Consider the following 68,839-nt stretch of genomic DNA (forward strand, 5'->3'; position numbering starts at 1 on the left):
CCCGCTACCGCCCCGTCAGCGCCCAGACCGCCCAGCGCTGCGCGCGCGCCGCCACGTCGCCACCTCCCACTCCCCGACACCGCCGTTGGCCAACCCCACCCAGCGCTAGGTACCCGGTTCACCGGGCCGCGCCCGACCCTGACTGCGCCCTCCAATTGGCTCTTGCAGGTGCCTGTCGTCCTAGGTCGTTTCGGATTGGTCGAGGGTGGTAGTGAAAGGCGGGTCTTAGGGAGTAGGTAGGGCGGGGACCCGGATGTGTGTGGTGGCGGCGGCCGAAGAGCTAGAGTGCGCGCTGAGAGGCCTATGGATGAGGAGGACGCGGCGGCCCCGGTAGGCGGGGATCGGGGGCGGGGTCCCAGAGATCCCGGGTCTCCCCGGGGCCTGAGGCGGGAGGCGGGGGTCAAGGGCGGCGCCTGACGCTCTTGCCCGGAGGCTCACCCCGTCAGGACCCTCGCCCCGTGCCAGGCTGGGGGAGGCTGGGCGTCGCCACACTGACAGGCTGGCCGCGGTGCCCTCGGGTCTCGGGTCTCGTCGGAGGGACCGGGCCGTGCGGTGGAGGCGGGGCTGGTGCTGCCGCCGCTGGCGGATGCCTGGGCTGTGGGGCTCTGGGGATCAGCCCTGGCCGAGGGAGGGCAGTCACAGGCCGCCCCGCAGGTGCTTACCCTTCTAGGCCTACCCTGACTGAGCACCTACTGTGTGCAAAGCACTGTCAGGCCTGAGGGAACCCCTGTCTCAGGGTTTGGGGAATAGGAAAAGCACCTCACCCTTTTCTCACTTTTGGCTTCGAGGAAAAATTCATTCATTCATTCATTCATTCATTCATTCATTCACTCATTCACTCATTCATTCACTCGTTCATTCATTCACTGATTCACTCATTCGTTCGTTCGTTCGTTCATTCATGTGTTAGCACCATTGGTGGTTCCAACACCCAGATCATCCGGCTCCTCTCCATCTTCCCTGCTGCCATCTCTCATCGGAACTGGTGCCACAACCTCGCCATTCGTCGTCCACCACCCTCGCTCCTCTTTTCGTCAGTCCTCCCACCACAGCCTGACTGATCTCTAAGACCTGGCAAACCCTAGGTTCCTGTCGTTTCCCATCACACTTGGAATACATTACCGACGCCTCACGATGGTCTCCAGGGCCTTGCTCCGGCCCCTGCCTCCTCCTCGCCCCCTCCAGGGTCATCTTCCCCGTTCCTCACACGCCAGCCACCCTGGCCTTTTATTTCTCTGCAGGCCAGCTCCCTTCCACCCCAGGGCCTGCGTCCTGGCCGCCTGTGCCCGGCTCCTTCTCCTCGCAACTCTGATGTCACCTCCTCAGAGAGGGGCCTTCTTTAGGCGGAGGTCACCCCATGTTCCTGATCCCCTCACTCCGCCTTTCCTCCCGTGTCTGACGTGGTTACGTCTGGTTGTCGCCCGGCTTGCCCCCTTACACTGCAGTGGGAGCCCTGTGAGAGCAGGCGTCCCCCACCATCGCGCGCACAGTGTGTCTGCAGCACCTAGAACTGTAAATGTTCGTCGAAGGAAAGGATGAGGACGGAGATGGTGGAGGTCGATCTGGGCAACTGGCTTCCAGTCCAGCGCCCTCCCCAGGTTTCTGGTGAAACGGGCGGAGATGCTGTGCTGAGGGCCTGCTTCCTCCTCAGCCCCTGTCTCCCCACCCACAGGTTTGTTCTCATGAACAAGATGGATGACCTCAATCTGCACTACCGGTTTCTGAACTGGCGCCGGCGGATCCGGGAGATTCGGGAGGTGCGCGCCTTCCGGTATCAGGAGAGGTTCAAGCACATTCTTGTAGATGGAGACACTCTGAGGTGAGTTTGGGGGAGTTTTCCAAGTTTCCCTTCTTGTGCCAGATCTGAGAGCTGAACACCGGCGTCTTTTGAGGCAGAGGACGGTCAGCACGGCCCTGGGAGGGGAAGGCTGTTGACCGTGGCGGCCTTTCCGAGGGGAGCAGTGCCGCTCCCCCTGCACTTGCTTCTGCCGGTGCCTCGGGGTCACTCTCCTGGCCTCATCGGAAGCAGCCGTGTGAGAGGCAGGAGGCTGCCGGGCGTCTCAGGCGTTGCCCAGGCGCCCGAGAGTGAGGTCCTCCATCTTGTGCAGAGGACAGACCTGTGGGTGGGGAGAGGAGGATGGTGAGAGGTTCCAGGGGTCTCCTTCCTGTGTCTCGTTGCCTTAGGTGAAGAGTGGCCATTTCAAAGGCAGAGGAGTTCCTGTCTGGGGAAGGACAGTTCTGTAATGCACCCTGCTCACCACCCGACAACCCTTTGGATTGTGTTTCTTTTCTCTCTCTTTTCGGGCTTGTACCCCTTCCCCGACTCCTTTCGAGCCTAACTCACAAAGTTGTCATTGACGGGGGAAGAGAGTAGTGCTATGTAGCCTGGAAACAAGAAAGCGGAGGAGTGGGGACTGCATAACTGTCTTCCAGTCTGCGAAGGGCTCTGGTCCAGAGGATAGAGGCCAGCCAGCCGTTCTCCAGCTCCAGGAGGACAGAGCCAGAGGAAAAGGGCCGGAGCTGCAGCAGGAGGGATTGAGGTTAGACAGTTGTGAGACCCCTCGTAAGTAGCTAAGGGAGGCTCTGCTTTCGTCTCCCCCTGGAAATGAGGAAACCAGGCTTGCAGTGGTCAGGGTGGGTTGGACCCTGATTGGAGGCAGCCGGAGGACCTCAAGGATCTTGTTATGGTGTCTGTGCAGATGTCCTCAAGTGTGGCCTAATGGATTCTCCTCTGTGCTGGCCTTCGCAGGGTGGGGGCTGGAGATGAGGCCCTTCTCCCAACTCCTGGACTCGGTTGCTAATGAAACTTCCCACTCATTCCTCCTTCAGTTACCATGGAAACTCCGGTGAAGTTGGCTGCTATGTGGCTTCTCGACCTCTGACCAAGGACAGCAATTATTTTGAGGTGGGCCGAGCAGGGGGTGAGACTGTTAAGCTCCAAGAACCTTTTTTTTTTTTTTTTTTTACTAGATTCACAGTCTGGGCCTTTTCATTTTCCATCAGAGCTGTCCTGTTGACCTGTTGGCTGGGGAAAGGGCACAGGACAGCATGGTGCCTAATCTGAGAGATAGGTGCCCTGGAGTCCTGTCACGCCATCCCTTCTGCTCTCCTGCCCCTCATCTAAGTAGACTTTGACCCGTGTCTTTTCCCACCCGTTAACCCAAGCCCAGCATCTACTTCGTGTCCTATCCATTAATTGGAAATTATTTTCTAAGTAATCATGGTAAAGCAGGCCCCACTCTCCCAGTTCCCCCTCTGAGTGCCCTGTCTTTTCCTCTGATTCCCATGTCTGTTGTCTCTTTGAGCCTCAGTCCCCTTTGATGTCTAGCCTCCCTTCCCCACACAAACAGCAGCTCCCATTTCCCATCTGTGCTAACTGTGCCCTGCTCTCCTCCCTCCAGGTGTCTATTGTGGACAGTGGTGTCCGAGGCACCATTGCTGTGGGGCTGGTCCCTCAGTACTACAGTTTGGATCACCAGCCTGGCTGGTTGCCTGACTCTGTAGCCTACCATGCTGATGATGGCAAGTGAGTTGCCTCCTGCGGAACCTAACCTCCTGGCTATGGATTCGGGGGTTAGGGAATCTATACTAATAAAAGGGTAATATGCTAATTAGACTGGGTCGACCGGCCATCTTCCAGATGTCTGACTTCCTTCCAGACAAAGCCATGGTGGTGGGGGCCGAGACAGAGGCAGTTAGGGGCGATCAGGCCAGCAGGGGAGGGCAGTTGGGGGTGAGATCAGGCAGTCGGACATACCCCAAGGGGTCCCTGATTGGAGAGGGTGCTGGCTGGCCTGAGGGACTCCCTGCCTCACCCCCTGTGCACGAATTTCATGCAATAGGGCCACTAGTCTTAGCTATAAAGGACTTACCTCTGAGTGGCTTTTGCCATTCCTTCACCTATCTTGGGGTATTTTCATAGACTTTTCTGATCAGGACAGGAAGATGGCCTAATGGCTACTCTTGGAGGTTTGTAGACTTAGAGGAAGTGTGGAGCTTGTGCTAGGACATAGGTAGATGTCGTCACAGAATGACTGGGAGCAGCAAGGTGAGGCCTCAGCTATTGGCACTGGGGAGAAGTTGGGAGGCTCAGCTCAGGCCCTGTGTCTGCGCTACTCTGTCCACAGGCTGTACAATGGCCGAGCCAAGGGCCGCCAGTTTGGGTCAAAGTGCAACTCCGGGGACCGGATTGGCTGCGGTATTGAGCCTGTGTCCTTTGATGTGCAGACTGCTCAGATCTTCTTCACCAAAAATGGGAAGCGGGTAAGTGGAAATCCCAGGTGGTTTAAGCAGTTTGGAGCTGTGTAAGAATCTGTGGGAGTGATAAGAGTCTGCTGGCTGGCGCTTGCCCAGGGACCCACAGGCGCAGTTCCCATCTCCTTCAGTCCAGCCTCAGGTTCTCCTGAAGTCTCCTGCGTGTAGAAGACACTTCCCTGCCCAGGTGAAGCTGGGGCATTACCCAGATGAAAGATGCAGAGGGGCAGTTAGTGCAATGGAGGATGAGCAGAAATTGTGGGGGACACAATTGGGAGAGGGTTTTTTTTTTTTTTTTAATATATTTTATTGATTTTTTACAGAGAAGAAGGGAGAGGGATAGAGAGTTAGAAACATCGATGAGAGAGATCGATCAGCTGCCTCCTGCACGCCCCCTACTGGGGATGTGCCCGCAACCAAGGTACATGCCCTTGACCGGAATCGAACCCGGGACCCCTCAGTCCGCAGGCCGACGCTCTATCCACTGAGCCAAACCGGTTCGGCAGGGAGAGGGTTTTGAGCAGGAACAAAGAAGAGAAGATTATGGCCTGGCTACATAAGCTGGAGGTCCTCTTTGGGTTTTTGACTTGAATACTTTCGAGGATATGTCCTTTCTGTGTTTATTTTCTTTGTGTCACTTCTCCTTCCCTTTCTTCTGAGAGGGACTAGTAGTAGGGAAAAGATGGGATAACGCACACAGCAGGGGAGCCACCAGCTCTGAACCCCACCCTGGGAAAATTGCTTCCTCAGGCCCAGGCTGAGAAGTCCTATTCCCTCAGCACCTAGGCCTCAGGGCTTTCCTGCCTCAGAGCACACGCACTCATACCAAACGTATTTGGCAGCAAGTTGAGAGCCTTGTGTTTGCCTTCTAGCTCTGCATACCTTGCTCGGCTAGGAGTACTTAGCAGCTTTACATTTTTTTCAACACTTCTGTTTTTCTGTCTGTCAGTGTATGTGATAATTATTTTGCATCATCTCAAAAGTAGCCTGTAAGAATTAGATGAGCTATGCAAAAGTGAGCCTGATGGCAGCTCCCTCCCTCCCCCACTGCAGGTGGGCTCCACCATCATGCCCATGTCCCCAGACGGGCTGTTCCCAGCAGTGGGCATGCACTCCCTGGGTGAGGAGGTACGGCTGCACCTCAACGCTGAGCTGGGCCGTGAGGATGACAGTGTCATGATGGTGGACAGTTATGAGGACGAATGGGGCCGGCTGCATGATGTCAGAGTCTGTGGAACTGTAAGTAAGGGACAGTGGGGGTGGGTGGGAGGGCTGGGCAGGACACCTGTGGGCCACATAAGCACATCTGAATTGCTTAGAATTGGGGGTGAGGACAGTGTCTTTTGTAAGGTTTTGGAAAATGGGAATTTTGGTAGGATAGCCTGGGGGAATCTTGACATGATTTTTTTAATCTGTTTTCTTCTTAGCACGGATTCGCTTTCTTCCCATCCCCTTCATTTGAGAGCTTTACTCTCGGAACAAGTAGTAGTTCTCCTTTGTCTTCTTTGGTTCCTTTGACACCTGGTGAGCCCTGCTGCCCTGCACACCTGCCTTTGAGAGGCTGGGCCTGACTGGGAGGCAGGATGCCTGGCTCCCCCGTTGGGCTTGATCACAGCTTAGCTCCCCAGGCTTTCCATTCACTGCTGTGGGGCAAGTGTGGTCACAAGTCCTGCTCATGTGGAAAGGTTCTTTGAGATCATTTTGAGTAAGCGTCAATGTCAATCTCTTCTGTCTTCCCTCTACATTTTATAGAGGGTGAGACTAGAGGCATAGAAAGGTCGGTGAGAATCCTTGACATGTCACGACTTGCTTTTTTATTCATCTTGTCATGCCTGCTTTAGTCTTTTCCTGGATTTTAAATTTTCTTGGGACGTTTATGCACCTTCACATCTACACTCTGTACCTCATGCTAGGTTGGGAGTGAATGGATGCTGAGTCGGGGTCTGGCCCTGGTCTCTAGTGGACTGTACAGACCTCCCACTTCGAATTGTCCCTCTGCTGCCCCCTTGCTCCCAGTTCAACCTTTTCTCCATCCTCTGGCCTTCTCACCCCAACCCAGGCTGTTTTCAAATCAGCCTTTGATAGCAAAACAGAAGCAGTGGGGGGGTTGGGAGTGGGAGTGGATTATGAGCAAGGCCCCCCTCCCGCCCTTCTGGAGTTCAAGGTGAGTTAAACTCAAGGAAAATGGCAGAAAGTGTGTCGTCCTGTTGCTTCGGACACTCTGCACCCCCTTCTGACACGAGGGTTCAAGGACTGCAGTGGCTGTGAGTCAGGAGGCCTCCGGTGTCCACTCCAAGATCATTGTCTCTTCTCTTTCTTTTCCACTTCCACCACCATTTTGACAACATCTACAGAGTTGACCTTGGGACTGAGCCAGGGCTGTGTTCCCGCTCTCGTCCTTGACCTCGCCTCAGGAGTGTTTTCCTGGCATCCTTTCCCTGCCTGGACCTGTCCCCACTCTGTTCCCGGCTCCTCCCAGGCAATCTTTCCTAATTGATGCAGAATCCTGTAGACATTTATAAATAGCCTTCATTCCCCTCTGCCCTTCCCCCAACACCCTCAGGCCATGAGTTGAAGAACTTTTTTCTTTCTTAGACATAAGCTGTTAAGTTTGGCTCTTTTTTTCAGACCCTCACTCCAGCTTCTAACAGCTAGCAGGGCGAGCACACTACTCCCTGAACACTTGCTCCTCTGGGGCAGATTGGGCATGTGTCTCCTGAAGGAAATGTGCCTTTATTCCAATCTTGCCCACTGCCCCATCTTTCAAATAAGGGTGATTTACCCAGTTTCTTTCATTCCCTGGGCCTCCCATCCCACTTGTCTCTTGATCCCCTCCCTTTTGTCATCATGCACTGAATTTCTGATCCAGCAATCAAAGTTGTGTCATCTAGAGGAGCCTAGGAGAGGTCATTGGGACCATGCCTGTGCCTCCTATTTCTGTGTTCAGCATGGCTCTTTCTCCTCTTTGCCTTTCCTGTTTTATCATTCCCCTCTCTGGGAGCCCTTACCTTTGCTGTGTTGAAGCTTGTTTATCCTGCCCTGGGTGATGTTCCCAGGAGAGCACCCTTTAGAACCATAAAGATTTGGGAGAGGCTTTGGTGCCATCTAGTCCAGGGTTTCTTAGTACGAAGGCTGTTGGGCATTTTAGGTGAGACACTTCCTTGATGGACAGGATGCTTAGCATCTCTGCCTCTGGACATTGTGACAGCTACACATCCCCAAATATCATGTTATGCTATTGATGCAAAAACAGTCCCAGAGAAGTGAAGAGACTTGTTCAAATGTCAAAAAGTGAATTTGTACCTGGCCAGTGTGGCTCAGGCTCAGTGGTTGAGCATCGACCTATGAACCAGGAGGTCACGGTTCGATTCCAGTCAGGGCACATACCTGGGTTGTGGGCTCGATCTCCAGTGTGGGGTGTGTGGGAGGCAGTTGATCAGTGATTCTCTCTCACCATTGATGTTTCTCTCTCTCTCTCTCTCTCTCTCTCTCTCTCTCTCTCTCTCTCTCTCTCTCTCCCTTCATCTCTGAAATCAATAAAAATATATTTAAACTTTTTAAAAAAGTGAATTAGTGACAAAACTAAGCCCAGATATTCATTCTTTGACCCCTACCCACTGCCTTTCCACTGTCTAATATGTGCTGTTACCTTCTGTCCAAGTCCGCTCTCCTGTCGCCAATCATCTCCCTTCTTCCTGCCCCCTTCTCCTAAAATGAATCTGGAGTTCCTGGGCCTCAATTCCTACTTCCCAGGGATTCTCTTGTCCTTCAGCCAAGGCCCTCCTGGGTGAGTTTATTTGGTTGCCTTGGAATTCTTTTATTCCTAGCCTTTTTCTCAGTTTTGGAATCTCAATCATCCTTTCTTCTCCCGTCTCACTGATTCTTCCCATAAAGAAAAGCAAATTCAATTTCTGACTTTTTTTCTCTCCTACATTCATTATGAAAAATTTTAAACATACAGAAAAGTTGAAAAAACAGTACAGTGAACAGTCATATACCCACTACCTAGATTCAACAGGTGCTAATTTTCAGTCATGTTTGCTTAATCTGAGTGTCTATATTAGTCAGACCTGGCTCTTTATTTTTTAAAAAAAATTTTTTTATTGATTTTTAGAGAGAGAGGAAGGGAGAGGGAGAGAGAGACATTGATGTGAGAGTGATACATCAGTCAGCTGCCTCCAGCATGCCCCCTACCGAGGATTGAACCTGCAACCTGGGCATGTACCCTGACTGGGAATCAAACCAGCAAAACTTTCGGTGCACGGACAATTCCCTGACAATGCCTAACCAACTGAGCCACACCAGCCAAGACCTGGCTCTTTCTTGAGTGGAATTCTTCCCCTGCTTCCAGTGGCCTCAGTTTCCCCTCTGAAAGTGTCCCCCTTCCTGGAACTCTGAGGGTGTTGGAGTGTTGCTGCTGCATTGCTCAGGAATGGGGGTGTTGCCCCTCACCTCATCCATGCCCCAAGGCCTTGCACAATAAGCTAATGAGTGGAGGATGGGGGATACGGTTGGTAAAGCTTGGAGATTAGACTCATTCTGTCTTTGTTTTCTAGTCAGAGCTCCTCTGACAACTCCTTAGTGACGGGGCAACAGCTTTGGTACACAAAGGGGGTGAATGAGGTCTCACCCTCCCAGGGGCCCTTCATGGCCCCAACTCAGGGGGAGACCGTGTTAGGGCCTGAGCTGGCTGGTGGGGAGCATGTTCTTGGTTCCTGTTTCAGCTGCCTCTAGGCCCTCAGGGCACTGAGCCTTTCGTTGCTCCTGTCAAGAGGGATAAGGGCTTCCGCTGGCAAGAGGAGGGCAGATACCAGTAGAGAGCACAGGCTGAGAAGTGCTGCTGATACAAGGAGAGGGGGAGTACAGTCGGCTGTCTGCACTCTGGTCTGCAGCCTCCACTCTGGCATTGAGTCCACCTATTTGGCCTCTCAAGGCTTTGGTTGTGTTTGGAGGGACACATAAGAGGCAGGGGGGCATGAGAGCCCCAAGGAAAGGGTTCCCTCTACCTCCACCAAAGATACAGAGGAACATTCCTGCAGATTGGGCACTGCCTGAAGAGAAACACCGGGGGAGGACAGTTGGTCAGTTGGGGTAGAGTCATCTGGGAAGTGGTCATTTGTCTTGGGGAAACAGTGCTTAGTGCTGGGAGCCTAAGGGACTGTTCCCGTTGGACGTAAAGGCTGAGATGAAAGATCATTTCCTAATTTGTGATGGGCATTTCCAGTCTGCTGTAGCTTTGGGGTGACTATTAATGTTTAGGGAGCACTGATATGTTGGCCTGTTCCAGTATAACCCCCATTTCTGATTTATGGAAAGGCAGAAATGTGTATTGATCACCTACGGGGTGTCAGGCTCTGTGCTAAGCACTTGACACTTAATTTCGTCTTCTCACCTATTTTTAGAGGTCCTGATTTTACTGATGAGGAAATTTAGGCTTAAAGAAGTGCTCAAGGTTAGTGGCTAGTAAGTAATAGGAGTTAGGATATGAACCCCGGTCTGGTTGATTCTCTTTCAAACTAAGGGGCATCTGAGGCACAGATTAAGGGACCAGCATCAGGCTTCTAGCAACTAAGATTCTCCTCTAGGTGCCTAATAGCCCTAGTCTAAGGAGGGGAGGAGTGCATTGAAGCAAGGATCTGTCAGGGAGGCCAAACTTGCCCTCACTCCATCCCTTAAGTTCTCCGAGAAGGTTCTGGAAAGCTTAGGGGGACTTTGCCCAGGAGCAGGTGAATGGATCCAAAAGGACCAGATGAATTGGGGTGGCTTCTGACCTGAGGGGTGGGTGGCTCCTCTCTTGAGGAGGGCAGATTGTGCAGGGATCTAGTCTTGCAGGCCATCAGCAGTCTGCCTGAACTGCTCTGTGGCGTGGGGAGTGGGTTTTAGAGTCCCGTGTTAGTGTGTTTCATCTTCCTGGCCTTTTGGCTTAAAGAAGCATCCCCATCCTATCCATAGACGAAACTGCAGTGCTGCTCTTCTCAGGGCTGAGCTAGAGAGAACGGTCGGGCGGGTTTTTCCCAAGGATCAGGGTCTGGATCCGCTGTCTCTTGGCCCTGGAGTGGAGAACACTTTGTTTCCTATGCTGAGGCCAGTTGGATGGAGTGGGTCAAGGGCAGCTGTAGGGTCTCCCACCCAGTTCTGCAGTGCTGGGTGGAGAGGGTGGTCTGGGGGCAGCTCAGACTGGGTGGGATGGAAGCTCCTTAGTGTGCATCAAGCTACAACCCTTCCGGCTTGTGGGGAGAGGTGCAGAGCAGGAACCCCTGCCGAGCAGAGAACACGCAGAGGCCCATAAACAGAATCTAAACAGTGTGGGTCTTAATCAGTGTCTGGAAGTTCAGAATGTGATGCTGATGCAAGGTATCCGTCTCTGATGAAAAAGAGCAGTGCGGTGTATGGGGAAGCCTGGGCCAGGAGTGGAATAGAAAAGAGCCAGTGTAACCCGAGATGTGTGAGGCCCTGGCTGCAGGAAGGAGAGAAGAGTCAGCCGGGTGTGGATTTAGGTGGTCTGTACATCTCTGGCTTTTATGCTGAACCCGCCCCCACCCCCGCCTCCAGTTCTCTTTGGTGAGGAAGGGAGGATGGGCTTGAGGTGGCAGGGCTTTGGGAATCCAGAGCTGAGAAGGGGACCAAGTCCCTGTATTTCCTCTCTGAAGGGGTGCTGAAGACAGGCTTCCTTGTAGGTGCGGGTGACATAGTTCCTTTCCCGTTCAGGCAGGTGCTCTTTGGTGGGGTGAGAGGCCAGTGTCCCAAGGCTTCCAGGAATATGTGAAGGAGGTCCCCAGGGAATGTGTATTCTTCAGGGCTGCAAGGTGGGAAGGTAAAATAAAGTCTTAAGGAGCAGTTTGGCTAATTTAAAAGGGATTAAGGAATCCCAGGTGGTGCTGAAGGTGGGAAAGAGGGAATGGGGTTGAGTCATAGTTCTGTTATTACCATGACAACTGATAAATAAATCCTCCCAGATTGGGGGTTGCCGCCCCATCATGCCCAGGCAGGACCATTGTGGACTAAAGAGCCCCAAAAGCCCTTCATTCATGTCCCCTCTCGTCCCCTCTCCACACCTCTGCTCCAGCTTCAAAGAGCCACGAGGGGCTGGGAACCGGAAAACTTGCCTTCCTAGCTTTGTTCTGCTGCTCCCCTCCCTCACATTAAATGAAGGAGTAGAGCTGTCCTCCTGAGTTCTGGCTCCCCTCGGCACCTCCCTGACCCCAGCTATGAACAGTTTTGTTTGAAGTCAAGTAAAACAAAAACCTTGAGAAATTATTTCAGTTCCATCCCAGACGGAATTGGCTTCTGAGCTTCCCTCCTCTCCCCCAAACATCTAGAGTTGGCACCTTACCTGTCCCCATTAGGCCCTCTATGAAAGTGGTCGGGTCTCCTCTGAGCCTCGTCTTCACTTCGCCTTTTCTCTTGTTCAGGGGCCCTGGGTGTACCTTTCCCAGCAGGGCTATTCAGGGAAGTGATGATGTACTAGTAGTCTAGTGTGGCTCCCAGCGCTCAGCCATCTGGATTGCTGTGCTGCTCTCTCTATCTCCCGCAAAACAAGGCTCAGTAGGCAGGCAGGTGCAGCATTAGGAAACTGGTCCCCAGATGGCCTTGGGACCCGGTTTCCAGGGCGGTGTCAGCCTGCCTCCTTACCTTCCCCCCGACTCTTCCCCACAGCTGCTGGAGTACTTGGGCAAGGGCAAGAGCATCGTTGATGTAGGGCTGGCCCAGGCCCGGCACCCACTGAGCACTCGGAGCCACTACTTCGAGGTGGAGATCGTAGACCCTGGAGAGAAATGCTACATCGCCTTGGGGCTGGCCCGGAAGGTGGGCACTAGTGCTGCTTTTGCCTGTGGAGCTGCTCAGCTCTGGGGCTTTTGGGATGGGTCTGGGGGATCTTGGGAAATCTAGGGGCCAGGTTGCAGAGGGCAGGTCTTAACCGGGGACAGAGCCTGGTTGTGTGTGTCTGCTGTGTAAGGGTACAGACCCCAAGTGACCTGGGACCTGAGAGTGTTGTGACTGTATCACACACACTGAGCCCTGGGTGTGGGGTGGGCACAGCTTGCAGCCCAGGCCAGGAAAGCCAAGAACCCCTCTTACCTTCTCTGCTTCCCCTGCAACCTCAAGCTCTTGAAGGGGTGAGGCTGCAGGGGTGGTGAGCAGCCGTCTGGGTTGTAGCCTATTCCAGAAGACGGGAGGTTCAGATGCCACTCCCTCCTGTCCTCTTTTGTGCACTGTACCACAGGTTTTCTTTTTTTCTTTTTTCTGCAGGATTATCCCAAGAACAGGCACCCTGGCTGGAGCAGAGGGTCTGTGGCTTACCATGCAGGTAAGCAGGGGCTGCCCTGGGGAAGCTGGGGTTGTGGGAGATGTAGAGACTCAGGGACATCCATTTTCTTGACCCCTCACAAGTGGCCTCTCCTCCAGCATCTGGCTGGAGAGATTTTTCCTGCCGTCATCTGCTTTCCTTCCAAAGCTGCTTTCTCCTCATCTGTGTTTCCTCCAAGCCCTCCAAGCCCGGGGAGCAGAGCAAGGGCGGGGATCTGGGCCCAAGCTGGACATTCCAGGCCTCTGAGTTGGCTCCCTCTGTGCCCTTCCTGCAGATTCTGCATTTTCTTTTTTTGGTCAGCTTGACTTCCTTTGGGCCTTTCTTTAGAAAGAACAAACCGTGAGTTCCTGGTCCCACCTCCCCCATCCCTGGCTCCCCTCCCCTCTCTGACCAGCTCCCTGAGGACTCTCCCCCTTAGCTCTTGAAGTGGGCCCTCATTGTCTCTCTCTATGTATATTTTTAATATATTTTTATTGATTTCAGAGAGGAAGGGAGAGGGAGAGAGATAGAAACATCAATGACGAGAGAGAATCATTACAAACCCCCTACTGGGGATCAAGCCCGCAACTTGGGCACGTGCCCTGACTGGGAATTGAACCATGACCTCCTGGTTCATAGGTCAACGCTCAACCCTGAGCCACACTGGCTGGACTCCTTCTATTTTTTAATCTGGAGCCCTCTTCCCGCTTCTGTCTCTATATCTTTGTTTCACCTGTCTTCTCCCTTCCTCTGAGCCAGAGAGATGGGGTAGGGAAATGTCAACTTCAAGCAGGGGCTGCTTGGGCCGGGGGGAGGGTGTAGAGTGTCAGCCCCTCCTTCACTGTATGCTCTCTCCCCTCCCAACAGATGATGGGAAGATCTTCCATGGCAGCGGTGTGGGGGACCCCTTTGGGCCACGCTGTTACAAAGGGGACATTATGGGCTGTGGGATCATGTTCCCGCGGGACTACATTCTGGACAGTGAGGGTGAGTGGGGTGGGGCCAAGCAGGCTGGTCAGGTGGAGGGCGGGGGCAGTACTCCAGGAGCTCAGGTTTTCTGGTCTTCTAGGTGACAGTGATGACAGTTGTGACACAGTGATTCTGTCCCCGACTGCCCGAGCCGTCCGGAATGTCCGGAATGTTATGTACCTGCACCAGGAAGGGGAAGAGGAAGAGGAGGAAGAAGAAGAGGAAGAAGATGGGGAAGAGATAGAGCAGGAGCATGAGGGCAAGAAGGTGGTGGTGAGTGTGGAAGGTTTGGGGTTGGACTAGGGTTCTTGGGCCTGGGCAAGGGCTGGTGTTGTTGGGAATAGAAAGTGGAGCCCGGGTAGGGAAGAGGGAAGGCCTGGCCTTGCTGTGGGTGTGTTCATATTCTGAGGCATTGGGAGTGCCGAGTTGCCGAGAGACTTGGTTTCCAGTCTTAGGGCGCCCTCTTGTGGTCACTTCGTGCATCACCCCAAGTCTCTCCGCCAGCGATGCTGGGATTTGGGAGTGAGTGGGGTTCAGTCCTGTGTAGCTAGCTGGTACATCCTCAGAGAAGAGGCCAGAGCTGCCTGCTCCATTCTTCTCCCCACCCCACCCTCAGGTGTTCTTTACTCGGAATGGCAAGATCATTGGGAAGAAGGATGCTGTTGTACCCTCTGGGGGCTTCTTCCCCACCATCGGAATGCTGAGCTGTGGCGAGAAAGTCAAAGTGGACCTGCACCCCTTGAGTGGCTAGGGATTTTCTCACACACCGGCCCCTTCTCTCTCTCCTGCCCCTTTACAGGACCGGGTACCCAGTTCCTGACTTCCCTGAGGATTTCTTTACCTGAGGCCCCAAGGGTATAGTCACTCTGCCCCTACTAGGTTAGGCCCCTGCCAAGCCCATATTTCTGACCCAGTACCACCCCTATCATCAGTCCCTGGGCCCTAGTCCCTGGTTGGACAGGGGCAGACCCAAATATAGTGTTCTATCAGTGGGTCCCACTTGCTTTGGTCAGGGGTTCCATGTCCCACTGTCCCCACTGGCCCATGTGGGTGGAGGAGTGAGCACCCTGCCTCAGCGGCTGTTTGGGCCTGAGGCTCTGCAGAGGGTGGAGCAGACAGCCCCTCCCCTATTTCCCACAGTATTTCTTTTTGCATTTCTTCTTTTTTGTTCCCTGTCCTCATCATGGGAATCAGTTGCTGCTATCACCCCCCTGGCTGGGCCGGGGGCCCTCTCTCCTTCCACTCACTGCTGTCCCTAGAGTCTCTGTCCTTTCTCCTGAGAACCGCTTCCTCCCTCACCACCTGTTCCGGCACCAGATTCCACAGAGAATCAGCCCCCGGCTCCCCCAGCTGGACACACATACATGGGTGTTTAATGGTGAGAGAGGGGCTGTCAGGTGGGGGCAGAGACAGGCCTTCGTGCCATCCTTCGTCTACCAGTGGCCCCCTTGTGTCTGGTTCCCTGGGGTGCAGGCTGCGCATGTCTCTCCTGTGGTAGAGAGGTGGACTCCAATGCCCTCACGGGGGTCCCCGAGGGCAGCTGGCCTCCTCTCCCCTTCCTCCCCTGCTTGCTGCCTGTGCCACTTGTCCGTTTTGCTTCAGTGTTTGATTCTAGCACTTATGCGTGTCTTCCCCCACCAAGACCTCGTCTCCTAGCCCCTTGACCTCTGACCCCCTCTCCATACAGTGACTTCTCCTGGGAGGAAGCGGGAGCAGAAGCTGTTGGCCTTGGTTTGCACAGAGCGGATAGGGCTTTGGGGAAAGCGGGGGTAGCTGTTGTGCTGCTGGGGCTGCCCCGTGGGCCCTCCCTTCAGTCCCTGCACTATGATGTATGAAATGTATGTACAGACAGAGATGTTTATACAACCAATAAAGATGGAGTTTCCATATTTATCAGCATGGCCAGGACACAGGAGTCCTTTCTAGTACATAGGGCTGGGGACAGGGCTGAAGTGGGGGCAGCCGAGGGCAGCTTGCTCACTGGGACATGTGGACCAATGTGAGGCCCAGGATGGGGCTGCGTGTGCTCCATGGAACTGGCTCTGAAGATGGGATGCCCCCTGCACAGGTACGCCCCTGGAAGACGTGGACTTTGCCCTTCCTGTGAATAGGCACGACTCCAAGTAAACATTATAGAAATTCTTTATTATTAGACAAAAATAGACTCTTTCCCCCCCCTTTCATGTGATCCCACTCTGATCTCTCTGCTCAGAGGAGAAGGCAGAGAAGGGAGTACATAGCTCCCCACACTGCTCCCCTCTCCCTGCCATGCTGGGACCTGCAGCTGGGTAGAACTGGCTCCTCTCCAGGGCTGACGGTGTACAGGTGGGGCTGTCCTGATCTCTTCCAGAGCTCAACTGCTGATGCCTCCTCACCCTTCACATGCCCATCTCTGCCATCTGCTCACGTGCAAGGTCATCTCATGGGCCCGTCCACTTAGCTTAGCAGGCTGGGGGCGGGGAAGGAGAGCAGTGTCCCAGGCTGATGCCCACTGCCTATTCCTAAGGGAGATGGCTGGATCCTGGGTCCAGGCCAGGGGAAGTGAGGGCTGTGGGATGCTGGGAGGGACGCAGTGTTGATGTGGGCTCTGAGCTGGTGGCCTTCCTTCATTTTCTCTGGCCCAGTAGAACTTTGGTGATGAAGGTGACAATGGCGCCTGCAGGCTGATCTGGGTCAAGCTCTGCAAAGAGGTGACACACATTCTCCCAGGGGCTTCCCGGCTTCTTGGCCACGAAACCAAAGATCCTAGGGGTACAAAGGCGGTCAGGTGGGGGCTCAGCACCCTTCCCCAAGGGACTACAGAGTCCGGGTTGGGGAGGAAGGAGACACGTAAACCCCGTGGAGGGAAGAGATTGCACTAATGGGAAGCTTACTTGGAGGTGGTCCCATCGGGGTTGGTCCATCTGCAGAAGGAAAAGAACTGTGAAGGAATGCACCCCAGGGAATGGCTACCAAAGGAGGAGCTGGGCCAGGGGACCAGTCTGTAGGGCCTGATGGGACGGGGGACAGGTCTGTGGGGAGAAAGGGCTGGAAGGGAGTGTCACCTCCGGTCCTGAGGGTCAGTGCTGGAGAAGGTGATGCTGTTCACTGGATAATGGCGGCGAAAGAAGAGCCTATGAAGAGGAGGGAGGGGGAGTCACGCCCAGAAATTGGGGTCCCAAGGGCCTATGTTTGGGGTTCCCCAGGAGCACAGCGCACACACTCACTTCCTTTGGTTGTCTGTCAGGGTAATGCCCTGGGCTGAGACCTTGAAGTGCACTACGGCTGGTGTTGGGCGGGGGCTGCAGCCCAGAGCTGCCGAGCTTGCCCGGGCGACCGCCTGGGGGCCGGTCAGTGACTCAGTCTCCACTGAAGTCAGGTAGAGCACACTGCAGGCTGTGAGGCAGGAAGAGAGTTGGGGGAGCACTGGCTCCGTCAGCCCTGAGATTTGTCTCCTCCACCCCTCCACCCCACCAGCTCTTGTACTTTCCCTGGCTAGCTCTGCTCAAAATGCATTGGAATCACAAAGGTAACCTATGAAAAAGGCAGATTCTATGAACCCCAGATCTATAGTCAGAGATGCTGGAATGAGGCCTGAGAATCTGCATTCTGACGAGCCCCCTCCCCAGGATTCTCATGTTCATAAAACTTTGAGAACCCAGACTGAGGACCCCCTTATCCAACCTCCCTACAAATATGAGGCTCCCCCTGCCTTTATGGGTTTAAAAGCATCTGCCAGGGCCTGTCCATCTCAAGGCCTTTCAGTGTGCTATGCCTGTATCCGCAGTGCCCCCTTGGTGTCCAGGGAGAGGAAGGGGGAGGGAGAGGCCCCTACCGGCGCCCTGACGCAGGAGATCTGCGGCTGTGCTCATGTTGGCAGGCACTGGGATCTCTGGGGTCTCCTCCAGAGGATCTGAAGGGAAGGGCCAGCAGGCAGGTCAGCAGGGAGTGGCATTCAAGAGAAGCTGCAGAATTCCCTCTGCCATCCCAAGGGAAGGCAGGCTGCAGTGGGTGGAGAGAGGTGGATGGACAGACAAAACACCCACCTTTGCTGGGAATGCGCAGGCAGCAGGGCAGGGACAGGGGAGAGATGGAGTGCTGGGAGACCAGGGCGGACAGGCTGCCTGCAGCGAGAGGTGAGAGAAGTCCTGGGGTGCCCGCAGGTAGCCCCAACCTTCCCTCCACCCTCCTGAAATCCCTTGGCCTCCCTAAACCAACCCAGTGTAGCCTCCCCAGCCCCAGCTTCTCACCAAAGTAGGGCTCACTGGGACAACCCTTGATCTTCACACCTTTGGGCCCAGTCTCAATAAGAAAATGGCGGACCAGCTGTTCCAAGGGGTCCCCTGAGAGGCCGGGAGGGGAGAGAAAGGCTTTATCAGATTCCAGGTTCCTGCCTTCTGTCCTGCTGGGATTCTTTCCAGAGCGTGAGAGTCACTTCCTGTCCCTCCCACCGAGAAGTGGCATGGCCCACCACCCCTTGTCTTGCCTCTGTACCTGCCCCGCTCCACTCCCCTTCTCACGTGGGTCTGGGTGTCTGTACCTTTCCAGGGCTGAGCACTGGGTGGGGGTGTAGCCACCTTGAGGGCCAGTCCATAGGCTCCTTGGAATGAATGACTGTCCCTGATGAGGAAGGCCCCAGGGTCCTTGTCCTTCAGCAGGGCGATGGCTGGGGGAGGCAGGAGAAGTGTTCACAGTGGCTGGCTGAGCCCCATGTGGCCACTTCTTGGCTCTGCCAGCCAGCTCCCCAGGCCCCTGTCCTCACAGCGGGGGCAGTGTTGGGCATCTGGGTACAGAACTTTAGAATCAGCAGGGAGAGCATTGACAACATCAAGTCTAAACCTCCTTGGGCACGAAGCTGAGAATCACCTGCTAGTGAGGAGGCAGTAAGGGCGCCAACTGGAAGGCTGGATCGGGCAAAGCCCAGACAGAGCCCTGGAGGGGGGGAGTGGTGGCCAGGCTGGCTTCTCACCTTGGTCACGGGACAGGTGTGGCTTGTACCAGAACTTGGATGTATCCTGGACAAACTTGACGTTGCTCTGGCTCTCTTGCAGGGGAGGCTCTAGGACAGGGAAGGACTGAGCTTGGTCCCAGGGCTCCCAAGTGCCTACGCCATGCCGGTCCCTGGGAAAAAGGGCTCTCCCAAGGTGGCCCCCCACACCCCCTCCCTCAAGGCCTTTATACCTGGGGGTTGAGGGGTGTTATCTGGGAGCTGAGGTGCAAAGGTGACATGGTGGCTGGTGCCTCTGGCTGGTGGTGATGCCTGCTCTGGGCCCCAGGGGCCTGGCTGTTGCCCAGGCCCCGGCAGGTGGCGTTTCTCAGGAAGTGGGGGCTGGGTGGGGCCATTGAGATCATAGGATGCTGCCACGGGGAAGGCAGGCGTGGGTGAGCTCTGAGGTGGCTCAGGGCTGGCCACAAGCCAGGGCATCTGGGTAGGTACAGGGGTGAGGGGGGACCCATCCGGGCTGTCCGGTGGCTCTCGAAGGCCCTGCCAGGGGGCATGGCGGAGGCCGGGTAGCGTGGTGGGCACAGGGCCCCTTGGACTGCCACTGTCTGAGCAACCCCCAGGACTCCTCTCCTGAGGCCAGTCATTGGGTGAGCTGGGGGGGGAGGTCGGGGATAAAGGGCTAGGGGCCGGAGGCTCCAGCCCACTTCTTGCTGGCAGCTCAGGAGGCTTTTCAGCACCCCCCTGGGATACAGGCAGCAAGGCCTCGCCAGGACTCAATCTCTGAGTGGGTGCCAAAGTGGGGGACCTGGTGTCCTGCCGTCGGGTGCTGTGGGGAGGGAGGGCAGGTAGTCAGCAGGGCCTCAGAGCCCCAGTTGTGAGCTGCCCCCCAGCCCCAGCCTTCAGTGTCTGGAGCAAAGAGGCGCTTGCCTACCTTTCCTTGCCCTGCACTGGGCTGCTGGTGTGCAGGGGTGTGGAGGGACCAGACATCTCTGAAGAGGTGCTGCACGGGGCATCTCGGGGAGACCGAGGCAAGGTGCTGTGCCTGCTGGGGCCCTCCCTCCAGGGCGCTGGCTCAGGCGACTCTGCAGGGAAGGGGAGAGTAGAGGCTGTGGCCCAGGAACAGGCCTCTGTCTGGCTTAGCTCTTTTGCTCTGTTCCTTCCCAACCATAGTCTAGAACCCTCCTCTGCCCCGGGCACTTCCCACTCCAGTGCCCCTCACCTGCAGATGTCAAGGGTCCTGCTGGGGCCAGGTGGCTGGGCAGCGGATACCTGTCCCCTCCTTCCTCTGCAGGGATCTCGTAGCTCAGTTTCCTGGATGGTGGGTAGGGTGGGCTGCCCGGTGAAATGGAGCCAGCCCGTGGGGAGTGGGCACCAGGGCTGGGATAGCCTCTGCCCTCGCCTGCAGAGCCGCAGCTGTGAGGCACCCGGCCATACGCTGGGCAGTAACTGGGAACTGCTCCTCCATAGCCGTATGTCACCAGGGCAGGGTAGCCTGGATGCCCATACCTGCCTTCTGGGCACATGGGATAGGAGCAGCCCTCATGCCCTTCCTCGCCTGCCTTGGGTGGCTTCAGGCAGCTGTAGTCAGGTATTGGGGCATGGTGATGCCCGCAAGCTGGCACCAGCAGGGGAAGTGGGTGCCCGGGCCGCACGGGGTGCAGGAGAGGCTTGCTGGCCTCACTCGCCCACCCCTCTCCAGCCTCCCTCTCCAGCCGTAACCCATATAGGGCTGTGGTGGGCAGCGCCAGCTTCTCCTGACAAGCGGGGCAGGAACACAGGGCAGGCAGACCAGGTTCCTCCAGGATCACCACCTCCCGGTAGCCTGGGGAGCGGTAGCCGAAGTCCCCGCTGGCCGGTTTCCCCAGCTCAGGGGGGTAGGGGTACGGCCCCTCGGACAGGGACCTGCAGAGGCGCCTCTTCTCCACAGAGGCCTCGGCATAGCCCTGGGCCGGCCCCTCATATCCGTAGGCCAGCCGCCGCCGCTCCAGGGTTCCCTCTGGCTGGTAGTAGCCCCCATTGGGGACCCCGCAGGGTTCCCGGTAGCCCTGGCGGCAGGAGCAGTGGCGGCTGAGGGGAGGTCTGTGGCCCGAGTACGTTCCAATGTGGGCGCCTCCGCTTGCAGGGGGCTGCTCCTCATCATCCAGGATCGCCGTCTCACGCCCGGCCCCCCGGCCCCCACCGGCCACGCCACAGCCTCCCAGGAGGCGATCCAGCTCCTGCCGCTCGGCAGCTGTGGGGGGCGGCCGGCCAGGCGACTCTGCCGCTGGCTCAGTGGTGAGTGTGGATGAATGGCCGGAGTCGCTGCTGATGGACAGCAGCGGGGCTGGGGGCAGCTCTGGAGAAGGCGCTGGTGGAGTCTGGCGGGGGGCCCGCTGCACCTGGGCATACGGACTGCCATCTAGGGGGCCCCGGGTGTGGGTCAGGGAGCCTGAGTGGGGAGAGGAAGGGTGGCAGGCAGGGAAAGGAGAGAGAGAGTGTTAATGAGAGGGGACAGCCCTGGAGACTCCAGCTCAGGGGGTGTCTCTTGGGAGGCGGATCTGCTTGAGGAGGAAGGAGTGCACCCCCCAACCTCCCACCCCCCCTCCCCCACCTGTGGGCCTGCTGCACACACCTTCCACACTGTCCTCATGGTGCTGGTTGAAGTTCTCATAGGAGTCCCAGCGCACAGCGGGCTCTGCTGTGTTGTAGTCGACAGTGACCGAGGGGTCGTTCCGTGGGATGTTGCCTGTGGAAGGCCGAAGCGGTGAGAAGCGGGCACTCGGCCTTCAGCCCTGGCCCTGGCCCTGCTCTTACCTTTGATCTTCTCAGGGCTGGAGGAGAAGATGAACTCCACTGAAGCTTGGAAGGGGAACCTCTCATCTGTGAGGAGTGGACAGGGAAAAGCCAGGTCCCTCACAGGGCCAGGTCCTATGAACCTTTTGGTTCATAGGTTGATGCTCAACCACTGAACCCCACTAGCTGGGCTGCAAGTCTCTATCATAGACTCAGCTTGCCTGCCCTCTCCTGGGATCTAGCCCTCATACCACTTGTCTCCGACTCACCAGTCCAGGCCTCATCCAGCTGGTCTTTGGGAAAGGTGAGCCGTGGTCCGTGGATGGTGCATGTGTGGAACTGGACTCGGAACACAAGGGTCCGGTCCGTCCCCCGGCCACCCTTGTGATAGCACGTCACCTGGGTGAGGGAGACTGGGGTCAGGTCCTCATGTCCACTTCCACCTCCTCTGTGTTTCCACCCTTGAGACTGCCTGCCCACAGCTCTGCCCTGCCTCGGCCTCAAGGTGACCCCCATCTAGGGGACTTCCTTTTCGCCCTACAATATGGATTGCATTCATGATTCACTAGAGATTGTGCTGTTGGCAGGAGATGACAATATCACCCCTTGGTCCATCTCCAAGACTCCTCTTGTTGCCGAGGCCCCTCACCATGACGTCGCCTTTGAGGAGGAGGGCTGGCTCCAGGCTGATGCAGAGCTGCTGGGGACCAGGGCCTGCAATGTGACTGTGGAAGAGAGGGGAAGGCAGAGCTGAATCAGAGGCCCTCAGGCTCAGTGTGGCTGTGAAGAGTCAGAAGGGAGTTGGGAGATGGGAGTCTGAGCCCTGAGTGAGAGACCTTTAGCTGAGCCTCAGCTTCCCCACCTGTGAAATGGATCCCATGATGGTGTTAGTTTTCAGGCACAGTGGCTAGAGCTGGAGGCCCAGGTGTTTGGGGAGGCTGGAGAAACAGGGAGCTGGGGCCTGGGGGAGCAGAGGCCTGGGAACACAGCACTCACTAGATTCCAGATGTGTAGACGAGCTGCATGGACTGGTAGATCTTGAGGAAGGGCTGGAAGCCTAGAAGGGCAAGAAGGCACATGAGGAGGACTGAGTGAAGGGAGTGGGGGAACAGCCCCCCGTGGAGTATATCCCAGGCAAACTCACCTGTGCCAGGTTCAAAGGCTGGCAGCACAGGCACGAGCACATAGTGCAGGAAGAGAGGGCTGCTGTTCATTCTGATGGAACCAGACAGCAGGCCACTGAAGTAGTTGATGTATCTGGTGGTGGTGGTGGTGGTGGGGGGGATGTCAAGAAAAACATAAGCCCCTTCCTCTGGAGGTCCCCTTGTAGCACTTCAACTGTGCACACCTCCAGCCCACCCTGAGAAGGCCTGCCCTTCTCAGCACTTCCCTCCCATTCCAGCCACCAAAAGTTCTTCCTTGTATCTAACCTCACTCCTTCCTGCTGCTTCAAGATGTTATACTTGCTGCCCCCCTTTGCCTAGAATGCCCTTCCCCCAGATCTTAGAGACAGACCTGCAAGTTTCTCTTTTTATTTTTTTAAAAAGGATTTTTTTTGATTTTTAGAGAGGAAGGGAAAGGGATAGAGAGATAGAAACACTGGTGAGAGAGAACCATTGATTGGCTGTCTCCTGCATGCCCCCTACTGGGGATCGAGCCCACAACCTGGGCATGTGCCCTAACTAGGAATTGAACCCGTGTCCTTTTGGTTCATAGGTCGATGCTCAACCACTGAACCCCACTAGCCGGGCTGCAAGTCTCTATCATAGACTCAGCTTTATTCTCTTCACTGCACTTGTCATCATCCAAAATGACCTTGTCTATTCACCACCGGTTTATTGCCTTCTACTTCACTGGAATGTAAGGTCCGTGAAAACAAGAATCTTGTTTGTTTTGAATGCTCAGCACTTGGCACAGTGCCTGGCACATCCAGGTGCCCCACTAAAGTGTGCTATGTGAACGAGAAAAACTTGACCTTGGCAGCCATGGAGGGACTGCTCCTCCGGCTATCCCCACCCAGGTTGCTCACCGGCGCTGGGAGGGCTGTAGTTCTGCGGCCACCTTGTCCTCGCAGAACTTCCGCATGGTAAGAGTAGCCAGTGCCTGGTCTGCCCTGGGGAGAGCAAATAGGTGCAGGGGATGAGGGGCTGGTCTCCATCCTGGTCTCCCATCTCTGAGCCCCAGGGGAGGATGAGAGAGGCGACCCCCAAATCTAGAGAAAACTTATTGTAGTGGTAAAGAGAACTAGAAACCCCACATAAGTCACTTTACTAGTTGTTGGACCTCAAACAGTTGTTCCCTGAGCTTTAGTTTCCTCATCTGTAAAATGGGGCAATAAGGCCATGTTATGGGTTGAATTGTGTCCCCCCAGAAGATATATACCTCAGAATGTGACCTTATTTGGCAATAGGGTCGTTGCAGATGTAATTAGTTAAGATGTCATACTGGAGTAGGGTGAGCCCTTAATCCAATATGATTGGTGTCCTTAGAAGAAGAGAAGAAACACAGACACACAGAAAGAAGGTCACGTGATGACGGAGGCAGAGGTTGGAGTGATGCAGCTACAAGCCAAGGAACACTAAGGATTGCTGGCCACCACCAGAAGCTAGGAGGAGGCAAGGAAGGATTCTACCCAAAGTCTCAGAGGGAGTGAGGCCCTGCTGACACCTCAAGTTTAGATTTCTAGCCTCCAGAACTGAGACAATAAATTTCTGTTGTCTTAAGCCACTTGGTTTGTGGCACTTTGTTACAGCAGCCCCAGAGAACTGTGATGAAGTACAAGTGAGAAAAAGGAGGTGGCAGTGTCAAGTTTTTGGTACATGGCTCTCTGAACACAGAGGTGGGGCCTCAGGGGAGATGGGCTGGTCAAGGACCAGCTGGAGGAAGGGGCATTGGGGAAGGGGCCACTCACGGGCCAGGAGCCTCACCCTGCAGAGATCTTGCTGTAGTGCATGTAGGCAGAGACGATGACCCCGAGCTTGCTCTTGCTCCCCTGAGGATAGAGACAGGGATACAGGGCCTGCTGGGGCCCCAGGTTGAGGGCATCCCGGCCCTGCAAACCCGAGGTCCCAGCCCACCTTGCAGTACAGTACGACCACATGCTGTGGGTCAGCACTGAGCCAGGTCTCCATGGCTTTGCAGATGGAGCACAGCTTGTCCAGGGGGGGTGCGTGCAGCTCAGGCCAACCAAAGTCCTGGACCTGGGTGGGGGGGTGCAGGGGTGAAACTGGGAGTGGGGGCCACAGCCAAGAGAGATGGATGGAAAAGGGACAGGGTGTATGGGTCTGGGGCAAGGTCAGCCTCTTGGTTGTCCACAGCAGCCTCAACACTTTGCTCACCTGTACAGTGGGTTGATACCTGTTGCACCATGCTTTGGGGTGACTCAAATATGTCATATAATAAAGTGCTTAAGAGTGAAGTAGATACCAGTTGCTACTGTTAATAACCAGGAGGCTGGGGGCTTCTTGTGTGGGGATGATTCAGTTTAATGGCTTTAATGCCTTCCTACCTTGGGATTTAGGCGGGTCAGGTCATGTCTTTTTTCTGAAAGGTTGAAGAACTGCAAGGAAAGGGGGGAGGCTTTAGACCTGATGCAGGGAGGTGCGGTGATGCATGAAGGTGGTAACACCCCCTGTGACCCTGAGTCTTTCTCCAAAATGAGGAGGCTGCTAAGGCCCTGCCCAGCCGTGATAGATGGTCGTGGGCACTCCAGGGCGGTTCCAGCTGCGCCTGGGTCACAGCCCACGAGTGCCTGCCCCGGGCCCAGCCCCGCCTCTGAAGGTGTGACGTCAGAGCGCAGCCTAGCCCATCTAGACCTCCCAGACCTCTCATTGGCTGACTGCGCCGGCCCCGCCCCTTACCAGGTACTTGTCCCGGTGCTTGGATTGCAGCACGTGCGCCAGCTCCCGCAGGTGGCTCCGGTGTCGCTCCTCGTCTGGCCGCGCGGGGAAGGCGGCGGCCAGGATGCGCTCCGTCACGTAGGTGAGGTCCAGGTCCCAGCGGCGCTCCATGAGCGGGTCCAGGCTGAAGCTCCTGGAAGGTGTGAAGCCTGTGTGAGGGACAGAGGGGCGGGTTCCCCGAGGGCGCTGGTGTGATGGGTGGGTGTCTGACCGTCGGCAGGTGAGGCCTCCGGGTCCGAGGGTGGGTGGGACCGCTTGGGCGCGTGGGGCTGTCCCGGGGAGCTTGGTTGGGGTCACTGTCCTGGGCTGAGGTGTGGGGACGGCTAAAGGGCTCAGGTGGGACCACCTTCGGCGCCCGCACTTACCTGGGCAGAGTGCTGCGCTGCTTTGAGTGGTTCAGAGACTTGGTGGATCCCTGGAGGACGAGATGAGATGATGAGCAAGCGTCTCTCTGGGTGTCCCCCGCCCCCACTCTAGGGTCCCCACTCCAGATCACATGAACTTTTGTCCTCAGAAGAAACCTAGGTCCTTACTCCCATATTCCCAGCTACCTGCTTCCGCCCCTCGCCCCCCCCCCACCCCCCCCAGCATCACCTTACCAGGTGCTCTATGCGCCTCACAGGGGCCGTGCTTCTCCGCTAGAGGGAGGCGGGGCAGAAGGGCGTGGTTAGGATAGGAGCAGGGACCTGTCTGGGCCTGGGGAGTGTCCCTCAGGGCTTTATTGGGCAAGAGGAGAGAGTCCTAGCGCCCAGAGGCCCAGAGGAGAAGGAGAGAGAGGGCTGAGACAATTTCCCTCTACCTCAGGATGAACAATACCTACAGCAGTCCATTCAAGGTACCCTCCTGCCCTCCCACCCCCACCCCGTGGCCACCAGACCTTTGGACCCTGCAGCCAGGTTCCTTGCCGCCCCCTTCCATCCCAGAGCACACTCACCAGCTCTGCAGGAGGCAAGGCCTGACAGGACGAAGTCACCTGGAAGGAGACCTGAGTGAGGGGCTAAGCTCCTGGGAAGTGGGCTCTCCTGGCCTTAGGGATGGAGACACCCCTCGGCCTCAGCAGGGTGGAGGGGCTGTCAGGAGATGGGTGCAGGCTCCAGCTGAAGTTCCTCTATTTAAGGGAGCCTCCCCTCTGGCTTCTAGGTCCCTCAGCCCAGGCCCCCCACTTGTTGCTCTTGGCTCCCAGCCTCGTGCCCACACAGACCCCCATTCATCCAGCTGCAGGGCAGGAGTTATATATAGAGCCATGCAGGCAGGCCATGGCCAGGGACTGACACTGGCCTCTTTCACCAGGAGACCCCGCCCCTGGGCACACAGCTCCCCCAAGCAGGCTCCAGGGCCCTGGGAACCCCCATACTGCAGGAGGGGGCCCAGGGAACCTCCTCAGGGATGGGGCTGTCTCAGGTCCCCAGTGGACAGTGTGTGCTGTCTACAGCTTGCACCTCTGCCCAGCCTCTCCAGGGCCTAGGACGAGACCCACCCAGGCATCCTGAGGCCCCTTCCCCAGAGGGAAGGCACGGCCCATCCGGCTGCCCAGTCTCTGAAGTCCTGCTTCCCCACCCACCCCACCCTTCCTCCTCCTCATTCATTCCCCACCCCCACTCTCTTGCCAGCTGCAGCCTGGGCACAGCACCAAGACAAACGCTGTCTAGCTGTCCACTCGCCTGGGCCAGACCTCCAGGGGGTGGAGTAGGGTGGTTCTTAAAGGGCCCAGAACAGCACCCTCTCCCACCTCAGCAGGGGTTCCCAAATGACGAGAGGGGTGGAGGGCTGATGCCAGTGTGGCTGGAGAAGCCTGTTTCGAGGAGGAAGGGACCCCAGTTCCCTTCTCCCAACCAGGTACCCACCTTTGCTTCACATTTTCTGTGTGTGGCCACCTTGCAGACTAGAGGGGGATAGGGAGAGGAAGGGTTAGCAGGGGCCTTCTGGGGCAGTGGAAGGGGTGACCCTCTCCCATCTCCCCAGGCCCTGGAACCAGACACCCTGTGACTTTCAGGACAGCTGTATTGAGATGGAGTGGGGGGAGCAGGGGCAGAGAATGGCCGTGGGGTACTACTGCCTAGGCCAGGATGGGGGGAGCTGAAAGGAAGGGAGGGAAGCCCCCTCACAGTCAGGGCGGGAAGGTGTTGTACTGGGGTCTCCTGGGCTGCAGGGGGTGTTTGTCATGGGGAGCAAGGGCTGTTGGGAAGGGAGGCAGCTGCCTCTCGGTGCCCATGCTGCCCAGCAAGGGGCAGTATGCACGTTTATGTTTCATGCTCTGCCAGCTGGAGCTGTGAGACAGAGCGGTGCTGGGTGGAGCGCTCAGAGCCACAGAACAGGGACCTCACCTCTGCATGACACGCCCGTCCCGTCGATGGTCACTTTACACACAGCACAGACGGGCGGTTTCTTCCGGAAAACCTTCTCCCGGAAGCTGTGTGGCTCAGCTTTCCTAGGCTAGGGGTGGGGGACAGACACAGACAGGTGTCCGTTCCCAGTGGGCCCATCTCTGGGACCGGGCCGGCGTTAGCACTGCACTGGTCCCTGTCTTCCTCCGCCCGATTGATCGAAGTCCCTAAACTCGTAGGCACACTGGCCACAGCTGTTTCCGGCCAGCTGCGGGCCTGTCCTTGACAGTGCATGGAATCTGGCCCCTTGCAACACCCTCGCTGGGTCAGCTCCTCCCAGGGGATCACTTAGGCCCTTCACGTGGCCCTGGTGTGTGATCCGCTTGTGGTCACTGCCTCCCCCTCCCCCAAGGAGAGCTTTCCTCCTGGTGGAGGGTGCTCTCTGGCTCTCCTCCATGAGGCCCCATTTCTCCTCCCATCTTACCCTCCCCGATGGAGGCTCATGGGCAGAGTGAGCAGCAGGGGGTCCAGGCATGAATGTTGAGGACAGTCCCTCAGCAGCACCCGGCTGCCTGGTAGGAGTGGCCACAGCCAGTCCTGGTCCCCTGGTTCCTGCTGTCCCCACGCTCTAGGCAGCTGACATGCCCTCCCTCCCTCGTCCCCCCCCCAAGAACAACATGTTTACTCATTGTGCATTGAAGCTGCAGGCAGAAGTTGTGTAAGAAGGCGGGTGGTAATGCTGGAGGGAGAGGCAGACCGAAGCATGACACTGGGGAAAATATTTAGCTGGAAGCATGACACTGGGGAAAATATTTAGCTGCCTTGCTACTTCTGGATGTAGTGAGCACCCCATGTAGTGAGCACCCCGTCATCTGAGGAGGTTCAAGTGGGATTCCAGCATCGAATGGAGGAAGGGGTGGGTCAGATGTTGTGTGGAGGCTGGGATGCCCCCTTATGACTCAGGCCTAACTTGGTCCCATGCCTTCCCTGTGGTTCACTCCTCCCATCCTGTCTGAGGACCACTTGCCTCCTCTCTCCTGCCCAGTTTTTCTCTTCTGGAGTTCAAGTTTCTGCCCCCTTCTTCCCTTCGATATATAGTATTGTCTCTCTATATCGTATTGCTTTTGGGGTAAAGCTGAAAAAATGTGGAGAAAAGGAATGATAGGGCCTCCAGGCCCCCCTCCCCCCGACAGTGGGGGCTTCCAGGCCCCCCCAGCCTGGGGACCCAGGCAGCACCTCTGGTCTCTTGGCTGCCTGTCCCTGAAACAGCTGGATTAAACCAGCAGCCGAATTCTCCTAAACTGGACCAACCTGGCTGGACCCACTAAGAAACTGGGGTGCATTTGTCATGAGCGGCACACACAGAGGAGTGGAAAGCAAACCCCCTGTGCCTAAGGCAACCCTGAGTCCTGGCTGCCTCCCTCCCTTCCTTCACCACCCCATGCCATTCCCCCTAAACGTCTCAACTTGGGGAAGGAGCCTCATCTCTTAGCCTTGCTCTGGAACTCCAGTGTAAGTACCAGGAAGGTCCTACAGTGAAGTGTACCAAGAGGCAGGTGTAGGGGCCGGGACCCCCCAGGGCTGGCCTGTGCTGGGGCAGGAAGGTGATAGAGGAGCCAAAACATTCCGGTTCTGCCCTGGCCACCCCAAAGGGAGAGACAGGGGGATGAAGCGGAAGGGGAGAAGGCTGGAGAAGAGGGTCTGGTCTGGTAATCTGATCCCCTAGTCCCCTCCCCCACTGCCCACACCTCCACCCCGCCCCTCCTCTGCCCTGCTGGTGGGTACTCCTACCCTGCTGGTGGCCCGGCTGCTGTCCCTCCTCCCTAGGGCTCTGAGCAGCCTCTCCACGGGGCCGCTGGACTTCATGGTGTCCGGCTGTCTGGGTGCCGCCGCGGGCCCTGAACAATGCTGGGGCCAGGCCCGGGGCTTCCTGGAAGCGGCCTGGCGGAGGCAGCCGCTTCCCCTGGGTGGAGGGTAGGCTGTCTGGCTGGAGTGAGGAGAAGCCCAGCCCTGGAAGCGGAGGGGAGTACAGGCGGGAAGGGGGCAGGTCGCTGCTCCAGGAAGTGGGGTGGGGGGAGGATGTGGGGGAGGCCAGGAGATCAGATTCCCAGGATCTACCCTGCTGGGAGTGTCAGCCCAAGATCTTTTGCCCCCCCACCCCCACCCCTCTTGCTCTGGAGCTGCCCTATACCGAGGAATCCATCCTATCCAGGGATCTGCAATGATCCTGAGATCCAGCTCCCCACCCCCTCCCTGGGGGTGGGGGCAGGGTGGGAATTTAGGGCTCAGGGCAGGGCTCAAGGGCCAGCAGGGAACACGGAGTCCTGACCAGGCCACCTCCCAGCCTGAACGCTCAGGCTCTCTGGGGACTTCTGGTGTTTGGGAGGGGGGTGGGGGTGGGCCCTAGGAATCACTGCCCTGGCCAGCCCAGGATCCTAGGATCCGGAGTGCATCCTGCGGATCAGGGAAAACGGGACTGAGGGCCGGCTTCCTGCCTCAGTGTCACTGGTTGTGAAGTGGGAAAGGGAAGCACGCACGCCCCGCCCCCCCCCCCAGGCTGGAAGGCAGATTCCAGCCCCGAGGCTGCTTTGCCCACAGGAGTGATCCATTCCTGCCCCAGCCCAAGGCATCTGGGGCCCTGCTCCTGACGTAGTCCCCCACTCACCCACTTCTTGGGCTTGTTTCTGCCTAACTTCTCAGATCCCTAGCCCCTCTTTGGAGCTCTGCCACTCAGGCCCTCGGGCTGCCCCTCCCCCAAAGCCTGAGTACTACCTTCATGGCTCTCCTAGCTCTGCTCTCCTTCCTCAGCTGTCCCAGGACCTGAGTACTGGACTGGACAGGAGTGCCCCCCCCCCCCTACTCCACACCCCTCCATGGGCCTCCTGCCTCCCTCCTGGGAACATGGCCAACTTCCTGTCCCAGGAGTCAAGAGAAGGAGGTGGTTTGGGGCCTTGGAAATGGGGAAAGTAATCTTCCAAAAATATAAGGGGTTAATGCTCTGGGGTCTTCAGCCCCAAGCCTCGGACAGCAGCCCCTGGGACCAGCTAGAGCTGTCACTTGAAAAAACTGCAAATATCTACCCCCTCATTTGCATGGTATTTACTGAATGTCCCAGTGCTCAGGCAGCTCCCCCAGCTCGGCATCTCCCACCAGGTCCTTACACTTCCCCCTCCCTCCCCCCTCCCTCCCTCTTGCCCCTGGGGCTGGTCTAGTCCTGCCCTCTCTGGATGACTCCCCTTATGGGAGCTCCCTCAGGACACTTCTGTGGACCTGCCTGGGCTGGGCCTTGCCTGAGGCTTCTCTCTCGAAGCTCTAATTCTCCTTCCAGGTCAGGAAGTCTGTCCCCAGGGTACCTTGCCCAGAGGGAGACATCTGTGTGGCAAACCTGGGCCCCCAGCCTGTAACTGGAGAGGGGCACCGGCTCCGCAACCCACTCCCACCCCCCCAGCTCTGGCCGGGTCCCAGGACATTCCAGGCCCCAGGCCAGTGTGGGCAACTGGGCCTGGCCTCATCCCGTCCCCGCGCTGCTGGGGGAGGAGGGACACCGGTAGGTGGGTGGCCTTTCTCTGCTCCAGTTGCTCACACCCTGACCAGGACCCGTCAGGTGCTCTTTTCTACTTGCTCCCTCCAGAGGGGCTGAAAGTCCCCTCACCTGGAAGTCACCCTCAGCTGCAGCAGGTCTTCCAGCATCTGACCCTCCCTTTCCTTTTGGCGCCTCACTAACCCCTCTGGGTGTCTGGGGAAGCCTGGCTTTGGGTCCCTCCCCGCCCTGCGAGGCACCTCTGGGGGAAGATGGAGATGGGAGAGCACGGAACCCTCAGCCGTGCGGAGAGGAAAAGTGGCTCCTTGGGGCAGGCCTGGGAAGGCATGGCCAGACCCCAGGACCCTTCTCCTGCCTGGAACATTCCAGAGCCTGTCAGCTTCCCCCCCAGCCGGGCCCCCATCGCACTCTGAAGCCTGGGGTTTGTTTGGAGAAACCCCTCCACCCACACTCCCCCTTCCTGGAAATAGCTGTGGTTGGACGAGAGGCTGGGAGCCTGGCCGCCACGGAGGAGGGGTGAGGCGCAGGGAGGCGAGAGGGAGGAAGGCGGCTCTCAGGGTGTGCCCAGGGGTGTCTGCAGAATTGAGTAGCAGCACAAGGGGCCAGGAGTGGGGCTGGAAAGTGAAATCAACCTCTTCTAGGCCTGCTTTCTGCCTCAGTTTCCCCGATGTGACGTAGAAAAGGAAAGCCCTCCCAGGCCAGGGCGGTCCCGGGCCTGCGTGTGGGGGAGCGTGCCCCACGGCGATCCAGGAGTGGCGCCTGTGCGGGGCGCGCGGGTGCGGGGCGGGACGGCCGCGCTGGGTCCCGGGGCGTGTGCGCCCCAGGACGCGCGAAGGCGTGACGGCCCCGACCGGAGTTTGACCGCGACCCGCCCCCTGGTCACCTTCCTGGCTGCCAGCTGTCTGGGCTCGCCGTGACCCGCGCGATCTCGGACCCCCAGCCCAGGGACGCCAGCCCCGGTCCCCGCGCCCCCTCGGCCCCGCGCCCCCTGGCGACCGCCCCCGGCACTGCCCCCCCCAGCCGTGACGCACAGGCCGCCGCCTTCCCGCCCGGCGCGGCCACTCACCTGCGGGGGGCGCCCGGCGGGGCGGGGGCGCGGCGGGGCGGGGCAGCAGCAGCAGGGGGAGCCCCCGGGCCAGCCCATCCCGGCTGGGCCCGCGCCGAGCGGCCGCGCGGGAGGCGCAGGAGGCGGGAGCGGGCGCCGCGCTCCTGGGCTCCCTCCCGCCCCGCCGCAACCGCGCCGCCCTCTCCTCCCTCCCGCGCTTCTCCCCTCCCTCCTGCCCCGCTCCAATCCCCACCTTCCGCCCGCTCCCGCCCCTCGTCCTCCTCTCTCCCTTCTCTCCCCACCTTCTGCGAACCCCGCTCACAAAGAGCTGGGAGGAAGGAGGAGCGCAGAGGCGCTAGGAGATGGGAAGAGCCTGAGAGATTTGGGGGAAGGTGGACACGGAGGACACAGGCCAAAGAACCCACACGAGCCAGACAGACGCAGAAGGAAAGGTGGGCGCAGGCCCAGAAGGTACTTGAGACAGGACGGAGAACTGCCTCGGCCTCTCTCAGGTCGGCCCCTCCACACGAGTGTACTTGGGCTGGGACCTGACCCCGAAGTCTGGACCCACCCGCGCGCGCGGCCTGCTGGGGCTAGCGCCACCTAACCACGGGAGCGCTAGCTTCAGATGCAGATACCTGGGTCACCTGTGTGCCAAGTCTCTGGACACCCTTCCCTGGCCCTCTGCCGCACACGAGACTTCTCAGGTGTCACCTGTTCTCCCCAAAGGACTTACAGCCGAGGACCTCCACGCCAAGTTCAATACCAACCCCCCACCTCCACACGCACACCACCATTGCTAAGCAACTCCAGGCAGCCCGTCCACTGCCCTGCTCTGGAGCTGGACAGTCACTCCCACTCCCTAGGAGACTTTTATTAAGTCTTCCTCACATTTAACTCAAGTCCCAGGCTTCCAGCGGATGTGGACGTTCATTCTGTGGGTTAATATCATTCCCTTCCTTTGCAGTGTCTGGATCTGTCACTGGGTAGTAACTTCTTGTAACTGACTTGCGGGCGGTGGAGCAGGTTTGAGCTGTGCCGCCCTGGAGGGGGCCGTAAAGGAAAGGGATGTCTTTCTAGAAGCTCTGAATCTGTATCCATTCCCAATTCCCCAATGTACTTTAGCTGTGAGCACTTGCTGAACCTTTCTCCCTTCCTTCCCTCCCTACTGAATTTTCCGTGATGAAAACTGAAGGGGGGGGAGGCGGGGGCAGCGTCCAGGGGGAGGTGGCTTCTGAGGAGCCAGGGCCCAGGGCTCGATACCCAATGTCTGCTCAAAGCAGCCAGTACCATCCACTCTAAGGCCCTCCATCCTTTTAATGCTCAGCCTGCCTTTGGCAAGAGCTGGGAAGTCTGGTTCTGATTACCGGGGGTGGAGCACCTGATTCCAATCTGTCCAATCTGCGGCAGGGAAGAGGCTGTGAAGCAGCACATGGTGACAGTGTGGGTCCCCCAGAGACTGGCATTTGGGAGGGGTGGATGTTGCTGGGACTAGGGAGCCATGATCTTACTGCTCTTGGCTGAGTTGGTGTCCGACAGGCAGTCCAAAGGTTAGAGCAGTCACGGGTCTGGAGGGAGGGGCTGGGGGATTGGAATGGAGCTGGGGAGGGAAGAGGTTGGGAGGACAGACAGGAGTTAGGAGAGCAACAGGGATCAGAGGCTACTGGAGGGGATAGGGCTGAAGGTCACTCTATTTTGGCAAGATTTGATTATGTAATTGAGATATATGCGATATGAAAATTGGTTCAATTCTTTGGAGCAAATGCTAGTTCTTTTACATCTTGCCTTTCCCAGGGTTATTAGAGTCTTTGGTTGGCCCTAAGGGGGTAGGTTCTACTCTCTAAAGGTACCTAAGGAGAGACTGGGACTCAGCCAAGAGGCACTTGATTGAATCTCAGAGCTGTGGGTGGACTAGAGCCTTCCACGCAAGCTGGTGTTGCTGCCCTTCAAGAGGAACCCCTTTTGAAGTTCCCAGGAATTGGGAGAGGATCGTAAGATGGGGAGCTGAACTACCCGCTCCGACTTGATGCCTGCTCTCAGCGTCGGGGACGGAGGCTGCAGAGAGGAAGCTGATGAGAGGCTGGGAGTGAAAAATTATACAGGAGGTAGCTTGGTGGGAATGAAATACAAATGGGTGGCACATAGGGCCAGCCAGGCAGACCAAGAGCTGAAGAAAGGGGAAAGGGAGGAGAAAGCCGGGATGATGTTAGTACAGGTGAAACAATTTTAGGAACACCTTCTCACCCTCCCTCCGTGCAGGTTTTCTTACCTTGATTATGCAGAGGGCAGCCCATCTTGGCACCGAAGGCTGAACCTCCTCTTCCATGGTCTGGGGTGATCCCATCCTGTGACCAGTGTGTTGAGATCCTTGGGGTGGGGACTGTAGGAGGAGGGCATTGAGGGCTGGAAGAGCTCTTGGTCAGGGGAACTTGTGGAGGGCTGGGCGCTGGGAACCAGGAGGAGTGGGGGGAAGAGCAGAGCTGACCGAGGCGGATCTCCTGGCTGGGGACAGAGCTTGTATTGTCCAACCCGAGGTTGCTGCAGTTGGGCGGGGAGCAGCACAGCTTGCCTCTTCCAAACCCCTTCTTTCTGGTGAGGTGGGAGGGTGAGGGAAGGCGAGTCCCCCCTTCACTTGTGGCCCTAGGGGCTGCTGTGGTTGCTGAGAAACAAGTTTTATTTGAGAAATAATGCTTCCCAGGAGCAGATGTGTAGCTCTCCCACTTCCTGCGAAACCAGATGCTGTGAGCTCATTTAGCACTTGAGGTAATGCCGGCAGCTGACTGGGACCCTCACTGCCTTCGGATCCGGAGCCTAGTGCTTGATTCTGTTTAGGAGAAAGTGGCTACATGGTCCGTTATACACATGGACCCAACCAGCCTAAAATCGATCCTTGTAAAGTAGGATGTCATGCCTACACCCTTCTGGTTGCTTAAGGTTTGCAGCAAAGGCTGGCCAGGCCTGAGATGCATTTCTGCTGTAGGGCTCTGAGCGGATGGGGGCGTACCAGTGCCTACCTTTCCCCAGACTTTACCTTTTTGGGACATAGGAGAGGGGGTTCCTTCCTCCCTGCCCTTTGCTCAACCAACTTGAACCTCCTTCATGTTAGCCTTTCTCACTTTTATGCCCCACTCCCCATCACCGTTCTCCCAAACCTCAGTATGGCAGCGAGGGGAGTGGCTCAAATGAAGGCGTGGAGAGACAGCCTGGGCAGGGCCTTTCCCTTCCTACCGACACCCACATGGATAGGCTGTACAGTGGGCCTCTTTCTTATCCCTCAACTTCGAAGAGATCAATGTACCAGCGAGAAACCAGAACCCCAGCTGCTGCAGTCGGCCCAGGGGAAAGCCACTGTGTAACTACGCGCCCAACTCCCTCCACTCCCCCCTACCCTTTCCTCTTGGCTCCTAGTCCCCAGAACTGATTGCGGTTTCCTGGGCTTTCTGTGCCCCACCCACTTGTGACCTTAAGGATTCTCGGCCACTCTCCTAACCTCTTTCCTGCCCTTGCAACAATGAACAGCTTGTCCCTCTGTTTGGAAAATTCCCACAAAGTCTGAGCGATGATTAAAAATGGTAACCTAGCCCTGGCCAGTGTGGCTCAGTTGGTTCAGCTTTGGTCCCATGCACCAGGTCACTGGTTCACTTCCAGGGCAGGGCACATGCCCGGGTTTCCTAGTTTGGGGTGTGCAGGAGGCAGCCAATGTTTCACTCTCATATCAATGTTTCTCTCTAATAATTAATAAATCTTAAAAAAGTGGTAACCTAGACTCCATTCTGCCTGTGCAGTTCAACCCAGGAAGAGGCCAAATCTTTCAATAGCCGAAGGGCGAGGTTTATGGAGGCATCGCCTCAAGGACATGAGGCTTTATCCCCAGAGCTCACACTTCATCTTAGTAAACAAACAGCATAGGAAACGGAATGCAGATATGCTCAAATGATATTAAAAGTTAACACCAGGCAAAAATGCTGGAGGGGAGTTGATGTGAATTTCTAGTTCTTGGGCCTCAATGACCAGATAAATTCCCCTTGTAAACCCTACCCCCTGTACTTGCACAAAATGGTACTCAGAGATGGGAAGGCAGGGTAGCAGACTGTCCGTGGGGAGTCCACAAAAAGGACTTGGGAGCATGAAGTGTATCGTTAAAGAATTTCAGCATTAAAATGAACTTTAAAGATCAGATTTATTTGGAGAAAACAAAAAACCCCCATAACCCAAAGGATGGGATTCACATCTCAAGACATCTCCCAGGTAGTAAGTCTACAGATTACAAATCATTTTCATAGAAGATATTTTTGTACAAATTTTACATGTATCGAGTAGGACATAAATCCCTGTTTGTTTTAATGGGGGACATGGTAGGGGAGTGGGAAAGAACCGCTTTTTTGGACACAACTATTTGGAAGGAGTAGACTTGAAGAGGGCAAACCCTACCTTTTCATCATCTACAGCAAATGGTTAAAAAAACCCTTTCAACCTCGGGTCTCTAAAAGCCATTTCCTGGCCATCCAAGCCAATTAGTTACTTAACTAGTATGTTTTTTATGTCCACCGGGTAAATGATTCATTATACCTCCTGCTGCAGCACTTGTAAACCAACACCCCCGCATAGCTGGACAAGCTCTAACCTAGGACTGATGGGAGAAGGGCTTGCAAACAAGAGACCAAGGTCTCATGTTTCTGTAGGTACCAATATTGCCCATAAAGGTTCCACCTACTGAGCTGACAGTACAAAGGTACACATAAAAGCAGGCAAGTTAAGCTACTGCAAGAGAAACCAGGACCTTGTTAAAGAGTTCTCTCCATTATCATTTATTTTCAAGGGAAGCTAAAAACAAAACAAAACCACACACTGATCTAGGCCACATTATAAATCCAAACACTGGTGTGGGATTTCAGTGGAGAAAAGGAAACTTGTAGGGGGAAAAAAAAACCCACCCCCCTCCCCCACCCGCAAAATTAAAAGCCTCCAAACAAAACCCCCAATCAAGGTCATAAGACAGGCTCCCAGTTTAACTGTCCCTATTCACCCACCGCCCTTACCACCTAAGACCATTCTCGTTCTGAGGTGTAAAGGGTCAGGACGAACAGGAGTCAGAAGGCAAAGGAGCCCGGGTTTGCTTGAGAGCAGTGATTCCTCATCTGACAGCTCCCAGGGGCCGACCCAGATGCCGGGGCACCAGGTCGGTGGCTTCAACACAAGCTGCTTTTTGGGAGGTGACAGGAAGGAGCAATGTGAGGAACACAAGACAACAGTCTAAATTTAAAAGCTTCAAGATTTCAACAGAATGTGGGTATTTGAACGATGAGAAAGGATAGTGTTTAAGAAAGGGAAAAACCAGGACACATAAGAAACTTGGGAATTCCCACACCCTAAGTGCTTCCTGCTCCAGGAAGTAACCATTCATGTGTTTATTGGAGGTCACATCATTTTCCCCTATTTCTGGTTCAAAATAATTCATCACCTCCCCAAAGCTTCTTTTCAAACCACGATTTCCCCACTTATTTTGGTCACCAAGCAGTCCTTATTCTTTAGAGGCCTGTAGACTCACTCCCAGCTACCCCCCTGGGGGGTAAAAACGAAGGCATTTCCCCTAGGCTGGCCCCCGGGACTCAGAATTAAATAAGAGAGGGGCTGGCAGCCTCCTGGAGACTAAACCTACCTTTCCAAGGACAGGGAACTTATTCAGCTATCTGAGAATTCATAAATGCCACATTGGGATAGTAAGAATTAAAGGTACAAATCTCATCCTCTTCCGCATACCTGCCCTACTGCCCAACCAGATTCCAGACATTGCATCCCTGTCACCGCCATTTTCCTAAATGGAGGCCCCCTAGGCACTAATCACACGGGCGACTGCATGTGTCATAAAAGTGCACAACTTTCCCATTAAAATATGTCTGTCTTTCTGGCTATACTGACGATTCTCCAGTTAGTTCAATACTTTAAAGGCTGCAGCAGCATGCAAAAAAATTTCATTTCATTTCACTTTTTTAAAAAAAGTTAAGAAGTCTCCAGGAGATGTGAGTTTTATTTTGTCTTGTCTGGCTAGAGGTTTGGTTTGCTCTCGAATGTTCCAGGGTAGAGAGAGACTTGGAGAAAACAGAATGTAGAGGTCTAGTCGGTGTAATCTTCTCCCTCGTTTTCATCTTCACCATCCACAGAGAGAGCGGCATACTTGCTTGCAGAACTGAACTTCTGTAACAGAGAAGAGTGATAAAGTGATCAAGGCCTTAAATTCTCACATCAAAATCCAAGAAACAGCCCAGCGGGTGTGGCTCAGTGGTTGAGAGTCAACCTATGAACCAGAAGGTTGAGGTTTGATTCCCAAACAGGGTACATGCCCAGGTTGCAGATACGCAGGAGGCAGCCAATCAAGGATTCTCTCCCACTACTGATGTTTCTGAATCTCTCTCCCACGCTCTCTGAAATCATTAAAAAAGTATTTAAAAACAATTCCAAGAAGCTGGATTCTGATACTTCAGTCCAGACCGCAACCACCTGCTTGCTCACTGGCTTTTACTGCAGCGTTTCCACAGCCAGGGGGAGCGGTCAAAGGCACGCACACGTGCTCTTACCCAAGTCACACACGACCCTTCATCTTGAAGAAGGGATGAGAGCAGTGAAAGGCAGAACAGAGGAAAATGCTAAACTTTCATTATGTCAAATGAGCAGCAGGGCCTTATTTCCAACCACTGTTTAGAGCCCTAAATGTAAGGGGTTCAACAGGAAAAGCTAAGGGAAGCAGAGCTGGGCAAGCCATTGACACTTACGGAGGCTGGACTCTCTTCAGGTTTCTTTGGCTCAGGTGCAGATCGGGAGTCTTGATCCTTTTTGCCATCTTTTCTGCAGAGATGAGTGTAAGACCACATCCTTAGGAAAGGACTCGCCCCAAACCCGTAAGCAGTTCTGAAGCACTCCACAGGCACCTCCAGTCAACAGGTCTTGATACCTGGACACTTGTGTTATTTCTAGATTCTCAGAACTGTAACTGTTTATAGTGATTAATTTTAGTTTGTTCACAGTGTGAGATCTGGCAATGCTTGGAGAACCAAGAACTTCTTAATTACAAAGACAGGGATGCCTAAGCCCCAGACAATAGTTACAAACGAAAGGAAAGAGAACACACTTACCTCTCTGACTCCTTCCAGTGGTCTTTGTTCCCTCCATCTCCTGGACCACGGCTGGAGTTCCCACTTTGGCCTTTTGGGACACTCACCCCATCCACTTTATTTTCATCTGCTTGAGTGGAAATGCAAAAATAAATGGAAGGCAAGTAAATAATTACCCTCCCTCCCCTAGGTTTCCTAAGGATTGGAGAAAAATGTGCTCATTATGTACCCAGGGAAATTAAACCTCACCCCAACCCAGACTTCCTTCCTAAGCCCTTCTTCCCACGTACTCTCTATATATAACACATACCCCTCCCCCCACATCAAGATCCACTAAAAAGTTCCACTGCAGGACTATGCCATCATGAAAAGCCAGCTGGCAATACGGGCTATGATGCTGTGTTGTGAGTGACCTTGGCCTTGCAGATGCTGACATTTCTAATCTGTACTGAGCATGGTATTTTCCTTCCGATTCCCCCGCCCCCTGTTCTACCAGGAAAGGGCAGGGTTCCATGCTTTCTCTAGAGACCACTCCTGCCCTCTAATGGCAAGAAAAGGCAGACAATCTAAGAACCTTAACACAAAACCTGGTGCAAAATACACTGAAGTTCAGTATTTCATGACTTTATAGGCCTTTTCATGTAGGCCTCTAGCTGAACAAGACCTATTCTCCTTTTGATCTTACCTTTCCTTGCTGGTCCTTCCTCAGACGGTTGAGCTGGAACCACTTTCCCCCCACCGCTACAAGAAAAACGTGTGATCACATCATCAGTTGTCTTAAAGAGAAGAAACTTATCACTCTCCAAGCTCACAGAGAACCGAAAGTACATAACGCTGTGACACGTGAAAATACAGCAACAACAAAAGCATTATTTGAACACTAAGTGCCATGTCCTTTAGAATCATCACAATCACGCGAGGCTAATATTATTCTCTATTTTACAAATGAGGATCCTAAGACTTATGGAAGTGATCCTTCCATTGCCAACATGTGGCTGCTATGGGTTCTGAGTCTAGTATTTGCAGATTTTCAGGTGCCAAAGGAATGTCAACTAGCTATAAAAACTCTAGAAAATGGAACCATTGGTGCTCAGGAGCCAGCTCCATTATATCACTGAATCCGAACTAATAAAGTAGACAGGGTTAGGTGCTATCTAAGGCCAGCCCCCTGAGAGCACTTTCTATCATGACATCACAACATTTAAGAGTCTACAGCTGCCCTGGTTGGTCTTGCTCAGTGGTTAGAGCGTCAGTCCGCAGACCAAAGGGCACATGCTTTGGTTGCAGGCTCGATCCCTGGGCCACGTCAGGGCCTGCTGTGCAGGAGGCAACCCATGTGTTTCTCCCACATCAATGTTTCTCTCTCTCCCCCCTCCTCCATTCCCTCCTCTCTCCTAAAAAAAGAAAAGAAAAAGAAAAAGAAAAAATAATCAATGGAAAAAATATATCCTCCAGTGAGGACAGAAAAAAAAAAAAGATTCTACAGCTAACCAACTGCTGTTTCCAAGCTGACTCACCTTGTAGGGGATTGCTGCTCTGTGTCTGAGCTCTGAGATCGAGCAGGAGGGTTAGAACTTCGCTTCACCCAAGCATTCTCCTTTGGTGGAGGGGCTGGCATTACCTTTAGAGGCTGTTCAGGTTTGGGAGGCTTAGAAGTTGGAGAGTGACAGTCTTCCTCCTTATTGAATGTTTCATTTTCTAGAGACTTCTCACTCTCTCTCCTTCGTGCATCTGTGAAGTCAGAGTGGGGGAGGTCAAATTATCAAAAATAGGCTTATAGTACAACCATCTATTAGGATCTCAACAGAGTGGGAAATGTTCTACGTCCATATTTACTGCTATCATTTTTCTTAAATACAGTCTCTAACTTGGCTCCCAAAATATGAGGAAATGTTTCACTGATTCAAGAGAAACTGGAAAAATGACTCTCCAAGGATAGCCCCTGACCTTTCCTAGAAATGAGCACGCAGTCTTTGTTTTAGGATGATAGCTTTTCTAATCTCCTTGTTAAAATGGTTGTACTTGGAGAATGATGTGTGTGTGTGTGTGTGTGTGTGTGTGTAAAGGGGACCTATGGCCCTAGCTAGTTTGGCTCAATGGATAAAGGGTCAACCTGTGGACTGAAGGGTCCTGGGTTCGATTCCGGTCAAGGGCACGTGTCTGGGTTGTGGGCTTGATCCCCAGTGTGGGGCATACAGAAGGCAGCTGATCAGTGATTCTCTCTCATCATTGATGTTTCTATCTCTCCCCCCCTCCCTTCCTGAAATCAATTAAAAAAAAATAATCTCACTCATATGTGGGATATAATGATCAACATAAATGATGAACAAAAATGGATCCAGAGACAAGGTGGCACTGAACAGACCGTCCAACCTCAGGGAAAAGGCGAGGGGAGGGGGAGAGATTAGAGGTCAACCAAAGGACTTGTATACATGCATATTAGCATGACCAATGGACACAGACACGGGCGGTGGGGGCTTGCCCTCAGGGGTGGGAGTGGGGGGGGGCAGGGGGGTTAATTGGGGAGGGGGGGGGAGAAGGAGACATGTAATACTTGAAACAATTAAAAAAGGGGACCTATGTTAAATCCGCAAACCCCAGAAACCACTGATCAACTTACAGGCTCAACATACACAAATATATAAGTAAACACGATACAACCAGATTTATACATTTATGAAAATCAGAACACACCCATATAATTTATTTTTTAAATACATTTTTATTGATTTCAAAGAGGAAGGGAGAGGAAGAGAGAGATAGAATACATTAACGACGAGAATCATTGATTGGCTTCCCCTACTAGGGATCGAGCTCGCAACTGGGCATGTGACCTGAATGGGAATCCCCTGGTTCATAGGTCAATGCTCAACCACTGAGCCACGCTGGCCGGGCTTATGAATTTTTTTTTTTTTAAATATACTTTATTGATACAGAGAGGAAGGGAGAGGGATAGAGAGTTAGAAACATCAATGAGTGAGAAACATCGATCAGCTGCCTCCTGCACACACCCCACTGGGGATGTGCCCACAACCAAGGTACATGCCCTTGACCTGAATCGACCCTGGGACTCTTCAGTCCGCAGTCCCAGTCCGATGCTCTGTTCACTGAGCCAAACCGGTCAGGGCAGTGAGTTTTTTTTAAAGCACCAAATGTCTCCTCAAAACTAGGAGCTTATTTTGTCAAATTCTTTTTACACTTTAAGCGCAAGCTCTTCAGAAGTAGGGATATAAATCAACCCAACTATCATACTCCTGGGTACAAAGAGGCATTATATCCTGTTACTAAGAGTCTACTCCAGCATGAATAATTTCCAGGAAACTTCTACAGCATGTGGACAACTATTTCCAAATTACCCCAGCCTTGAGCCATGTTTTAAAATGCTCAAGTACAAATCAATTTAGAGGTGGGAGAAGAAGCCTTAAAACAAAAACAAAAACAAACAACCCCCCCCAAACACTGGCTCACACTAAGGCAGTGGTTCTCAACCTGTGGGTCGCGACCCCTTTGGGGGTCGAACGACCCTTTCACAGGGGTCGCCTAAGACCAATGGAAAACACATATATAATTACATATTGTTTTTGTGATTAATCACTATGCCTTAATTATATTCAATTTGTAACAATGAAATTGGGGGTTACCACAACATGAGGAACTGTTTTAAAGGGTCGCCACATTAGGAAGGTTGAGAACCACTGCACTAAGGGAAGGGAGGTGTTATAATTGAACCATTCCGTTTCCAAAGCACTAAACATGCTTATGACCAAGCAGTAAATTCAAGGGAGGAAGAAAGAATCAAGAGCAGAATATCATCACTTGAAACATTGATTGCTCTGAATAAATAAAACTCAGATATCAATACATAAAATGAAGGGACAAGTGTAATAGTTAAGTGTACTCTTTAGTGGAAAATCATTAAACAGATCATCTAAGTCTCCCCCCGGTGCCCATTTCTCAGATTTTTCAGAGCAGGAGATGTAAAACTAATACCAATCTGCACTAATCCAAATAGAGAGTCCAGGATTGAAATTAACACCCCACAGTCTCTGCATAATTTGGTTATGAACAGGTTATGGAAAATGGCAATAATATGATACCCACCCTGGTCTGACTTACTTCTGCCAGATGTGGCTGAGGTCCCAGTCTGTGATGACTCACTTCCTGTCCTTGACCGTTCCCGTTCCTGAGTTTCTTCACTTCGCCAGCTTGGGTGTCTGTATACAAGATTTAACAAAATACATATGTTATTTGTTCAGTGAAGGCCACCTTGAACTCATGCTGACTCCCCAAGAATGACCACTTTTTGCATTGGCTAGGGCAGTGGTTGGCAAACTGCGGCCCCTTGAGTGTGGCTCTTCCACAAAATACCACGTGCGGGCGCGCACGTACAGTGCGATTGAAACTTCGTGGCCACACTCAAGGGGCCAAAGAGCTGCATGTGCCGACCACGGGGCTAGGGTTAAGAACATTCTCCTACATAATCTACAACACTGCCCTCCCTTTCTGAAAATATAATTCTGCAAGTCATTTAAAACTAGGCCTCGTTGTCCAGAACACTGTTATAGGTTTCTAACCTATTAGAGCCAATGCCACCTGTGATGACTCCTTTAGTATCTTAAGTAACCAACATACATACAAGTAAAAAAATGAAAAAGAGTAAAACATCTTCTCTACTTTATCCCTAGTAAATTGATGAGGTAAATCCGCCCACTCACCATGGTGGAGTTTTACTTTATATACTAAAGCAGGGCTTGCAAATTTTTCTTAAAGGCCCAGATAAACTTCGCTTATAAACAAAGGCCCAGATCATAATTTGCTGACTTCTGTATTGAAGTACCACCAGTTTATATCTGTTGCAGGTTAAACTTTGTAGGCCTTTTGAAAAGTGTGAAGGATAGGCAACGACTCTTAACTGGGTAAACCGTCCATGTACTGCAGACCACCTGGCAGCCCCAGACCATGTACACTAAATGCTGATAATGACAGCCAATAGCATCCACACAGATTTCCCAAGTACCCTGGGGAGGTAATGCCCCCACGAAGAACCACTGGACTCAGGGATGGGAAATTCATATTGGCGATAACCTCACCTCTCTCGAGGCCGCCGCTCTAGTTTTGGCTCATCCAGCTGACGCTGCAATTTCTCCTGTTCCTTCTGTAGCCGCTCCTCTACTTCTCGTTCTCTAGCAGCTGTGTCAACAGGTTTTGCCCCTCCAAAGATGGAGGCTGCTCGACTGGACTGGGAGGTGCTAGCAGAGGAATCATCTTCCTTGGGAGTGCTCCGAGGCTTTAGATTCAGTTTGGGTCTTTGGGGTGGACCTACATCAAATAAAACTCTTAAGTAATAGGTTTTCAAAATTAGAAGCTGATGGCTGGAAGCCAGATTCCCAGATGTAGCTTTTCCATGGGATTCAGATTGGTGGCCTAGCCAATTCAGCAGAGGAGGTAAGGAGGGAGATTAGAAAATGGGTGGTTTGAATAACCAAGTCCAACCAATCTTTCCATTACCACATCCATGATGTAGTTAGTACCAGACTAAGGGAAAGACTAAAAATGGTAAAAATTTACATGATAAAAACAATCCTTTATCATGATTATTATTACCTGGGAAGAAATTTTCAACCACAATAGACTATTACATGAAAGTATCTTGTTCAAAAATGTGGTCTGGAACAGCGGTCGCCAACCTTTCAGACCACATGGACCACCGGTTGACAACTGCTGGTCCAAAGGTTTCCTTAAACCAGCGGTCGCCAAACTTGCGGACCTCACCACCCACCAGTGGTCCGTGGAAGATGGATTACTTCAGTAGGTTAAGAGCTTGTAACAATATGCAGGGCAGACTCTATCCAGTCTTATACTCTTACCCTGTGCATAATATACATTTGACAGTGACTCACAGGGCAGAGCCTGCAACACTGAGCTTCTGAATACGCTCTATGGGAGTCTGACTCAAATCATCAGCATTTCTCAAGGTTGAGTGTTTCAAGGAAGCCATGTTTCTCAAATTCAGTGTTTATCCTACATATTTCAGACACACAAAGATAAGAAGAAAGCCTATGTGCATTCTCCCTCCCAGGAGCAAGCCCGTGCCTTTCCCTCTCCCTTCTTCTTCTCCCACAGGTGTGCATCTCCAAAGCTCTAAAGGACCCTTGAGGCTTGCAACCAGAGAGCAATGAGCAGTGCAGCTCATCCTGGGCAAACCCCCTGAATCTGTCCCCAAGGACCCCTCTTAGTGAGACAAAGCAGCTCAGCCTAGGCTCACTTCCCCAACCCCCTTTTTAATTTAAAAAAAAAAAAATATTTTTATTGATTTCAGAGAGGAAGGGAGATAGAAACATCAATGTTGAGAGAGAATCATTGATTGGCTGTCTCCTGCACGGCCCCTACTGGGGATTGATTCCGCAACCCGGGCATGTGCCCTTGACTGGAATTGAACTCAGGGCCTTTAGGTAAACAGGCGGATGCTCTACCCCACTGAGACAAACCAGCTAGGGCTCCCCAGCCCTTTCATATTTCACTGTCCCCAACTTGAATAAATATCCTCTAACATGCCAAGTTCTACAAAACAGACTTATTCATATGAAAGTTGTAAGAGTGGGACAGCTTTAAAGTGCTAACACCTGAGTCTTGAGAACTGCACACCTAATAGGGCAGATGTAGAAAGGATGAGACACAACATTGAGGAGATAAGCTGGAGGCAGAACAGTGAAGGGCCTTTATGTTAGAAATACAGACAAAGAGATATCTTTCAGACCACGGAGAGTAAGAAATTTTTAAATATTTTAAAAATTAATTTTAGAGAGGAAGGGTGATAGAAAGATCGATTTGTTATTCCACTTATTTATGCATTCACTGGTTGATTTTTGTATGTGCTCTGACCAGGGATCAAACCCCCAACACTGGCATATCAGGGTGGCACTCTAACTAACTGAGGTACCCAGCCAGAGCCCAAGACTAGGAAGGTTTTCAAAAGAAGGAGAATAACCTAATTAGATACTGTTCCAGAAAGACAATTTGGGCCAGCGTGAAGAATGAAGTGAGGCAGGGAAATCTGTTAGAAAAGGGGTAAGGCCACCAGGAAAAAAAAAAAAAAAATCAGGTGAACAGCTATTGGGGGAGGGAAGGTATGGCATGAAAGGAACAGGTCAGGAGCCAAAGAGGGCCTGAGGCCCACATCTGAGCCTCCACTTTTCTCACAAGTAAAGTGATGATAACTGCAGACACAAATTCTTATAATCCTATCTAATAAAGAGGGAATATGCTAATTGACCCTCACACCATGAGAAAGATGGCAATGCCCACAGCCAATAAGGAGGGAATATGCTAATTGCTGCCCCACCCTCAAAGATGGTGCCACCCGGAGTCCCCCAGTCCCCTCAGTCCCCCAGGGTCAGCCCAAGGCGCAGGCAAGCCTCAGATGGCAGCTGCCTGGCTGCCCAGGGCTGCCCGAAGCTCAGGTAACCAGGACCAACAAGGCTTGTGCTGCCAGCAGTGGCAGCAACAGAGCTGTCGCCTCCTGCCGGGCTGAGGGACCCCCTCCTCCAGTGCATGAATTTTCATGCACCGGGCCTCTAGTTAGATAATACTTGTGTGAGAACTCAGCTCATTGGTGAAAACGCTCAATAAATGTCAACTATTATTTATACACTAGAGGCCTGTTGCACGAAGAGATTCGTTCAATAGGCCTTCCCTTCCCTTGGCTGCTGGCACCGGTTTGCCTCTAGCACCCGGGACCCAGGCCTTCGCTCTGGCCGGGCTCTGGCTGGAGCTGGCCCCGGGGCCGTCAGGCTACGCTCTGTCACTGGAGCCTATGTACGAAAATTAACCGCCATCTTTGTTGGGTTAATTTGCATACTCTCCTGATTGGCTGGTTAGCGTAGCAAAGGTATGGTCAATTTACATGTTTGTATATTATTAGGTAAGATTCCTTGAATGAAAAAAGTTAATAGCAATGCTTTTAAGAATTAAAGATTTTGTAGAAAAAACTGAAAATGCTATTTTTGCTTTGTGTTTTTGAGGGAGAAAAGACTGTACTGTACTGGACTTTCAATATGGCTCTGATGACTTCTGTCACCCCACTGTGTTTTGATAGTTGTCTAGGTCTACCTTCCTTAACTGGGGGATCATAGGTGATGATATATATAAAGCACTTGGCACCAAGTCAGGGCTGATAAAAGGTTGTTAAAAGGCTAGGATTGTTTTTTTCCTTTCCAACTTAGTTTACTCAATACATTTTAACCCAAATATCTATATACTAAAGGAAGTTAGAAATATTTTGCTTTATTTCCTTTTATGTCATCCGTATCCAATGCTCTTTCCATTACACTCTGCTGCATCCTTCACAATATATAAATTCTTAAGGGGTTTGAACATAACTGAGAATTTTCCCATCAGTTTGTGCAGTGGTCTGCCCCATTAAGCAAGCAAAAGAAAATGATTACCTCTATCATCACGCCTATAATCATCCCGAGAGTAATCATCTCTGGAACTCCATGACCGGTCATCACGTCTCTCATATCTGTCCTCATAGCGGTCCCCGCCTCCTCTGTAGTCATCATCCCTTCGGTACCCACTACCAAATGCTCTTCTGCCACTGCCTACCCTGGAATCATAGCCTGTAAGTAAATATACCCCAAATTGTAATCATCACACTGGATGGAAGGAGTTCTTAAAAAAAAAAAAGCAATTTAACTTAATGGTGTTTTACAATGACCTCTATCATAGTCTCTGCTGCCTCTGTCATCGTAGCGATCCCGGCCACCATATCGATCCATATCCCGGCGCGGGCCGTCACGATAACTGTCCCGATACCCATCACGGTATCGGTCTGAGTCGTAACGATCTCGATCTCGATACTCTGGAGAAAAGAGAGACAAGTAACATTTTTTTTGGACACTAAAGAAACAAGAGAGCCAATTAGGCCAATGTGGTTTGAGTTCATATTCACTGCTGTATCCATTTTTATAAAAATATGTCACACTATATAGAAGAATTTGTATTGAATTGAAGTATTATTGAATTAAAAAATATTTCTCTAGTAATCCAATACACATTGCTGGGCTAACAATTTAGGAGGAAGTTAGGGGAGAGAAAAATATATGTTCCATAATGAATTTCCAGGATTAAAGATTTAGGTACTAAAACATCTATAATAAAAGCCTAAGTGACTGTTACAGTGAAATGACCGGTCGCTATGATGTGTACCAACCACCAGGGGGCAGACACTCAATGCAGGAGCAGTCCCCCGTTGGTCAGTGCGCTCCCACAGGGGGAGTGTTGCTCAGCCAGAAGCTGGCTCATGGTTGGCGAGTGCAGCTGTCACAGTGGGAGCCTCTTCTGACTCCATGGCAGTAGGCACAGTGGGTCGGGATGAGTGTGAGCAGTGTGGTGCCCAGCCCCGATTTGGTCTCCTCCCTGGCTACCGGCTGCTTGGCGCACTGCTACATCTCCCGAGGGGTCCTAGACTGCGAGAGGGATGTCCGATTGCCAGCAAAGGCCCTGTCCCTTCCCCCATCCAGCAGGCCCTGTCGGGCCTGGCCCCTATTAGGCCTGGCCCCTATTGGGGCTGGGCGAGACAGCCCCAATAGGCCCTAATCGCCGGCCAGGCCTAGGGACCCCACCCTTGAACGAATTTTGTGCACCGGACCTCTAGTGTAAGTATAAAACATTATAAGAAAATATAGTTGGAATCTTATAACCTTGATGCCAAAGATCCAATCAGACATCACTTAAGTTTAGCATGAAAATATATGATTAATCTTGTGTTGACAAAGTTTAGAGGAGAAAGTCAATTCCTACACTGTTGATAATTTTAAAATAGTACAACCACTCTCAAAGTTGTTTCAGAACTATGTATTAAACTATGTATACCCTCTGGGCCAACAATTCAATTTCTAGGAATTTTTCCTGAGCTAATAACTGGACACATGTACAAAAGGAGGTTCACTGTAATGTTTTCTTATAGATTAAACTTTATTTTACACACACATACGTTAATGCCAGAAATTTTTATAAAAACATGTAGCTCAGGCGGCAACTGTGAGTAGTATCACTCATTTATAAAAGGGGGGTAGTGGCTATTTAACTTCAGCCAACTTGCTAGATCTTCCAATTTTCTGAGAAAAGCTGGGAACCCACATTTTTATATGAAAAATCTCATCTTCTAAACTTGAACTAACACGTTGAGTTTAATCATTGATGCGTATAGACCAAAAAGGAATAGTAATTTTATTACTGCATTCTTTTAAATAATTATTGCATTTTGCGAAGGCCATCATTTTGTCTATGTGAACAAACATTCTGTGATTGTTTAAATTTATAAATTGAAGGACATGCTGATGTTAGTCAAGTAATTATATACAGCAGAGCATGTGAAATAAAATTCAAAAAACAAACATACAAAAAATCTGCTGTGTGTTTATTTTGAAATACATTTTTAATTTCTGAAGAGATAGTGAACTCTATACTCAATTTTACTTAGATAATATTAAAACAATTATAAGCTTGTATTCACTAAGAAAACAGGGATCAACAGTGAAGAAAAGAAGCACACCAGTACACTGTTACTAAGACAGCCAGGAAATACACAGGTTTTGAGATTTAACATAGATATAGCTTAAGAACTCCCTCTACCCTCTATCCACAATCATGAGGGTGGTTACATCACCATGCAGAAAATGTTATAAATTATGTATTAACACTATATATTGTTTTCAAATTTCTACATTCTCTGCCCCCCAAAGGTTTTGAAATTTATCCCCATTTTGTTACATGGATATTATGATATAAAATAGTCCATTATAGGAGCAAACTACTACTTAGTAACTTCTTTACTGAAGAGTAAATTCCATTTAAAAAATACAAACATTGTTGAGTATTTCTGTATGTATTTTAATAAAGTTGCATAACTTTATCGATAAACATTTTACAAAGCTCCTGTTGGACTCGGGTGATATGTGTGAAGCTGTGACCCATCCCAATCCCTACCCCATGACGTTCCTTATTCCCCTTCTTTAAATTACCTTTTATTTGCAGAGCAGAGGCCCAGTGCACGAGGGGGAAGGGGTGTCCCCTCAGACCAGCCTGCGTCCTCTTGCAACCCGGGTCCCTCGCTCCTTACCGCTTGGCTCACTGCTCCTTAGCACTGGTGTGGAGGCGGGAGAGGCTCCCACCATTGCCGCTGTGCTCACCAGCCATAAGCCCAGCTTCTGGCTGAGCGGCACTCCCCCTGTGGAAGCGTCTGCCCCCGGTGGTCAGTGCGCATCATAGCAACTGGTTGTTCTGCTGTAACTTCACTTAGGCTTTTATTATATAGACTAGTGGCCCGGTGCACGAAATTCGTGTGGGGGGTGGGGGGTGGTGTGGTGTGTGTGTGTGTGTCCCTCAGCGCAGCCTGTACCCTTTCCAATCTGGGACATCCCTCTCGCAATCTGGGACCGCTTGCTCCTAACTGCTCACCTGCCTGCCTGCCTGCCCCTAACCACTCTGCCTGCTGGCCTGCTCGCCCCCAACTGCCCCCCCACCCTGCCGGCCTGATCACCCCCAACTGTCCTTCCCTCCTGGCCTGATCGCCCCTAACTGCCTCTGCCTCGGCCCCGCCATCATGGCTTTGTCCAGAAGGTCTCTGGGTCTAATTAGCATATTACTGTTTTATTAGTATAGATTGTTTCTCTTCCCTAGTATAAACAATGTCCAATGAAGATGGGATTTTTGTCTGTTGTTCACTGCTTTAGCCTGAACTTAGAACAATATCTGGCATATGGCAAAGTATTTTTGAAGTGAATGAATTTTGTTATTTTAAAAGGTATTTTTATAAATTTACATTTTGACTGCTTCTAGTGATGCAAGGAATTTTTGTATAGCAAATTCTCCAATAATGTAGAACTTAACTCTTGTTTCTATCAATTAGCCTAAGGTAAAACTGGTTTCATTATATGCTGTTTCACTTAAAAGTTGCAGAACCTATTAATTATATCAAGTGAGGAATTACTAAATACCACTCTAAACCCATCAATCTTGCTGGAGTCATGTTAATTCAAGTACTTTACTTTGTAGAATCTGTTGGGTTTCTTTATTAACAACAGTCTCTAAAAAAAAGAAAGTAACACAGAAAAAATGAACTTGATAAAAATGAACTTACTGTCTCCAAAACTATCATCACCTCTTCTAGGTGGGTAGTCATCAAAGCTGTCTGTGGCAGGACGGGCTCTCCAGTCTGTATCTGTTTTGTCAGAATCCCGATTTCTATCTCGGCCAAAAGAACGATCGTCCCTGTCTATAGATATATAAAATAAAATAACAAACGAGTCCACAAAAACATTTGCTCAATATTAATTGCATGCGTAGAAAACTCCCTTCAATTTACGATATTTCTTGCTCATACCACAGCACAGTCACGAAGTTATCACAAGTGCACTCTCCAATTCAACTGAGTGATATATTTCCTCACATTTATTCCTACTGGCTTAATGCTTATCTCTCAACTTCTGTATTAGGAGGAGCCCTGATATATACATAAATTAGGCCCCTCTTGTGTCCAATGTGCTGTTGGGTAACTAATCTATTTATTATACATTTAACACCTATGTCAATCAGGGCTTCTCAATCTCAGCACTACTAACATCCTGAGCTGGACAATTCTTTCTTGTGGGGGGCTGTCCTACGCACTATTGGATTAGTCCCTGGATTCTATTATATGTCAGTAGTACTCCCCAGTTGTGACAACCCAAAATGTCTCCAAACATCAACAAATGTTCCCTAAGGGCAAAATCATCCTTAGTTAAGTACTAATCTAGATTAAAGTAGGGCTACCGCTATCTACTTCTATTAAAATCTTCTGGGAAAGGACAAGGACAAAACAGGAGAACTTGTCAGCTTCCTTACCTTTATCCTGGGCTTGATCAGCAACGTCCACTCGAATTCTCCTGTTACCTAGAGACTGAGAGCATAGGACCATATTAACCAACCTTTTGCCCCATTATGCACAAATCCTATGAGTGACCTTGAACATCTGGGCATAGCAGAAGCACTGGGGGAAGGAAGATAAAGGAAAAACATTGTAATCTACCCAACATTCCAATTTGTTGGCTAAAGAATCCTTTATAAAGACTTGAAATCTTAGTTAAGTTGGGCTTAAATGATGTCAGGTCAATTAACTTATTTTTATAAAGATAAATTTCACAGAATAGAGTTAATTTAACTTTTTCAACTATCAAAGGCAATTTAATACCAAGTATAGTAAGTTAAAAATAATCCCCAGACATCTAAACAAAAGACACATTTGGGTCCAGAGTAATTATTCATTCAAACATTTACAGAGCACTTACTATGTATCACAAAGTTGCTTAAAGCATGGTCTCTGTATAACCTTAAATTCTTCCACTTAATATTACCTTTGGGTAAATCAGTTCCTCCAGGATACCCTCTGATTTCCCTTGCCCACATCATTATTTATATACTTTGAACCCAATTAATTCTACTGCTGATTTTTCCTCATTTCGCAGTAGAATCTACAGTTGAAGAAGGATAACAGTGAATTTTAGTTAAAAATACCCAGAATTATATTAAATACCACTGTAATAAAATCTCTAAATACACAGCAGTTCCTTAGTTTGGACCATGACAACATTTTAACAGTTAATCCAGCAAACTTCAGATAATTACTACATGCTATTCTTTTTTTAAAAAAAATTATCTTTATTATTCTTTAGATGTTATTACAGATGTCCTCCCTTTCCCCTTCCCCCATTGACCCCCTCCACCCAGCACCTGTCCTCTCATGCTATTCTCTTAAAATCCAGACTGAGAAGTTAAAAATTAGTAATATTAATAAGATCTAAAAAAGGATCTGAGAAGAATTATTTTGGAATAACTTCAGCTTTTCATATATTTAACTATATAAGTGAATTTTTATTTCTAACTAGCATTTACTTCAGATTATCAAAGTGGTACTCAATTATGAGGTAGGAAAATATTTTAAGAGGTGTTGGTTTTAATCATGTCAAATGGCAGATCTGGACTATAGAATTATGGCACAAATGGCACTGGAAACTGCCTTCTCAACAAATAATGAGGGATATCTGGAATTAAGAGAAAGAAAAGAACAAAAAGTCTTTTTTTCTTCCCAGATATAATTAGTTTGATTTCTAAAGTCACTAGAAAAAGAGAAGTTTCAAGATTACAGACTTCCATCACTAAAAGGTAAATAAATGCTTCAGTATCCTGCCTAAGAATCACTACATAGCACCAATCATGTAATAACTGTATTACAATTAGATTTAATCTCTATTTCCCTCTCATGTATTAACAGCTGAATCTCCTCTCCCTACTTAACTGCCAATTTGTCTTGATAGAAAAACATCTATGGGCAATGATAAAAAAAAGCAGGACTGAATGTTTCCTGTCATTCTTCTGTGAAAGATTCCTAAGAGCATGTATTTATTAAAAAGGACGTTTGAATAAGAAATGTTTCCGAACCCTCTTAAAATTATAATGAAACACCATTACTTCCCTGAAATGAGAAAATGCCTTTTAATACTAAACTGTTTAATATGATTTTTCTATTGGTTTGATTTGGTCAGATTACTTTGAAAAAGCAAAGCCACCAGAGCTAAGGCAAAGCTATGAGCGGATGTGAGAGTCTATTAAAGACTTGGTGTGGTGAATTTCTTCCACAATTTCCCACCTAAGTGCCTCCCTGAGTTATCGGGGCCTGTTGATCTTGCTGAAGTGTGGTGTGACTTTTAAGTGTTACATTGTTAAATAACCCAGGCTTTTCTTTATAGATATTCTGGGAACCTTTGAAACAGTTACTGACCCAACATAAAAAAATACCAGTTTGATAAACACTAGATTTGTCAGCTCCCACCCTTCAAACTCTCCACCCTTATTTTCTTTACCTCTTCATTGAGGCTCAGGGCATTGAACAAGGAATCCAGGTCCTCGAACTCAGCATAACCAAAACCTTTCAACCTCTCTGGATTGCTGGGCTCACGTGGTAAACGCACTGCACTGATCTGAAGTAAACAAACAAAACAAAACAAAACAAAACAACAAAAAATGTTTCACAAATCAATGTTCTGGTTCATTTGCCTCTTTTGACCACCACACATTATTATATGCAATAAAACTTTTTGAATACAGAAGAACCTGGTTGTCTTCAAGCAAGAAACCACTGCAAAGGGATAGAAGACAGACTTCATTGTATACCCTATCAAACCTCTTCATCTTGAATATAAATTTAACCCTTAAAAAAACAACACTAAACAGAAACAACACGAGTGCAGTGTATTCCTTGTATCGCTCATTCCACAATTAGCTTATTTTAGTCTTTAACTCAATTATTGCCAAAAAATTTTCTGGGCAGTATATTTTGCGGAAACCTTACTTATCTGAGAACTACTGTCTTCATACATTAACAAAAATTTGATAGAATCAAACACTGGATTGTAAACTCCCTCATCCCTAACCCTTCTGCTGAATTCTGAGATGTCAAACCACTCAATTTTTACTCTTTGAAGCACAGGAAAAAATTCACACTGACCTAGTTTTAATTTGAGGTTAACTTGTGTTTTCTGATTGTAAATGCAGGATTTTTTCCTTTAAAGTCTCATAAAACAATCCCTGGCACTATTTTTTATTTATTATTTACAACAGGTTAAGCCCTCTTTATGTCCAATTTTAAGATAGATTTCAAATTCTTTTGTTTTCCCACCATCTCCTCTCCGTCATCCACATCTGTTGTCCTTATCCTTTTGATTTACTATATTCAAGTTTATCTTCTGGATCAGTGATTTGATATTTATTCTGGTGTCTGATATATAAATTTTATTATAGTCTTTTAAAAATTCTAGTTTAATTAAACTCATGATACAGTAGAAAAAGGAACAAAACATGGAAAGGGAAGTAGGTAAAGACCAGTTCCTGAGCATAAAGGTGAAAAGCCTGAATAGACCAGAGATTTTATCCAACATTCTAGAGAAAGAGGCCACTAGAGAAAAATCAAGAACAGGTCAACCTTTTAGTTGGTCTACATAATTAAACAGAGAAGAAAATTTGTAGATGGCAGTCAAAAATAATCACATCAATGCCTGGCCAGTGAGGCTCAGTGTTTGAGTGTTGACCTATGAACCAGGAAGTGATGGTTCAATTCTGGGTCAGGGCACATGCTCGGGTTGTGGGCTTGATCCCAAGTAACGGGCTTGCAGCAGGCAGCCGATTGATAATTCTCTCTTATCACTGATGTTTCTATCTCTCTCCCCCTTCCTTTCTGAAATCAATAAAAATGTATTAAAAAATATAATCACATAAAAAACCCAACTAGAACAGGAGAATAAAGAGAGAACCTCGCTATGCTGATCAACTGAAAAAAAAAACAAAAAAACCCAAAAAACAAAACAAAACAAAACAAAAAACCCAACTACAAAATAGGAGGGAGCAGCTGCTTTTAAGTATTTTCTCATTGGCAAAGACTGGAGAAAAACCTAATAGAACTAAAACCTGCTGCTCATTGTTTCATTTTTTTAAGTCCTTAGTATTTTTTAATCAAAGTTTGAAAAAAGAACTTCTCAGGACCTCTATACTCTAGAACAGCGGTTCTCAACCTGCAGGTTGCGACCCCTTTGGGGGTCGAACGACCCTTTCACAGGGGTCGCCTAAGACCATCGGAAAACACATATATAATTAATCACTATGCTTTAATTATGTTCAATTTGTAACAATGAAAATACATCCTGCATATCAGTTATTTACATTACGATTCATAACAGTAGCAAAATTATAGTTATGAAGTAGCAACGAAAATAATTTTATGGTTGGGGGTCACCATAACATGAGGAACTGTATTAAAGGGTCGCAGCATTAGGAAGGTTGAGAACCACTGCTCTAGAACTTTCTAGACCAGCATTTTGAAACATACCATTAAGAAGAGATGAAAAACCACCATTTGCGATAACATTGATGGACCTTGAGAATATCTTGCTAAGCGAAATAAATCAGTCAGAAAAAGCTAAGAACCATATGATTTCACTTATATGTGGGATATAAAACTGAAACAGAAACAGGCAACTGTATGATGGTTACTAGAGGGAAGGGGAGCGGGATAGTAAAGGGTAAAAGGGACCAAATATATGGTGATGGGAGATGATTTGATTTGGGTGTTGGGCACACAATGCAACATACAGATCATATATCATAGAAATGGACACCTGAAGCTTATATAATCTTATTAACCAATGTTACCCCAATAAATTTAATAAAAAATACTTATCTTAAGCTTTTAAAGCAAGCAAACTTTGTTAATATAAACTATACTAATATATCCGCTAAGTTAAATATGTTCTTACAAAAAATTAGTAATCTTGATTTAAGCCTGAATGTCATTAACAGAATGGCTGAGTTCAGAGAAACTTTCTACCTTTTAACATTTAACAGGGTATCTCACGTTTAAGTTTCTTAATGAGAAGAGGTATAGGTTTGAGACTCTCCCTGTATCAATAAGGTACCATTAATTTTTCTATGATTGTCCAATGGTGTTGGATGAGAACATTCTCAGCCAAAGAGCCTAAACATTTAATTATACACCTGCTTCTTCCAAGTCTAGACACAATCTTAGAATCTTTCTCAACATAGAAAATCAGAGAAGTCACTATCAATAATGCTATTTTTCGTATCTAGTTAATTGCCTAAACCTTTATTTATTTATTAAATATATTTTATTGATTTTTGACAGAGAGGAAGGGAGAGGGATAGAGAGTTAGGAACATTGATGAAAGAGAAACATCAGCTGCCTCCTGCACACCCCCTACTGGGAATGTGCCTGCAACCAATGTACATGCCCTTGACTGGAATCAAACCTGGGACCCTTCAGTCCGCAGGCAGACGCTCTCTCCAGTGAGCCAAACCAGTTAGGTCTGCCTAAACCTTTAGACTTACATTTAATCCTCTAAAGAATTCCTTAATGGAGTCTTCGGTTACATCATAGGGCAGGTTCCCTAGAAAAGCAGTGTAGGGCGGCGATTTGGGAAGACGGCTCCTGTCAATATTGGGTTCCCGAGCAGCCCGTGGAGCAGTGGGCAGGATGGAACGGTCAATTGGAGGTGCCCTATACACATCATCGTCATTACTGTGCCAAGTGGTTGAAACTAGGATAGAAAAGTGGACATAAGTTAGAGGAAACTTCCCTCACTGCCATTCTAGAATAAGAGGATCTATGCTAAGTACCAAGCATTAAATAAGCTACTCCCCAAGAAAGTAACGGTAATATTACAATCAGAAAAACAACACAAAAAGACTCACGTCTATTTGTTTCCAAGTATTTCAAGGCCCAGGCTTTAGTTAACAGAATCATGGTGACTCTTATTCTTTATGTAGCAGAGAGAGAGAATATCAACTATTTATGGAATATTACTATGTGCTAGATATGTCATATTCATTGTATCCCATCTTATCTTTTTAACAATCCTGTGAGATTGTTCCCCATTCTAAAGAAGGAAACTCAGATTTCAGGAAACTAAGGTCACACAGATGGTAGAGCAATAGCTGGTAATCCTGGTAGAGCTAGGATTCCGACCTGGGTCCCTCTCACGCCAAATGTATTTAACCACTATGAACAGCTCTCATTCTAGCCTTTCAGTTAAAGAAAGTATTTTCTTCATGGTTTATCCTCCCTTTATTTAAAAAAAAAAAGATTAATTCTGTCCCTATAGCACTGCCCATGAATTTGCACTTCAGGTATCAACACTTATGGAAAGTACAATCTATGAAATAATGAAAATAGGTTACAATAGAAAAATTATTCTTCAGGCTACAATGAAAGCTTTTAGAAAAACAAAAAACATGGATAATCAGATTTATTCCATATCCAATTATATGTAGCTCCTGCCTACTCCTTGAAAGTATAAAACTTATCTAAATGACATCCCATGACTCTGCTATATTTCTCCACCATAGTTACTATTCCTATACCCTTTTATCAGACCACTTTTATTTACCCAGGGACACTGTGACTTCATAATAACAGCTCCTAGAATGAATTTCCTTGACTCTGAGTATAAGCAGCTTATAGATTACATTGCAATATTCTTTTATGAGGACATCATAGAAGTTTAAACCTAAAAGGAAACAATCTAGTTCTTACTTTTCAAATGAATGAGTTAAAAAGGATAGTACCTTAAGAAAAATTTGTTCATGCAAGAGCCAGAACTAGCTTTCTTGAGTCACAACTTTAGTCCCTATTACAAACTCTCAAAGCCTAAACCTAACATTCCATAAAATACAAAAACATAGTATTTCAGGTTCTACAAAATGAGTTCTTTCAAATTACAAGTGTGAACCACTATTATGGAATAGGTTTTGTCTAGGAGATAATGAAAAAGGAAAATTACCATCTCCTTCCAAGTCGTCTGTTTCATCGGCCCAGCTGACTGGTTTGGGGACATAAGTGCTTCCCCCACCAGTCCCTCCATCCTCAGCCAGAAAGTCTGTTAGGGAGATAGTCTTCCCCTTCTTATTCTTCTTTTTTGCTGTTTTAAAAAGGGCAGAAAGATTATTCATCAATACCTGGGTATTTACAGGGTTATACAATGTACTACTGTTAAATATATTTATAAAGAAAGCAACTGGCCGGGGTGGCTTATTAGTTGGTTGGGCATTGTCCTATGCACCAAAGGGTTGCTGGTTTAATTCCCAGTCAGGGCACATGCCCAGGTTTCAGGCTTGATGCCCTGGTAGGAGGTGTGCAGGAGGCAGCTGATCCATGTTTCGTTCTCTCTCCCTCTCAAACAAAACACAACACAACACACAACGCAACATAAAGGTTTATCAAAGGATTGGATGATGGCATTATATGAATACTATGCATATGTAAATAAGAAAACACAATATACTGCACAGAAAGCCGAAAGAGTGAAAAAAAAAAGAAAAAAAAAAGGTTGCAGAATACATATTATTTAAGTCCCTTTGTTTAAATACACATTATTTTTACGCATGAAAAAGGGTCTAGAAGGATTTTCAAGTGTGCCTTATGTGGAAAAAGGCTGGGATGAGGGCAACCTTTTTATTCCCTACTCTATTCACTCATAATTTGAGATTTTTAATTTAGCAACTACTTGCATTTTAAACAGGTTACAACATTTGTTGTTCCTGGGATACAAATAAATAAAAACAAAATTCCTAACCCTATAACATTCTGTATGACACTTATTACTGTTTACTTTATTTAAAAAAAGATGTTTTTATTGATTTTTTAGAGAGAGAAGAAGGGAGATAGAAACATTGATGAGAGAGGAACATCATCAATTAACTGCCTCCTGCATGGTCCCTACTGGGGATAGAGCCCACAAGCCAAGCATGTGCCCTGACTGGGAATTGAACTGGAGACCTCTTAGTTCCTGGGTTGACACTAAACCACTGAGCCACACCCACTGGGCTGTATGACACTTTTGAAGATTGTCTGATACTTACAAAATAACCATGTGAGGTAGGAATCACTGCTATAAAAATTTACAGAAAAAGAAACAAAAACTCGGAGACAAAATGACTACTCTGAAGTTACAGAACTACTGGATGGCAGAGCCAGAATTAAACCCAGGGTTTTGTATACCAAGTTTTGGGCTCTTCCCAAAGAGGCCCAGCCTCTAAGCAGTTTGTTGTTAGCTCCATGGCAGGTTGTAATAATCATGGTAACATGTTGTGCTCACTGTCATTTGAAAGTGTTAAAATGGTAAGGTTCATATACATAGCTAGAGGACCTCTCCGCCCTCTAGAAAAAAAATTTTCCTCCTCCCCTACCTTAACACTACGTATGAAAACGAGATATTATACTAAAGGGAGTAACTAAGAAATCCCTAAGAATCAACACATTTAAATGTTTTCCAGTCATGAAATCTTCAAGAATCTCCAAGACTCCATTTAGTGGACTGACCTTGGCTCTCTGACTATCTAGTCCTCAGCACTTCCGAGATGGCATCAATCAATAACTAATGCAGAGAGCTGAAAGGACTAAGTTAAGTTCTAGAACTGGCCCCCGAGAGCAGTCACTACATGGTAAAAGTAAGAAGCTTTGTTGTAACAAACATCAGTTTCATGGCTTTTATAGCCACGAGTTCATCCTCCATGTTCCAAATCTCCAATTTTCAATCCAAGAAAAATCTGTAACTTGATGCACCATTTGCTTAACTAAAAAGGGTGCTCTCTCACTTGGTATCTGCCTTTCCTTTAAAGTCCAACTTATTCCTATAAAGTCCTGTTTGTGATGAATGTTATGAACAATCTTTTGGACACAGCAAGAACTCGAAGTATTATGGCTTCAATGTGCAAACCAGATGAACTTGGCTGCAATAATACAGGGAAATATGGCCTTGAATGTGAAGTTTCCATGCTTCTCTCAAGTGAATTAATACTATTCCTTCTCCAAAAGTATAATTTATGATCAACCAGGTTATACTGGATCTGTTTTATGCTTCCAAAGAAAGCAGTTATGCAGAGGTTGGGTACTATAGCAGTGATACTGCTCCTGGCTCATATGCAAAAGCCTAGGGAAAAGTTTAAAAAGCTAATTTGAATAAGACATAAAGCATACCTGTGAGGTAGAAAACTTATAGTATATAGGCTTATTTTAGTTTTCTCTATGTCCTCTAGTTCAAATACACTGTCTGGGACTAGTAAGATACTAGCTAGAGCACCTTACCCTCACAGGACTTAATCTAGTGTCATCAGGTATGACCAATTATTAACCTGTCTGGTTATTGGAACAATAAAAATAGAACTAGCGGTTCGTCCAAGTTCAACATAAGATTAATAAGAATTTGATTAAGGTATCCCTTTCCCCTTTGTTCTACATACATATCTAATAAAACTGCAGAATCTGAAACTAACTTGCCCTTTGGTCTGATTTTGGCTTAAATCAACTTTCTCGATCAGGATTTCTCAACTTTTACCCCTTGACTCTTGACAAACAAGTCTCCTTCAATGTTATTTGAAATTCCAAAAATAATAAGCAAAACAAATTACTAAAAAATATTAAAGCGCTGTTGTAGAATGCCTTTTCAAATCATACATCTCCATTTCCCCTGATTTTGTCACTGCCCACTCTAAAAATTTCTGGTTGAGAAATCCATGTTGGATGATGACAGATTTCATTTAATTCAGGAAAAATTCTTGCATAAGGTTTCTAACTTAAGTTTCTTTAAATCTAGCAGAACTGACTCAATCACAATATAAGCAGCAGCTTTAAAGAAACTAGCCTTTAAATAGCAAAATCAACAAATCTAAAGTGCGTGCCAATGTTTGCTTCACTCTATTTTACTCCCCAAACTGAGAAACTATGTTCTCTAAATCCTGTGCCCTTTGCTCCTCCAATATCTAGGCCCACAACATGTTTAGGGTTTCAACAAAGTTCTCCTCTTTATAAGGTAAAACATTGCTTTTAACACTCAAGGTTTATCAATCCCTTGCCACAATGATCCAACTGATCTACGTAACTCTCATTTTTCTTTAATCCAATTGGTTAAAAAGTTAAAACAACAACCTCACAAAACAAGTCCCAATTTAAGGCCAAACCCACATGGGCTAAGGGGGGAGAGAGGAAACACGTGTCTAGAAATTTTATTAAATCCTCTGCCTGCTGCCTCAATTACAATCGTAACTGACAAGCACTGGGTACAGTGATCTCTAGGTATCCACAGTCCCAAGCTCCTTCCCCCATGAATACCCAAATCCTCAGATACTCACGACTTTTATATGAAATGATGTATTTTAACTCATCCTCCCATATACTTTAAGTCATTTACAGATTACTTATAATACCAAAAACAATGTAAATGCTATATAGTTAAACTGTATTTAGGGAATAATGACAAGAAAAAAGTGTATATTGTCTGTACACATGCAACCATTGCAGACCTAACTACATAGTATACCTTTTCCCCCTAATGTTTTTTTCCGTTAGCAATTGGTGACATTTGCCCACGAAACAGCTGAAGGTAGAGGGCCGACTACTTGTAAAGCTCTTTTATAGACTCATATAGGTTAAATAACAGATCTTAAACCCAGCTGGCATGGCTCAGTGGTTGAGCACCAACCTATGAACCAGGAGGTCACGGTTCGATTCCCGGTCAGAGCACATGCCCGAGTTGCAGGCTCCATTCCCAGTGTGGGGTGTGCAGGAGGCAGCCCACCCATGATTCTCTCTCATCATTGATGCTACTATCTCTCCCTCTCCTCTCCGAAATCAATAAAAATGTATTTTTAAGACATCTTAAAAAGAAAGTATTTTTCAAAATTTTTGTCCTTAAACAAGAAATAATACATCTCTAGCATTCTCAATAAACAGAATTTGTTATGATATATAAAAAAATAAAGACAACCAATCAACTTAACTCTGTCAGTTTCTCAATTTCTATACCACTGACATTGTAGGCTAGGTAATTCTGTTGAGGGGACTGTCCTGTGCATTGCAGAATGTTACTAGCATCTCTAGTTTCTATTCATTAGATGCCAATAAAAAAGTCCCCACCCCACAATAAAAAATGCCTCCAGACACTGCTATATGCCTCCTGGGGGGAGACAAAATTGCCCCTGGTTGAGAACCACTGTTATGTTATTTTCACATTAATAAATAAAAGTATTCAGGATTATCAGGCTGCAGAATGTAGAAAATATGCTTTCTTTGTATTGGTAATAAAAACACAACTGGCAGCTATTGGAGTGATAAAATCCATAGAGACTGGCTGATAGTTCTGTATTTCAAAACAGAGGACATCTTAAAGTACTATAAGCAATAAAGCTTTTTGGTTGTACAACGCCGTCCACTCCTGCACCTTTCTTAATCTCTTATTTAGGAAGGGGAGTTCGAGTAACAAGGCTTTGTCAAAAATTAAGTTTCTGAATTTTAGATCCTGTCAGACTAAGTCCCACTTACTTTATAGGGTTAGCAACTCTTTTGAATGTTTTAGTAACCACAGGCTAAGAAAGTCAGAAAGTGTCATAAAAACCTGTATAAGATCACAGCAGTATTATTCATACTAGGCAAAAAAACCTGGAAACAACCCAAATGTCCATTAACTGATGAACGGATAAATAAAATATAGATGTCCATACAATTTGGCAATAAGGACTGAGTTCCCATACATCCTACAATACAAATGAATCCTGAAAACATGCTAAGTGAAGGAAGCTAATAACAAAGTCCACAGATTGTACAAGATATTCAGAACAGGTAAATACAAAGAAACAGATTAATGTTGGAGGAGGGGTGAGGATAAATGACTGCTAATGGATAAGCTGTTTCTTTTAAGGGAAGTGAATCTCGCCATATCCTCCAGAATGAAAGAATAGTGATTAACAAATGTTTCCTTAAAGAAACAGCATTGTATAAATGCAATCAATGCACCCAAATACAAGAGTATCTAGAACTACAGTAATTAGAGCCCAGACTGAAGAGGTTTCATACAATGCGATATCATGATGTTGAGAGGCTTTACCTTTACTGCATTATAGTTCAGCAGAGTAGAGAATAGAGACTAAGTCAGAACTAATAAGCTCCATCACTTCAACCCCTGGATTCAGGTAAATATGAACCCTTCTTCTCTGCCCAATTTCATCTTGACAGTCTGAGGAAAATGCCTACTGCCCTTTCCTCACCTTTCCACTCAATTTGATAATTATAAAAATAAAAAATAAACACATCATGCTAACCACTACACAAAGTACTTGGAGATTATCTGTAAGAGAGGAGCAATAAAAATTTAAGAATAACTTCTTGCTTTGGGCATTTTCCTACCATTAGGACCAAAGCAATATTTATCACAAATCTGAGAAACTGACTTTGGTATATGCACTTAAAAATGTACATATACATACTTAATTACAAATAAGCACTTGGTTAAAAAACAAACACACCCACCTGAAGTTCATTCTTTCTAACACCATCATGAAAAGAGAATAAATTCTAGGCTGTTTTGAGACTAATACCAAATAGTAGGGTATTGCATTCTAAGCCTTACATATATGGTATGTGAATTATATATCAAAGCTGTTTAAAGTGTGTATTTAAATGACATTACTTAGAAACATTTTTACTTTGACACTACTTTCTGTATTTGTACTTGAATTGTCATTAAGTTTTAGTTTTGGCCTTCTGATTCTGAGTATATTATTCCCAGAGTAACAGACATGGTAGATAGAGGATGGGATTTGAAAATAGGTAATATGTGAACAGCATCTATAGCAACCAATGTAACTATTTTTAACTAACTATAAGGTTCAGTTGTACCAAGTGATGTACAAAAACCATCATTGGACACCATCCTCTTTCTATAAACAATCAAACAAGATCCCACATATAATGGCATTTTATAAGTGTTAAGCAAATGAAAAAGGCCTTTTGTGGGCATATATAAATACTATTTCCAGTTTTAAAGCATTTTAGTCTGAAAAATTAACCTGTATCAAACATTTAACATCAAGAAATATACTGAAATTACACTCTGAGAATTTTATAGTTTTACTAGAGGCCTAGCACACGAAATTTGTGTGCGGGTATGGTGCCTAGGCCTGGCCTGCGATCAGGGCCATCTTCCCCGGCTGCCCGAAGCCAGCCCTGCCCCCTGCCGCCACCCACCCACGGTTCCCCCTTTGCCATCTGGTGATAGGTGCCTGACAGTCGGGAGAAGGGACCAAGCGGTGGGCTGTTTCTGCCCACTTGCTGGCCCGACCCCCACCATGGGTTGCCCTGTGTGTGTGCGGCGATTGGCCGGGCACTGGCGGGGCGGGGGCCTTGGCCTGACACCCATCCCTGGTTCCCTGTTCGCCATCAGGCGATTGGAGCCTGCCGGCCGTGGAAAAGGACCAAGAGGTGGTCAGTGCGCCTCATAGCGACTGGTCTAGCAGTCGTTCTGGTTGTTCCGCCGTTAGGGTCAATTTGCATGTCACCCTTTTATTATATAGGATCACTACAGCCATATTGGTTGAGTGACCACTATCTGGGAATACTAGTCACTCAACAAAATTAGTGTGATTAATTGGAAAAGATTCAAAGTGGGTAAAGAATTTTGATAAACTCCAAATTCTTCAAGGGCAGACTGTCAGATACTAGCATAGTTCACAATCTAAAGAGATTTAAGGAATTAAAGGAGATGAGAGCTTCCAAGGAAGAGTAAATATTGAACAGGAGATATCACTAAGCAAATCCCGTTAACCCTTCTGGTTTTCACTCAACTCTGTGAAATCAATGACACAAATAGCTAACATGTCTTCCACTTTTAAAAATTCCACAAAAGTTACGGAGAAAGGGAGTATAGCTTTTTCACTAAATATGACACTAAGCTGTTATGATGGCAAATGCAGGCTGAATAAGCACTTTGTTTCAGATGAAGCTTTTGGGCAGCACCCAGAACTTATGACATGGAAGCCAACCTTGTTATTTCCAAGTTGATAATGGAGAAGAGTCAGGAGTCTCAAAGATTTCGACTTTGCTCTGCCACCTGCATACAGTATGACCTTGAACAAATAATTTCATCTTCTTCAGCTGGGAGATACCACCATCTAGCTACATTTATCTCAGAGCATCAAACGAAACAAGAGACACAAAAGTGCTTGGTTAATTGTCTAGTGCTACATCGATGAAAAGGTATGATGTTCAAATGCATCTCAATTCCCTCAACATTCTCCAAAGACATACACAATCCTTAGTCTCCTATGTAATAACAGAGATGATAAATTCTTGGTGGTAAATGAGTGTCCAGAGACAGCAGGGGCTCAATAAATATTTTGTAGTATGCAAGGTCGGGCCAGGGAAAAGGAACTAGTGGATCCTTGGTACTGTAGGGGGTTTTTCCTGGGCCTCTGTGGATACTAAAATTCCTCATATGCTCAAGTACTTTATTCAGAATGGCATAGTATTTGCATATACACTATAAAATCCTCCCGTATACTTTAAATCACCTCTAAATTACTTCCAATACCTAATACAAAGTTATGGTATGTAAAGAGTTGTTACACTGTACTGTTTAGGGAGTAATACAAAAAGTCTATACATGCCCAGTACAGGGTAACTACATAGTACATGCCAGCAACACAACATCCCCCCCCCCCCCCCCCCCAGTATTTTCCATCCCCGTGGTTTGAATCCTCAGATTAGGAATGCCTACCGTATGTCCCCAAAACCAAAATTAATGCTACAAAATGCTGCACAGCTCACTGCTAATTTCATTAGAAATGTAAATAGACTTGCATGGCAGCGATATTCCCCCCCTCCAAGAAGTCTAAACAGAAACCAACTCGAGCAACTAGTATTATTTTAAAATCACTCCTAGTTGTTCAATTATCTCAGAAAAAAATAAAGAGCTGAATCCCACCATTGAAAGTATAAAAATTCAACCAAAATGGAAGCTGTCATGGGATCTGATCTTGCTCATCACAGTATCTCCACCACCATGAACCGTGTGCTAGTCTAGTTTGCGTTCGGTAAAAATGTGTTGACTTACTAGAAATCTGACTCCACCCTGCTTCCTCTCTTCCAACACGTGGGTGCACCAGTGGGTTTCCCAATCCCACCTAACTCTGTAACTCCAACCTCCAAGCCTAACGCAGACCCTTCCAATACACAGGCCGGGCCACACTCCAAAAGGGGAAGTGGAAGGACATAAAACAACACAGGAGCGTGAAGTCTTGCCATCTGCGCTCTCGCGCGGGCTTTCAAGGCGCGCCCGTCTCCACTACCTTCAGCTCTCCTCCCGCGCACGCGCACCACTGCCACCTCCCGCCCCTCCAGCTACTCGCGCTCGGGTTCTAACTGCCCCCGCCCCCCCCATCCCCTGCCCCCACTCCCGTCCGCAACGGCCTCGCGCCCGGGAGACCTGGTCTAGCGTGCACCCGTCCGCGCGCCAACCGCCTCCTCCTTTCCTCCACGCCTTCCCGCTGGCACAGCGCTTCGCGTCTCCGAGAAGGCCTCCCACCTCCCGCCGATCTTTCTGTGCCTCCTCTCCGTTCCAGCTCAAGCCAGAGTCCATCATTACTCCCCGCTCCAACCTCGCGCAGATGGGGTGAAAAGGGGGCGAGGAGGAGGGTGTCCTTCCCCTCCCCCTCCCCCCTAAATATCCCGAGGCGGTAGCCTAACAGGGCCAAGTCACCAGCCTGCCGCAGCCTCCAAATCCCAAGGGAAGCAGTGCCGCCGACTCCCCGACTCCAGGGAATCAGGAGATCAGGCTCGGAGAGTGGCTTGGGAACCCGGTCCTTGGACGCACTCGGCCGCTCACTCACCTGAGGCCGCCATGTTGGGAGAGGGAGAGAGAACGCAAAGGACCCGGATGAGGCAATCACGTGATTATAGCGGGAGCGCCGGGCTAAGAGTCGCGAAACTGGGAGGGGGCGGGGAGGTGAAGAGTGAGACAGGAGGCGGGGCGTTGCTGTTCTGGGTTCGTAGAGCTGCGTGAGGAGGTGGCGCAGTGTCCTACGGGAAGACCTACGCGACGTGTGGCCTAAGGGGTGGGGCCTGGGCTGTCGCGAAACCCCTAACGCTTTACGTAGCCTTACGTGCCGACCAGGGGCAGGGCCTGAGCCCGGGGCGGGGTCTCCTGGTGCCCGGACTTCCTGTCGGTGGGGTCAGCGGAAGGGGCGGGGCCGCGTTGGCTACCCTGGGAGGGAATGGAACCGGCTGGAACTCAGAATGGGTCTGCTACAATTGATTTTCTGAAGGCGAGCATTCGGAGTTTCTTTTTAAATTTCTGTTTGTTGAAGCAAAACAAGCCCACAATCCTGGGTAAGGATGGTTCTAATTGGGCATGTTTAGAAGGAATTAGAAAGTAAAAGATAGGGAACACTTACTTGCCATGGGTTTTTACCTCATTTAATCCTTCCTTTTACTGACTGGCTTGGTTCAGTCAAACTCAGGCTCCATTTTTCACAGAAGCGTGCTATCCATGCTTCTCCAGCTAATGCTACATTTTTTCTTATTTGTCATATTAGCATTTCACTCAGTGAAACATTTCATTGGGTAGCTACCATGTGTCAGGTACTGTTAACTGGCTTTTTTAAGTACAAGAGATAACAAAACCTCCCCAAAAGAGGTTGCAGTCCAGTAAGGGAAACATAAGCACTTCGTAATCAAGGTGATTTTGAGAAAAGGTGACTGGGTGCAGCTTTAGATTGCCTTATCAGGGAAGGCAAGTCTCTGAGGTAGTGACATTTAAACTGAGATCTGAATTACAAATAGCCAGCCCTGTGAACATCTTCAGGAGTTTTAGGAGAAGGCAGAGGATGCACAGCTAGGTCAGAAGCTCCAAGGCTGGAACATCTTGGCACGTTGAAGAATTTAAAGGCTGGCAGCTGGAGCATGGTAAGGGAGGGGTACAAGATGAAGTTTGAGAACTAGGTAGAGGTTGGATCACGTGTGGCTTTGTAAACCAGCGTTTGATGTTATTCCAAGTGGGTTGGGAGAGCATGGAAGATTTTGTATAAGGGAATGTCATTAGTTGAAATAAAAATTTGAGAAGGATTAGTATCTTGATGTGGTTGGTGGTTATGAGTGTGTATTTATGTAAAAATTCATCGCATAGTACACTTAAAATATGTGCATTTTACTTACAGATGTTATACTTTAATGCAAAAAAGGAGAGGCCACAACAAGAATACTCAGACTGTTGAATGGAGAGTGGATTATACAGATGCAGTAAGGGAAGAGAAAGACCAGTTAGTTAAAAGGTTGTTGCTGCCGGA

At 49.5% G+C, this 68,839-nt stretch overlaps 3 protein-coding genes across 15 annotated transcripts; 1 reads left to right on the top strand and 2 right to left on the bottom strand.

Annotated features, from left to right (window-relative positions):
* Positions 1–230: 230 nt before the first annotated feature.
* Positions 231–15,411, top strand: SPRYD3 (SPRY domain containing 3). 4 transcript variants are annotated; one of them, XR_004965839.1, is made up of 12 exons: positions 231–330; positions 1,673–1,819; positions 2,830–2,905; positions 3,402–3,526; positions 4,128–4,263; positions 5,308–5,493; positions 11,911–12,060; positions 12,505–12,562; positions 13,409–13,528; positions 13,611–13,783; positions 14,127–14,888; positions 15,198–15,411. XR_004965839.1 is itself a non-coding variant. In XM_036297842.1 (11 exons), the coding sequence occupies exons 1-11, from the start codon at positions 254–256 to the stop codon at positions 14,259–14,261; spliced, it is 1,383 nt and encodes a 460-aa protein (XP_036153735.1). In that variant the 5' UTR covers positions 231–253; the 3' UTR covers positions 14,262–15,411. The 4 variants fall into 4 exon arrangements, 3 of the variants coding, with proteins under 3 accessions (XP_036153735.1, XP_036153736.1, XP_036153737.1); XM_036297842.1 differs by having other exon boundaries at positions 14,127–15,411; XM_036297844.1 differs by lacking the exon at positions 231–330 and adding an exon at positions 2,434–2,540 and having other exon boundaries at positions 1,683–1,819; positions 3,004–3,526; positions 14,127–15,411.
* Positions 15,412–15,634: 223 nt separating this feature from the next.
* Positions 15,635–32,161, bottom strand: TNS2 (tensin 2). Of its 7 annotated transcripts, none has more exons than XM_036297834.1 (29): positions 32,037–32,106; positions 27,430–27,538; positions 26,950–26,987; positions 26,040–26,078; positions 25,705–25,743; positions 25,471–25,520; positions 25,067–25,238; positions 24,715–24,765; positions 24,284–24,406; positions 24,134–24,198; positions 23,236–23,319; positions 22,351–22,463; positions 22,203–22,263; positions 21,856–21,931; positions 21,476–21,605; positions 21,228–21,293; positions 21,046–21,159; positions 19,654–20,862; positions 19,366–19,516; positions 18,671–19,260; positions 18,459–18,548; positions 18,030–18,155; positions 17,740–17,832; positions 17,536–17,613; positions 17,325–17,402; positions 16,717–16,885; positions 16,555–16,623; positions 16,384–16,413; positions 15,635–16,255 (listed from the first exon to the last, which is right to left on the bottom strand). In XM_036297834.1, the coding sequence occupies exons 7-29, from the start codon at positions 25,214–25,216 to the stop codon at positions 16,117–16,119; spliced, it is 3,855 nt and encodes a 1,284-aa protein (XP_036153727.1). In that variant the 5' UTR covers positions 25,217–25,238; positions 25,471–25,520; positions 25,705–25,743; positions 26,040–26,078; positions 26,950–26,987; positions 27,430–27,538; positions 32,037–32,106; the 3' UTR covers positions 15,635–16,116. The 7 variants fall into 7 exon arrangements, with proteins under 7 accessions (XP_036153727.1, XP_036153728.1, XP_036153730.1 ...); XM_036297835.1 differs by lacking the exon at positions 32,037–32,106 and adding an exon at positions 29,221–29,476; XM_036297837.1 differs by lacking the exon at positions 32,037–32,106 and adding an exon at positions 27,914–28,058.
* A 4,015-nt stretch (positions 32,162–36,176) lies between these two features.
* On the bottom strand, positions 36,177–67,531 carry EIF4B (eukaryotic translation initiation factor 4B). 4 transcript variants are annotated; one of them, XM_036297225.1, is made up of 15 exons: positions 67,385–67,531; positions 58,510–58,647; positions 57,059–57,267; positions 54,025–54,141; positions 52,010–52,064; positions 51,267–51,401; positions 47,841–47,984; positions 47,569–47,742; positions 44,215–44,443; positions 43,241–43,338; positions 40,642–40,855; positions 39,810–39,865; positions 39,146–39,251; positions 38,786–38,858; positions 36,177–38,210 (listed from the first exon to the last, which is right to left on the bottom strand). In XM_036297225.1, the coding sequence occupies exons 1-15, from the start codon at positions 67,395–67,397 to the stop codon at positions 38,130–38,132; spliced, it is 1,842 nt and encodes a 613-aa protein (XP_036153118.1). In that variant the 5' UTR covers positions 67,398–67,531; the 3' UTR covers positions 36,177–38,129. The 4 variants fall into 4 exon arrangements, with proteins under 4 accessions (XP_036153118.1, XP_036153117.1, XP_036153116.1 ...); XM_036297224.1 differs by having other exon boundaries at positions 39,146–39,254; XM_036297223.1 differs by having other exon boundaries at positions 43,226–43,338.
* Between the last annotated feature and the right edge of the window lie 1,308 nt (positions 67,532–68,839).

The sequence above is a fragment of the Myotis myotis genome, unplaced genomic scaffold, assembly GCF_014108235.1.
Source record: "Myotis myotis isolate mMyoMyo1 unplaced genomic scaffold, mMyoMyo1.p scaffold_m19_p_3, whole genome shotgun sequence".
NCBI classification, from domain to species: domain Eukaryota; kingdom Metazoa; phylum Chordata; class Mammalia; order Chiroptera; family Vespertilionidae; genus Myotis; species Myotis myotis.

Bases quoted from the DNA above. Each gene is read 5' to 3' on its own strand.
- SPRYD3 (XM_036297842.1), top strand. From the start codon at position 254: ATGTGTGTGGTGGCGGCGGCCGAAGAGCTAGAGTGCGCGCTGAGAGGC. The intron at 1,820-2,829 runs GTGAGTTTGGGG...TTCCTCCTTCAG, and splicing joins GTAGATGGAGACACTCTGAG to TTACCATGGAAACTCCGGTG. The intron at 4,264-5,307 runs GTAAGTGGAAAT...CCCCCACTGCAG, and splicing joins TCACCAAAAATGGGAAGCGG to GTGGGCTCCACCATCATGCC.
- TNS2 (XM_036297835.1), bottom strand. From the start codon at position 29,295: ATGAAGTCCAGCGGCCCCGTGGAGAGGCTGCTCAGAGCCCTAGGGAGG. The intron at 23,320-24,133 runs GTGAGGCTCCTG...TGCTCTCCCCAG, and splicing joins TACAGCAAGATCTCTGCAGG to GGCAGACCAGGCACTGGCTA. The intron at 16,624-16,716 runs GTGAGTGTGTGC...TCCTCTTCATAG, and splicing joins CTGACAGACAACCAAAGGAA to GCTCTTCTTTCGCCGCCATT.
- EIF4B (XM_036297222.1), bottom strand. The intron at 52,065-54,024 runs GTAAAGAAAATA...CTATGCTCTCAG, and splicing joins CCCTGAGCCTCAATGAAGAG to TCTCTAGGTAACAGGAGAAT. The intron at 39,255-39,809 runs GTAAGATCAAAA...TTTCCACTCAAG, and splicing joins GGAAGGACCAGCAAGGAAAG to CAGATGAAAATAAAGTGGAT.